General features: G+C 38.8%; 3 protein-coding genes across 6 annotated transcripts; 2 read left to right on the forward strand and 1 right to left on the reverse strand.

The window, feature by feature from the left end:
* Positions 1 to 9,970: 9,970 nt before the first annotated feature.
* Positions 9,971 to 30,742, forward strand: LOC146666435 (ceramide transfer protein-like). 2 transcript variants are annotated; one of them, XM_085414458.1, is made up of 18 exons: positions 9,971 to 10,622; positions 12,145 to 12,279; positions 18,593 to 18,709; positions 18,854 to 18,919; positions 21,667 to 21,774; positions 21,959 to 22,097; positions 22,846 to 22,929; positions 23,422 to 23,579; positions 23,667 to 23,759; positions 23,845 to 23,931; positions 24,004 to 24,096; positions 25,143 to 25,238; positions 25,423 to 25,555; positions 26,101 to 26,171; positions 26,310 to 26,438; positions 26,547 to 26,676; positions 27,786 to 27,922; positions 28,035 to 30,742. In XM_085414458.1, exons 1-17 carry the CDS (start codon positions 10,512 to 10,514, stop codon positions 27,911 to 27,913), a joined length of 1,878 nt encoding a protein of 625 aa, XP_085270584.1. In that variant the 5' UTR covers positions 9,971 to 10,511; the 3' UTR covers positions 27,914 to 27,922; positions 28,035 to 30,742. The 2 variants fall into 2 exon arrangements, with proteins under 2 accessions (XP_085270584.1, XP_085270585.1); XM_085414459.1 differs by lacking the exon at positions 18,854 to 18,919.
* Positions 30,743 to 31,321: 579 nt separating this feature from the next.
* Positions 31,322 to 40,492, reverse strand: LOC146666436 (3-hydroxy-3-methylglutaryl-coenzyme A reductase-like). The gene is made up of 20 exons (XM_085414457.1): positions 40,360 to 40,492; positions 39,765 to 39,971; positions 39,246 to 39,357; positions 38,819 to 38,906; positions 38,001 to 38,085; positions 37,780 to 37,885; positions 37,547 to 37,653; positions 37,301 to 37,420; positions 37,054 to 37,187; positions 36,689 to 36,978; positions 36,455 to 36,588; positions 36,152 to 36,346; positions 35,781 to 35,939; positions 34,553 to 34,710; positions 34,371 to 34,476; positions 34,120 to 34,290; positions 33,860 to 34,000; positions 33,551 to 33,709; positions 33,311 to 33,459; positions 31,322 to 32,306 (listed from the first exon to the last, which is right to left on the reverse strand). The coding sequence occupies exons 2-20, from the start codon at positions 39,927 to 39,929 to the stop codon at positions 32,270 to 32,272; spliced, it is 2,616 nt and encodes an 871-aa protein (XP_085270583.1). The 5' UTR covers positions 39,930 to 39,971; positions 40,360 to 40,492; the 3' UTR covers positions 31,322 to 32,269.
* Positions 40,493 to 44,866: 4,374 nt separating this feature from the next.
* Positions 44,867 to 50,217, forward strand: LOC146666437 (beta-1,3-galactosyl-O-glycosyl-glycoprotein beta-1,6-N-acetylglucosaminyltransferase 4-like). Of its 3 annotated transcripts, none has more exons than XM_085414462.1 (3): positions 44,868 to 45,657; positions 45,771 to 45,852; positions 47,564 to 50,217. In XM_085414462.1, the coding sequence occupies exon 3, from the start codon at positions 47,565 to 47,567 to the stop codon at positions 48,855 to 48,857; it is 1,293 nt and encodes a 430-aa protein (XP_085270588.1). In that variant the 5' UTR covers positions 44,868 to 45,657; positions 45,771 to 45,852; position 47,564; the 3' UTR covers positions 48,858 to 50,217. The 3 variants fall into 3 exon arrangements, with proteins under 3 accessions (XP_085270586.1, XP_085270588.1, XP_085270587.1); XM_085414461.1 differs by having other exon boundaries at positions 44,873 to 45,657; positions 45,771 to 45,827; XM_085414460.1 differs by lacking the exon at positions 45,771 to 45,852 and having other exon boundaries at positions 44,867 to 45,657.
* The last annotated feature ends 21,636 nt before the right edge of the window (positions 50,218 to 71,853 follow it).

The following is a 71,853-nucleotide window of genomic DNA, read 5'->3' on the forward strand; positions in this document are numbered from 1 at the left end:
TATTTGAAATTGCTGGTTCTATTAGCATTCCAGCAACTTTATCAGCATCCAAATGAGCTTGACAGAGCATTTTAACATCTTTTTTTCCCCCTGAGTCATCTCTTTTAATATATGAAAACTTTCTATAGTGATGTGAGTGATCTCCTCCAGGATGACAATACCTCCTTCAGCAGGACTTCTTTGAATTATTTGATGAGCACAAAAATGTTGTGAATCATACAATCTTGTGAAAAAGGTTTTACATGTGCAAAGTTGCATGTGATCAAATCATAAGACTTCAGGAATAATGTCTTTTGGATATATGAGACCAATGTATGAGATAGATGAGACCACAACCGCTTTGGGTGGTGATTTGAGCTTGTTTTACACACCGGACATCTTGCAGTCAGAATGAACAACAAAGTCCTCTGTATGCTAAAGTATTCTAAATTCTTCCACAAAAATGTGAGAGATGGATAAAGTTCTAAAATTATTGCTTGAAGTTACTTAAGATGGTCCTATTAGCTATTGAATCACTGGATGAACATAACCCTGAGAAAAACATTTTTTTGCACATCACTATGTGCCAAGGCGTTCACAGTCACTAAATCTAAAAACTGAATGAAGAACTACTAGGGTCTGGGAATCTGATTTTCCTTTGATTTGTCACCCAATTTAAGTGTTTTAAAATGGAGGAGATGAAGCGTTTTTACCAGGCTGGGTTCAAACATTCCTTGGATACTCACTGTATGATTGTTACTATTACTCTTCATCTATGGTGCAAACAATAACTGTATTTACAGATTCATGTCTATGCTGTTAACAATCTTGCACAGTGTTGTGAAGCTGTCGACTGGTTCCCTTTGGGCTATTTGCCTCAGTCTTTTATGTTATTTAAACCTGAAACTATCTCTCTTCTGCACTGAATAACAGCCTGCAGATCACAGTATTTTTAGACTACTTGGTAAACACAGCACAGAGTAAGAAACTATTAAATAATACTCAGATACTCCATATAAAATTGCAGTGTTGAGATAATATGGTTCTTTATTGCTCTTCTTTTTTCCCCTTTTTCTGACTGAACTAAAGATCTCTAAAGGCAGACTTCATATTCAGCAGCTCCACCTCAGATGCCTCTTTCTCATAAGCTATCAACAGCCTTTTGAAGGTTAAGAAGCATCTTCAGTATAGACTCATGTAAACGATTTAGCAGATATTCAGACTGAATATGGGTGGGGTGGAATTTTCAGGCAACTTTCTTTTTGTCAGTTAGTCAGCACAGATCTGTAAAATCAACAGCTCAGTCATAATATGAATATTATTATATTAACACTTCATATATGTATTAATATATATTAATACTAATAATACTCCCATCCTCTGTCACTGCGACAACAAGTGCTACAAACACTGTTTTTCTAAGACCTAGCCTTCTATTTGAATACAAAATGAGAGAAGGACACCTAGCTCATGTTTGCAACAGCAATCCATCTTATGTAAGAGGTACTCCTGCTGTGGTGCATTAAACCAGACTCATAAATAATTTCAAGCTCACTCATGCTTTACCTTTTTGAATTATTTAAAGATTCATCTGCTTTTTACTGTTTAACATGTAAGCCAATAAACTAATTATTTACAGGCACGGTCAATCCTGGATTAAAAATGAATGCCTTTCTTTTATTTAAATGTGGTTTGTTTTGAAACATTTGCTATTTAATAAATAGGCATTAAAGTCATCTTGTGGCTACAGCTGGCTATTGTCTCTAAGTGGGTTTGACTCTGCTTGACTCAGAGCCATTGAAATCTGTACTGTCTGTCATTTCAATAGGCATGTACAAGGCCCATTTACAAAGGCTGGAGATAGTAAAACTGAGGGGCCAGCAGTTTTTTGTGGTTGTTTGGACATGCAAATTGTTATGATCGGTACTCTGTATGGAAACATAGCTAGCATTAGCAAATAAAGTCCAGCAAGCAAGTAAGGATCAGATTGGCTGTGGTGTTTATGCTCATTTGGTACTAAGGGGCTGTCGCAGCAGGAACCAAGATCCATCAAATCAGGCAACTTTTTTTTTTTAATTCTCCAATTTTGGTGAGCCCATTTGAGCCAGGCTCCTTTTGTTAGTTACGAGGAGTGGCACTGATGTGTTCTTCATCTGCTGTAGCCCATCTGCTTCAAAGTGAAAAGTGTTTTCTTCAGATATGCTCTTCTGCATACCTTGGTTGTAATAAATGGTCATTAAGTGTGCCTATGCCAAAAGGCACACTTATTACTATTGCTCGGATTTATTATTATTTGAGTTACCGTTGCTTTCCTATTAGTACATTCTCCTCTGACCTCTGGCCTCAACAAGGCACTGTCTCCCAGCTCACTCACTGCTCACTGGATAATTTCTTTCTGTCTTTTTGTAATACCAGTAGATCTACAGAAATAATTTGGTTGACCAAATATAAGTTTAACCAGCTGTTTTCCTAATACAAAACCTTTTTTCATCCCCCTTTTTAATTAAGCCTACACACAATTTTATAGAATATGATGCTCTACTGTAGACCCCATAGTCTCTGTGGGGGGTTTGTTTGTTTGTTTTGTTTTGTTCAGGGTTTTTTTGTTTGTTTGTTTGTTTTTTTTTGAAGCTATAAAGATTGTCTACATACCAGTTGTCAGAAAATTTCTTTGCTTTTATAACTGCTATAACTGTTAAACCTCTGCAGCACTCCATCTCAAGCATGCCATCTGACACTGGATAAAGCTGACATATATGGATTGTGAAAAATGTATAGCATATATGTCTGTATACAACTCTCCGTGAGCTGAAGATTCTTTTAATTGGGTACAATTAAAAAAATATTTAAAATAGTTCAAATCAGACAGCTGTCAAAGTTACATCCCTTTTATTGTGAGTATCATGTGTTTTGCCTGATAATAATGGTGCTGCTGGTAATTTGAGAAAGGATACCTTGGCTTTGAAATAAATATTAACTGACAATTTTAAGCCATTGCAAGTCTGTTATGCTTAAGTATGAAGTGTATCGTTTACAAATGGTTAGGCTATAACGTTTTTTTCTGTACAAATTTAGTACAGACCATTTTAGTGATTAGACTGCCTGGTCAGAAAGTTTTCAGTGAGAATTCTCCATTCTCACTGTCATAAAAAATGAAGGATGTTCTGAAAGGCCAGACATTTAATATAAATAAAATTTTACTTATCATCTCCAAAGGATATGATCACTCTTCTTGAGTGATCAATCTGCATCTTTTGCTATCCACAGTTTAGAACAGTTAAGACTTGAAGATAAATGGTGATCCTAGTCTTTATTAAGGGTGGCTGTAGCTCAGGAGGTAGAACAGATCACCTACTAATTGGAAGATTGATGGGTTGATCCAGGCTGCATGACAGATGTCAGTGGGCAAAACACTAACCCAACGTTGTTCTCCGTGCATCCATCAGAGTGTGAATACTTGAAAGAAAGCGCAATATAGGAACCCGTCCACTTACTATTATGTGTTGGATATTGAAGTTTTCATCAATGATCGTTATTTTTGTTTCTCTGCAGCACCGACAGAAACTATGGCCTGTTTTTCCAGACCTCCTGCACTCCCCCAGTTTGGCACTCTTATGGGCTTGTCTGTTTGATGTGCGCAGTATTTCTCTGCCGTGTAAGTGGGGAGCCATTTTCACTCATGCGGATGACAATTATAATTCGACTAGAAAGAGAAACTGCTGAGTTGGCAAAGCCTGCCTGCCTTGGGAAGGTCAAAGCATTCCTGTGTCACTGACAAATGAGCTATATTTCAGGCCACTGCTTGCTACCGTTCTGCTCTGTTGTCCTTAAAATAGGAATGGCATGAGGAGGGGACACACCCACATGTGCTGGCATAGTGTAAAAAATGTACTCTGTTTATGTTCCTCGTTCTCGGTATTCAGTGCTTTACTCAGACATGCTGCATCCTTAATAGACAACATGCAGATTGATACCTAAAAATATTTCTCTTTATGTTAAGTCATATCAAATCAAATAACCAATGAAATTTGATTAAACAAGTTTATCAAATGAAAATGTTTTTCTTTTGGACAACATTTGATTATTGTTGGGTTTAGATTTTATTATTGTCATTTGTATTAGGAAACATTTAACCATATATGCTTAGAGGTGTATAATCAATTGTGTAGTGATAGGATGTGTGATCTTTAGCAGGCTACAAAGGCTTGGTGTGTATTCCACACTGGAATGCACACCTACATCCTAGGAGCATGAGAGAGGTCGTACCTTGTTTTATTGTTTTATGGTAGGATTAACGTAGCTACGTCTGTTCTAGTCTAAGTGCTTTTTGTTTAGATGAACTGCTGGACTTCTTCACCATGTTATCTAGGGTGAACCATCTAGGGTGAGGGGGAGGCTACCTTCTTCCTGACCAAGGATGTTTGCTTTTGTGCTTTCATGTTATATGACCCTTTGATCAGCAGTACCACACACACACACACACACACACACACACACACACACAGAGTATTCTTTGTTCACATGTATACGTATGCAAGATGCTATATGTTAATGACCCTATGCATATTCATGTAACCACAATAAAAGGAGTGCTATGGGGAACCTGGCTGAGAGTCTGACAGAGGTCAAGTGGTGGGACGACACTTAGCTCCAGGCAGGTCTCCCTCATGCATGAGTAAACCAGAGAACTTTGGTGCCTTGTCTCTTGCTTTTTGCTGCGTAGCAAATTGTCCTTAATGTTCCAGCGAATAGGTTCAAGCTACAAACCTATCATTTATCTTTGATAAAAGTCACACAATTGACATTAACAACCCCAAAAGGAATGTTACCGGTACATAGATGTTTTGTCATTTATTCAAGAAAATGATCAATATATGTATTATTCTTCTATGGGAGACGCAAGTACTCCCTTGACATCAATTCAGTTCAATTTTATTTATTTATACAGTACCAAATCACAACAGTCACCTCAAGGCGCTTTATATTTTAAGGTAGACCCTACAATAATACATACAGAGAAAAACCCAACAAACTGAACTATGTCACTTTCAGCATTATAGATGGTCTGTAACCACATGTTTCATTGTATCTTGATACTGTTTTTCTTACTGGTTTGAGTAAAATGCTTTATATTTATAAATGTTAGCATTACATTTATGTGGTCTATGTGACTGTTCAGTTCAGGACTAAAATGGTATGTGGGGCCTAAAATAAGATTTTGAGGAACAACCTCTGATCTTTTGTTGCTTTATTTCTTCCACAAGCAAAAAAATCAATCCAAACTCACTCTTTCTTTGCCTCTTTTCCGTATTTAAAGAAGAGATGCCAACTCTGTCCCCATGTAGGTTAAAACAAACCAAGTAAAAGATGGCCTTGATTTAAACATGTCATCTGTCATAACTGATCAAAATATTTTTGCAAACTTTTGTTCCTTTCATTAATATAAAAACATTCAATCAAATTCTTGGCTTGAATTTTTTTCCTTCTTTTGTAGCTAATTCATTTCTTTAAACTCTCTTAGCTTTAACAACACTTAGTTAAACTTAGTAAATTAGTCAGCAGCAAAACAGTAGGCAGCAAGTGGTAAATAACAGGAGGCAAATAGGCATCTCCATCTCACATGAGTAATCATGCTTCTCACGTGAAATAGCGCGACGGCTGGGATACTGCCATGCTTATTACAGCACCTGTGAAAGAGTGTCTCCACTGCGAGGTTTCACACAGTTCAGTGGCTCAGTGTATCCTCTCACAGGAGTCAAGCTTGATTCTGTAAATCAATTATGGAAAGGGCTTAGTAACTGTGGTTTGACAAAGTACGTTAATGAGTGACTGCAGGTGTGAAAGACTGAATGTGTGTGTCATGCCACCTCGGGCTTTTGGTTGGATTATCAAACAATGAGCCCGAGGGCACAGACCACTAATTATTATGAAAATACAGCATCTGGATCAAGCAATTTACTGCACTAAATCACTTTCGTCATTGCTTTCCTCTAATGCACGCTGTATTCTTTTTTTATTTCATATCTAATTTATAGATTAAACAAAAAAGGCTTATTTATAGTGCAATATGTGCAATAGTGCTGTATTTCCTTAGTATAGGGGAAATAGGCAGAGCTGATAAGGAGATGTTGAACATATACCCTACTTAACCAAACTACCACACTGCCTTCTACTGGTCTCACCTAGCAAAGACAGGTGCTTTCCTCCAATTGAAATTGGCTTCTTTAGTTCAGTATAAACTTCTTCAAAAAGTCCATTTACACACTTACTCATAAACAGCTCAACAATGAGGTTGTATTTTAATGCTTTAAACCCTTGATATACTAATTTTGTATTTTTAAAAAATCCTTTACAACTCCAGTTAAAGTTACAGTTAAAATCATAAAGAGTTCATTTGCAGGCCCCTTCAACATTATTACTAATAAACAGTTGTGTTTTACTGCTATTAAGCAATGCACAGCTGGATTTGAATGGTGCTATATAAACATCAAATTATAGTAATTATGATTATTTCACTTGTGACAGTATATTTACTGCTTTACTACATAATGGCATGTGTTTCAATTATTTTACCCACCATAATTTAAATATTTTTGATGGGACAGCATTTAACAGCCACCCTCCAACTAACTTTGACCAGACACACAATGCTGTGAGCCAGAGGGAATAAATAAGAGAATAGCAAAAGTAGAGCAACAGCTAAACTTATAAGCACAACCAATTGACCAAAGGAGGCCAACTTAGTGTGGAGCGTTTTCATATAGATCTTCAGCTCTCCCGTGAGGCCATTCTTGCAGATGTTAGGGCAGAACTCTGACTAGACACATAAACTAGAAACAGACTGTAGCAGAGGGTGGCCACTAACTGCTCCAGACTTCAGACTTGATAAATAACACCATTCAGATTTCACACAGCTTCTGGTAAAACTCTCACTGACTTCCAGGAAGTAAACAATGAATTTCAGTATCTTTACATAAGTCTTTGATGTCACCTGACATTTAAAAGTGATTTTCTAAGTACATGAAAAGTTCTGGTCTTAAAGAGCTTTGTGCTTTAAACAACCTAACATATGTAATTTAAAAAAGTATGCAAAGCCCTAAAACTGCAAAAGCTCAAACTTAATTTTCTGCATGTAGCAATCTGAAAAACCATGGAAGCCCTTTATGGACTTGAACTTACCCCACCTTCCCTTCATATGCTTTATACAACATCTCATGCACCAGTTTGTTTGTTTTTTCCCCAACAATTAACTGCTTTTCATCTCACCAGTCTGGAGCAACTCATGGTTCAGTATCTTCTCCAAGTAAACATTGGCATACAGACTGAAGCAGCCAAGGTTTGAACTACCAACTTTCCAACTAGCACATGGCCTGCTCAACCTCCTGAGCCACAGTCACAGTCACCAAAGCTACAGTACAGTTTACTACAGTACAAATGTCATACCTTAAACATAATGACTCAGACATGTCAAAACCTGTTGCAGTTAACCATTATTGTGGTTAAACAAGCAACAACAACACTCTGAAAAAAGTGTAGGTTCAGAGTGCACAGGCAGTGAGAGTGAGCTGGGCGATTATACTAACAATGAAGAGAAACTATGTGAAGAGCAAGTATAAGAAGAGTAATTTCATATTAGACAGAAAAAAACTGAAAAAAGTGAATGATGAACAGTCATGTGAAAAAGAAAGCTTTCACTGGTGAAAAACTAATGCTTTTTTCTTATTTTCTCTGAAGAACCTTTCCAAGATATCAACTATACATAGTCCGAGCTGTTGGACCTGTATGGGATAAATCCACTCACCCATACACAGAGATAAAGAGAGGGAATTTTATCTGTTATCTACACCATAGACCACCAGCAGAGGGCACGCAAGGCAGATCATAGTCTGATCCAAGCCTATAGTCCGGCCTTCTGAACGAATTATTGTGCAAGAAATGCAACTGATCAACAATCACATCCGTATACGGATGAGAAAGTTTCTTTGTGACAGTTAAACCACTGGTTGTAACAGGAAGAAAACTACAATCAGAGCTACCAAACAACCAACTGCTAAAAATCTCATGCCTTTTTAAATCTAATACTTTCTTTCACCTCGCTGAGAATAAATATTCCTGCCCCCAGAGAAGTGTGTGGCACCTGATGGAGCAGCTGTTTCCTTCCTTTTTACCCACTTGGAGCTGCTGACCCACGAGGAATATTCAGCTCGAAAGAGGATGTGATTTAATCACATTACTGCATGATCAGCCCTATCTGACTCGTGGTTCTAGTTCTTGACTCCTCACTTCTTAATGACTCACAGATTCTCCAAGTCTGAAATAATTAGTATGCCCCATTTAATCATCAGCTGAAATCCTCTCTAGTAAAACAACATGTTACAAACCCTTTCCCAGACCAGACCACCGAGTTGCCCAGCGACTGCCTGGATTTTCAGAGACTTAATATGAAAAGAAGGGATTGGCTTGTAGAAGCTCAGCCACAGCTGATTTCACTTGTAAAGTCCAATACTGCTTTTCTTACACATTTTTTTCCAATGAAAATACTCAGTTCTTTCTGTCTCACAAGGTTAAACTACAGATAAAAATTTAATTGTGCGAACAGAACATATGAAAATAAATGCTTTAAAATGGCTCTGTTAAAAAGATTGCGATAAAATAATTCAATATCAGAAATTTATTTCTATTGAGTAAAGACTGATAAGCAAATTCACTTTACTGTAATGACTGCAGCAGTGAAATAGCTGTTGAAAATATGTCTAAAAGTTTAATCTTCCTGCCACTCAGATTTTTTCCTCTAATGGAAGAAAATAGTTGGATTGTGCTCCCAACAGGAGTCTTGTGGTTTTGAAGTCTCGTGGTTTCATGAAAATGCATCCAACTCAAAAAAAAACACCCATGACATGGTTCTTTTCTCCTCTCCTCTCCTCTTTCCTTCCCTTCCCTTCCCCTTCCTTTCCTTTCCTTTCCTTTCCTTTCCTTTCCTTTCCTTTCCTTTCCTTTCTGTAACTGACAAAACTGCTGTTTGAATTTCACATGACAAGGCCTGATAGTCTGAGATAGATATATTGCCTAAGGATTATCATATGACTCAGGGTTGCCATAAGTACAGGTCTGTACAGGCTTATATTAAACAAGAACAGGAGACAGGGGGAAGGGATTTCTTATGAATGAATGTGTTATTCAATGTGGAATAAGCAACTAGAATTAGAGTGTTCAAATTCAAATTCAAATTTTATTTGTCACACACACAACCATACACAGTATGACATGAGGTGAAATGCTTGTAGCTGTGCAGTGCAATGCCCGACCATTAAATGACAGTGGTTTTACAGTATTTACAATTTACAGGTTATACAAAATTTACAGATTTAACTTAGAAATTTACAGTAAAAAAAATGTGAAAATAGCAGAAAGAGATTATAAATTATAGGAAGTGTGCATGAAGAAAAACCAGGTGTGTGTGGTGATGTGATGTGTGTGAGAGTCCAGTTATATAGTGATGTGATGTGTGTGGGAGAGTCCTACACCTGGCTCAGGGCCCGAATAGCCTGGGGGAAGAAGCTCCTCATTCTCTCTGTTATGACATTAAATATTTTATCCAGACTATTTTGTTTTGTATGTTAAATTGTATTTTCTTCATTGGGCTGTATTAACTAATTATCTTGTTAAGGAAGACTAATCAATTGAGGAAAAGTATAATGTATTTGCATCTGATTTACAAGATAATAAAGGCTAACTATACAATATATTAAAAATATCTGTGATTAAAGCCTCAACCTTGTTAAACTTATTAAAAACTATTTTCTCCTCAGCACACCTTAAGCTATTTTCTTTTCTCGAACTCCGGAGTGTATTTTTTAGCCCTTCTAAATGTATTTACAGTAAGCTACTATAAAAGGTGGGCGGGGCCTGTTTCCAATTTAGGAGGGGGTTTGATGACGTGCTTCAGCCAGCGCCCCTGCGCACCACACAATTGAGAACAGGCGCTCTAGCACGAATCAAGAGGAAGCCCCAGACGTCAGTTGAACATGGCGTTGAGCTGGATAGCTGTCAAAAACCTACCTAGGAAAAAAAGCGCTGTAAGGGTCACGGCGTTTTTCTGAAACTCTACTGCGGATTAGTCGTAAATACTGAAGCTATTTTGAACACGTTTATCTGCTTTTCATCCGAGTCTCTTATTTCTGGGACTCAGTGAACGCTGAAGAAAAGGGCGGTAGAGCGGTGTTGACAGCTAAGGTACCGGACTCAGCTAACGTTGATCTCTGTCAGAAAATGTGTTGAAACCTCCTTTGCTAACTAACGTTTACTAGCTGGGAGCTAGCTGTTGATTTTGTGTGTCCTAAGATATTAGTCAGTCGATAAGAGCGCAACATGGTTCTATAAACTGTTGCTCGTTTTTTCTTTCTTTTTTGGTTTTGTTTTGTTTATTTGTTTGTTTTTTCGGGTCCAAGAAACTGGGCTACTATATTGTCATTCCAAACCTAACGTCATATGCCAGGTTTGTGTCCCCGGTGTTAGTGAGATAGGTTACGAAAATGTCAGATAATCAGAGTTGGAACTCCTCCGGTTCTGAGGAAGATATAGAGCCTCGAGAAGAGCCTGGACATCCCATTGGCATCGCCGAGTTCAGCGGATACCTTAGTAAGGTAAGTCACGTTTGAAAGCCTTTTTTATGTATTTATTTTCCTCGCTCAGTCTCGCTGTCATGTCCCGTGGGTCTAAGTGGCACAGCTGTGTCCGTATACGTATCAGGAAAAAATCTGGGTAATGTGGTATGTCTCCTTTAGGAAAAGGTTATCCAGTGAATCCGCCCAACAACATTTCCATCAACGTTATAGCTATATCAGACCAGTAATCCCTCTGAAGTAAAAGGAAAGCCCCCAGTGAAACCAGATGACCAGCTTGTGTAATGCACAGGTCTTGTAGCCCTCAAGCTACTAGATGTAACATTTATTTAAAGCCTGTACTGTAAAGCAATTCAACAAAACGTTTGCTTAGTATAACTAGACTAGTATTGTTGTTCAACTGTCCTGATTTTCTTTAGTAAAGGGACTGTTAAGTCTTCTGGTAGACAAAGTCTAATCTCTGTAACCTATTTTGCCATATGGTTTTGCTCATGTGTGTCACCCTTTTTTGGGCAAATTGAGCAAGGTTTTAATTTGTTAAGCTGCTGACAAGCTAATGTGGTAATCTCACTGTACACAGGCTGTCTCTGAACAGATCGCACGCTGACCTGCTAACCAAGCATATTGTGCGATTAAGCAGATCTGTAACCAGATGAGCTCACCTGTTAAATCGAACTAAGCTATACATACGTCATAGGTCTTGAGGTTTAATGAGTCTAAACCTTAGATTAAATTCTATGTGTCAGAATGTTTTTCATGGAAAATTTAAGTTTGTTTTGATTTATTCAGTCCCCTACTGTGAAAATGCTTGCTGTTTTAGTGCAGTCTAATACCACAGAAACTATCTTGTTCAGATGGTACCAAACAGCAGTACAACTGCCAGCATCAGTATCTAGCATTTTGGCTAGATCACTCCTCATGGAGCCAGAACAGCTCAGTCCCATCTTGGGGTATGATCCACAGATCAGTCCATCCCACACATGCACAATTGGACTTAGATGCTTGGTATTTGAATGTTATCCTTGAACAGTTTTTACAGTTTGTGCAGGTAGTCCGCAACAGTGTTAATGCACGTGGTAGCTGTAAAAGTAACATCCTTATTAATGGACCTGAGGTCTCCAAGGAGAGCATTATGCTTCTTAAGCCTGCAGGCCTTTTTCCTAAGTGCATTCGGTAGGTAGCAGTCTCTTCCCCAGGTAAACAGCTCACCTGGCTGTCCTCATGAAGTAAAAGAAAACACAATCTATTAGGGCAAGTCACCTTGTTCAATTGCTCTAGGGTCCAGTTCTGGGTGTTTTGTGGTTGAAAGTGGTCAGCTTGGGCACTTGGCTGAAAAGTAGCCATGAAGTTTTCAGCAGTTTGTGCTACAGTAGCTCTTCAGTAAGGCTGAAATTCAACCTCACATAGATCAGCCATAATGAGCCTTGGGCAACTGGGAACCGAGGTGTTAAAAATTTAATTTTATTACTAAATTGCACATGTGTTTGAACTTTCTTGTCCCCCAGTATAGAAAAGTATTGACGCTGCTAATTTTTATTTTCAGTGGACAAACTACATCCACGGCTGGCAGGACCGTTGGGTTGTGCTGAAAAACAACACACTGAGCTACTACAAGTCTCAGGATGAGACAGAGTATGGCTGCCGGGGTTCCCTCTGTCTTAGCAAAGCTGTTATTACTGTGAGTACTGCATTTGTAATTTACCAGAGGCGACTGATTACTGACCAGCTAAAGTTGTGAAACTTGTGCAAATGTGGTTCTTACAAAACATCTTGCAAGAATGGCTGCTCTTCTAACACTTCACTAAGAACTACATCATGTGACTCTCATTCTTGTGCAACTGTAATTAGGATAGACCAAAAAATACAACTCCAAGCTGTTAGAAGCAGAGATCACCATGCTCATCAGATCTTTCATATAATCCTGTCAGAGAAATTTATGTTCCCACTCTTTCACCTTTCATCTATTCTCACTGGGATCTCGAGGTCAGCTCTTTCTGACAGGCTCTTTCCAAACAGTAACAGGGGAAATGAATAAGTTATCGTTTCTAGGCAGCGCTTTGCTATTAGATCTGTTTGTTCAGCTTTAACCATTCCCAGCACATCTAAAAATTAACTTTTGCTCAGCACTCTCTAGGGAATTAGCTTCTCACTCCAGTGAAAACACCCCATATTTTTGGAAAAATAGCAGGTGATGTCCATTCACAGACAGTTATTGCAGTGTAGTGACAGGCGTGTTACTTACTTAGTGTATGTCATCTATTGAGTAACATGCTTCATTGCATTGAATCAGTTAGCCATATTTACAATCACACCATACTCACCGGTCAAATGTTTACAGTTTTCTGACTTCTTCCTTTTGTCATTTCTGTTATGGGCTCAAAATCAAAATTTTACATTGGAATAGAAACAAACTGAAGGTTAAAAATGTTCCACATAACAAAACATACATGAATGTCATGTCTGCATACTATGGCTGCAACTAAAGATTATTTTGGTAGTTGACTAATGTACCAATTTGAAAATAAGCAAACGTATTTTTAAAATTACTCAATAGAACATCAGAACAAAAATGAAATAAATAACATTAAGTAATACAAATTACAGTGCTAGTAGTATTTAAAAAATAATAATGTGCAAATAGAAAAGTAAAAAAATGGCTTCTGTCAATAAGCTTAAATAAAGCTTCAAATCAAATAAAAAAGATTTTATTTTCCAGCCCAAAATAACAAGTTTCCAAAGTTTCCAGATGATTCAGTTCATGAATTCATGAATGCCGTGGACGTGCTCTGGAGTGAGGCTTGCTCTTATCTTTGAGATAATGTTCCCAGCTGCTGATAACAACCCTAAAGATGCTCTGTCATGACTTCAGCCATTTGAGAAGTGCATAAGCCTCTTTACAGGACAAACTTATCTATACACCTGTGCTTAATACTAGTAAAACAGAATTAGAATAGATCAGTACTAGTCACAAATCTTGTTGTAAATCATAGTTTCTCAGATGGTGTAGTGTTCAAATATGGTCCAACCCACAAGTTAACGACCTAATGTTAGCTGGAAGAGATTTACTATTCAGAATAAATGCTAATATTATTGTGAAGGGGAAAAAGGAGGGGAAAACTAGGAGACAGTGTAGCTGCTTCTGTTTAATGGTTCAGTGTCATCAGTTATGCAAACTGCATACATATTATATCTTTATTCCAGAGGGAAGTAACGGAAGTCTATGTTGCACTCCTAATAGATTTTATTCAGGGTAATGACAGTTAAGAGATTTTGCTTAATGCATCATTTCGTGTGTGTGCGTGTGCGCATGTGTTTGAGACTATTTCTCTCTTGGGGTCAGTTTCCATAGTATCAATATTAAGTTTTGGGTAAACCAAACAAGACTCCTCCAATAACTCATCAGCTCATTCGTAGTGTTGGCATTGATTCTTTGGTGGTGTATAAATTATAGTTTGTTATAAATGCTTTGACTATGAGAAATTCTCAAGCAGTGAAACTGATAAAGGCTTACAGTTAAATCTCTGATATTAAAGTATTGTGTGGAAAATGTGGAATTGATAAGGAACTTCTTCTATTATCCTTTAATCACCTGCTAACTTTTATTAGCTCAAGATTTATTTCTGAGTCGGTCTGTTTTCTGTTTGTTGACTTGGTCCTGAACTGTTTTGTCATGTTGTTCCAAGTTGTGGTTATAATGTGATTGTAGGATAAGTGTATCTACAAAGGCTGACATGACCATTGCCATTTTTAGCTCCATGGTCAGTTAATAAGCACACTGGCCTACTTAGACTCTCTCACTGGAACTGGTGAGCAGTAGATGTTTTCGTCTGTATGAGGTAAATGCAAAAATGGATGGTGATATCCTGGGTCTTTCTGCAATGGTATTTATGTCACAATGAACCACTTGAAAGAGTTGGAGAAAAAGAAGAAGTTAAATAGACCAATGCCAGTGAAGCTTTGCAAGGTGCCTTTAGCCAGCAAGTGTGTCTCTTCCTGATAGTGTGTGACTTCCTTCACAGTGAAGAAACATGTGCCTTATTGTGTAAGTAACTAAGAAAATGTTCATGGCATCATTGACTCTTGCTGATTTAGCTTTCCTTTTCCCTTTGACCACTTGGTGAGTCAATGCTTCCTCTACTATGACTGTAAGTGAATCCTGTTTTGGTCCCAGACAGATGCAGAAAAATGTTCCTGGCACTTGGTCTTAGTTCAGTGTTGAAGGAATAAGAACATATTATATTGTTATATTGTGTTGTTATATGTCTGAAGTTCATTTAGGTGGAGAATTAATATATTGTTTAGATTACATTTAGCTCTTTCAAAGTTTAGTAGGGTGTTTCAGGGTTTACTGTGGTTTCACTCCCTCCTCCTTTTTTTTTCTTCTACTGAATTGTTGTGACTTCTTTTCTTGTACTCCTATTCATGCAGTTCGGGAGATTGTGACTGCAGACACGTACACAAGCTAAAAAGAGGTTAGATGGGAGAGGACAGAAGGGGACGCTTTTTGGTGCTTTGTAGGAAGTTTATATTTATAAGAGAATAGAGACAGGGTGGGGCTGTTTTGCCTCATCATTTTCATGACCAAACCATAAATATTTTAGCTGTAAATAAGTTCATAAAATGTAGTTATTTATCTACCGTGCTGGGTGGAAAACTACCAAACAAATAAGATTCATAGACACAGCCACTTGTATAATAGTCTCTGATACTAATTCACACACACACACACATAGATGGATGGATGGATATCTATAGCTAGAGATAGGTGCGTGAATTATAAAGTACAGTAGCAATTCACATAAAGGCAGGGATTGTGGGGGATGCTGCCAGAGGCCTTTGGCAGCAAACACAGGCAAGGAGAACGGCACAATACCCTGAATAAAAAGAATCAAAAGAATCGCTGAAATAATCACTCACTAACACTCCCTCTTAAAGGCATCACTAATGGTCACAATCTGCTATTTTTCCCAGATAGATTTCTAAATATCTAGGTTAAATAGTGAAAGTAACATTATGAGGCAAAGAGAACTGCATGTTTGATCCAACCTTTATTAGATATTGGCCTTTGAAGATGTAAAAAAAAAAGTATCGATTTGTCAGGGGACCTTCAGAGCTTTACTGCAGTCACATCTAAAATATCCATCCCTTTGTTTAATGCCTGTTTGTTCTGTCCATGGTCACAGGGGACTAATAAGGTAATGGACTCTGGACAACATGTATTCACTAGGCCTTCATATTCACTTTGATAGTTAATTCATCAAACTGCACAAATAAACTGACACAGAATAAACAATCCATGCACTTTTATTTAATTGTTTTTTTCGTCTGCTTGCCTTTCTCATGTGGCTGTGTTTGTTGTCAGCATGCCATGTCATCTTGTGAAAGAGCATGTCAGAAATGGATTTTTTTTTTTTTTGTTTCCCTTGGATCCAAGTAACTTCTCAGACTTGGTGCAGGTTCCTATTTGCCATGATTATCTGTTAGTAGGCCAACATCCAGCAACCAGATGTCACCAGAATCCAGATTTATACACTTCCAAGTTTTGTGCATGACTGCAACCAGCTCTCTCACGTGTGTTTCCATAGTTTTAGTATAGTATAGTTGTAGTAGATAAGCAATATTTGTAGTAGTGGGGGAGCTTTTAACAAGTGATTTTTCTCAAAAAGAGTGGTCATTGCTTATATGGAGGTTAATCTCCCTCATTTAGATATATGAAAAATGCAAAGACAACAGCTACTTGTGATTTCTGTAGGTTTGAATCCAGTCCTTTGTTTCTTTTAACTGATACAGGGTCAAGGATGCCACATGCTTACTTCCTTCCTTGCATTTGTTTCCTCTTCACATGTGTCTCTGTGACAGCTGTTGGTTTTATGTAAGTGCTGCTGGTAACTCCTAAATGAGCGTTTGATTAGGAGGGCATTCAGTATTCACTCAGATGCTGTGGTATTGACATTGAGCATCTGCTCTTGGCCCCAGTGCTGCCCAGATGCCAGGCAATATAGTCAAACCACACTCTTCCAATGAAATCTACTTAAATTCCCTGTAGTGGGCCATTTCTTACTCTGCCAATGGACTCAAGCATTCTGCAGTTAAGCTCAAGCCATCTCGAAGCGTATTAGATCACACAAGAGCAAAGTATGGCCAGTAGACTGTCTTAGACTGGGGTGCTATGTGATAAAATCAAATAAAAATGAAATCCACAGACCAAAAATCATGTTAATGGTGATTTCAACAAATCAATCCGTCTTTGGTTATTTTTAACGGAGAGGTTATTATATGGAAGAGTTGCACATTAAATCTTGTTTTACTGTGAAGAGGGACAATAAAGGAATTCTATCCAGTTCATCTGTCCCTTGGACTGTATGTTTCAGTATCGCACAACATGCCAGACTGCCAGTCTTAGATTGTCCCGGGACATTAATATTCTAGGAACGTGTTGATGCAGAGCTGTATTAGGGTTGAGTCTATCAAGACAAAAGAAGTTTGATTTTTTTTTTTCACTGGAAAATATTTGACTGCTCTTTGGAAACAAATGAAACTGTCTGCCTTGAGTTCACATTTATAACATAAGTGTATGCACACTAAGTTTCATTCATGACGTGTGCAGTGGTACATATTTGACAATCAGTCCGATATAAACTACTTTAGAAGTTGATGCACCATGTAATCGTTTTATTTAAGTAATCTCTTCATTGTGACGACATGTTTCAACTCATATGTCCCAGTGTGTTGCCCTTTGCTTACTTTACCTTAGTATGAACTATTTCAAAAAAAAATAAATAAATTGCTCATCCTTGTATTAGACAGTGAGCTCATAATTGCTCGTAAATGTATGTAGCTCTATGTAGCTTGGTTCACAGAATTAAAAAAAATACTTTATAGTAGTGTTAATGTGTTATAGATTAAATGGAGGTTCATAGATTGGAATAATCAATTAAGTAAAATTACAATGTTTGATATTGATTCAGTAACCCAGGAAATCGATAATTGCATTAATTAAACACTAAAACTGTTAACTTCAGTCACTTTTTCTCCCTGGAAAAAAAATCATGGCAATGAAGTCTTTGCAGTGTTGGATCCCCTTATAGCCCTCCATTATAAAGGACTAAATTTGTTATATTTATTGCAAACACAATAAATACAGGTTACAGATGTGTTTATTTATTGTGGCGAGCATACGAAAGTAGAGATTTTTTTTTCTTTCCTTCTATTAAACTGCATTTCTGTTCATTAAGAATTTTCATTTCTCTGTGCCCTCTAACCTCTATCTGTGACTCTTTGAACAAGCCAGGCTTTTACTCATACTACCCTTTGCAATTAGACGTTGAAAGCAGTTTAGCTTTGGGACTTAACTGCAGAAGTGTCTTTTCACAAGGTCTGATGCTACATACGTAAATGCCATCATTACCTCTTCCATTACTGTCACACAAAGTCTGGTTGCATGCAACACCAACACAGTGGATTTGCAGTTCTGACAGTATACTGGAGAGCTATTAGGAGTGTGCTCCATTGTGCAAAAATGCTTTACAAGTTATCTGCCACTGCTCCACCTGTAATACACCATTTTAAAATTGAGACTTCTGTGCCTGTCATGCACTCTTCTTTGTCTTCCATCACTTTGTGATATATAGATTGGTCTAAACTAAAGACAGGCTATTATTAAAGGAAAAGCAGGAACAGATTGCTGCCCACCATGTAACATACAAGGGACAGCAGTTTGCTTTTGGACTATCTTTTTAATAGCTACTTTCATGGGTGACCACCCCTCACATATGCCTTGCTGTGCTCTCCTAAACAGGAAAGTCAGCTGGTTTTCCTGTTGGATTGAAAAGAACATGAAAGCAAATTCTGAATTTTATGGCTATATCACTACAGATATCAAGTCAGCTTGGTTCCCATAACTGGCCTCATTTACCAGAATCTCACACACTGATTAACCTAGTTTTTGTCCTATATTCTTTTTCTGTGTGTATATTTTTTTTTTTTTTCAGCCTCATGAATTTGATGAGTGCCGGCTGGATATGAGTGTAAACGACAGTGTGTGGTACCTCAGAGCTCAGGACCCCGAGCACAGACACCAGTGGATTGAATCGATTGAACTGCACAGGGTAAGTCTTTAATACAGCAGACCATGAACTGGTGTTATCAAAAGAGATCAAATTCTTGTCATATTTAGAGATGTCATCTCATTCAGAGATTTGTAAGTGTGTGTTTATTGTTTGCTTGTGTGTGTGCTTGTATGTATTTCTTAGAGTATCAGAGAAGGGAGGAGAGAGAAGGGAGGAGTCCAGGGAAGAATAATCATCCCTCCACCACTGGTGCGTTTGTTGGCAAGACCAAAGGAGTGTAGGAGCTCTTGTGCATTTGTCTGTAGCACAGTAGTGTTACAGCACGTGTTTCTGTTTGCACAAATTCATATTTATTTATTTTTATCCATAATTGTGTACTCTGTGTGGGCACTTTAATCCTAGACAGTTCTCTACTGGTGCGTAAGGGCTTTTTAACAAAGTAGGTATACATAGCTCAGTTATTCTAACACTGGAGTTAGCTGAGGCTTAGCATGATCCTTTTTCAAACACAGACACTGAACACATAGGTAACTTGCTGAGGAAGCTGTTTGAAGAGCACAACTAAGATTTGTTTAAATCATTTTTGTTGACATTACCCAGATATCTCGGATAACCCATGACTATGCAATCTGTATTTTTTTTTTTTTTTTTTGCTTTGGCATCAGTGGCAGAGTGAATTTATACACTTTTAGAGTTGAAGTTTGTCATTTACATGTTTTAGTGCATGGAGAGCAACAGTGGTAGCCAGCATATTTATTCCATGGATAAAAGACAGTAGTGGCTTTGAGGACACTCTTATGTTTATGCATGTACATCCATATTACTCAATGTATGTCACATGTGTGAATATGTTTTGCATTTTTTGCCACAAAGATAATTCTTTGTGGCATGTGTGATTTAGCATTTATGCCTGTGTTTAAAAAAAGGCAAGAAATCACACAAACTAATTTTTAAATAGAGATTTTGTGTGTGACTATTTAAAGGGGCCCTGCTACACTCATTTCAAATGCAATATTCCTTTACCACGCCTTCTGCCTCTCTGCTTACACACATGCTGCTCACACATGGTACTTGATTTTAGGAAATCCCCGCTCTTTACCCTCCTCCTCCCCGTCTTCGATCATCTAAGCACCAGTGACTCGGACAAAGAATAACAAAGAATGAATCTTCAGCATATACAAGCATACCCGGCCTTCCCACCCACAATGAGTCATTGCCTAAAACCCTTCTTCTTAGAAGGCCCCGCTTCCCTGTCTAAACTACATTACTCACAGCACTTAGCAACCAGCGTCTCCAGGGAGACACAACACACTACAAGCTCAGGGATCAGTCATCTTACACTTTGAAAAAGTGACACATCCTAAAATGAAGCAACTCTTGTTCCTAGGATACTGTCAGTGTTTAGATAAACTATGTTTGTTTTAAGTTCTGTATGTTCAGATATATGGCCTAACGTACTGTAATCTAATATATTGTGTCTGCCTTATACAATTATTTTATTATACTTATTCATTATTAGAAAATGATAAAGTCTGTTTCTGCTCAGGCAGAAGGCTTTCTATGAGGACCAGATGTTGCATCTTCTTTTTTCCAAAGAGCATGTTTATATGTATTCAGTGGGGCTGTAATCACCAGGCACACTAAATATTTGTACACCTATTATTTACCCTGCAGCATGCAACCTAATGACCTGTGCATGTGTGTGGGTCTTATTGACAAGGCATCCAACATCTGATACTTTATACTGTGTTAATTTGTATTTTCAGATTTTTATCCTGCCATGGATAGAAACCCTCTACTTGCTTGGATAGTTACTTTTTTGTCATCAAACAGGTTAAAATGTCTTTATATAAACATTTAGCAAGGGCCATTTGTACTGGTTAAGTCAGTGGGGCAGCAGAATGTTGGCTAAAGGGCAAGCAGCAGTGACAGAAATCCATCTGAACACAGGCAGAGCTACTTCTGGTCACTGACCGACAGTAACCCCAAGCTCTTGTGCCTGTCATGTGCGTTTACGTTTCATGCCCTCTGCTGGCTCAACTTGAAACTATCTTTTAAAGGGACAGGTACTGCAGCTCTTGTTTCTCGTCAGTGCAGCTGAACCTTTTCTCTGTGTTGTCATTACTGTCTATTTTGAGGGCCAGTCTATTATGTAAGAGGCAAATTGAACCAGCCTGGCTTACAGGAAGCCAGCTGATATTTCAGTTGTGCTGTCATGGTCACTAAAACCTTGTCACGTGCTGCTGTTGTCACGGTGTCTGAAAAATTGTTGTACCTGCTTGAATGTAATGTGAAAAGAATTTCAGTGTTTACTTACTGTATGTTGTTTTTCAAAGGATGACAACAATTTTTATTAAAAAATTGACAACAATTTTAATTTTAATTTTTATTAAAATTGTTGTCATAGAATAGTAGGACTAATGGTGACTACATCTGAATGCTTTATAAGGAAAAAGCTAAAAAGATACATATTTGTTTTTATAAAGAACTTGGTTAGTGTCTCTGATTTTGCTTAAAGGGGACCTATTAGTGTTGCAATATGCTCATATTAAACATGGCTTAAGTGTCAAACTGATCAGTGTATTTACACATAATTCCCAAGCTTTATGCTCATATCCTAAAAAGTTGATTCTGTTCATCTGGACGTAGTATTTTCAGTGGGAGAAACATGTTGTTGAAGAAGTCACTTGGATGACTTGAGACTAAACAGAAACAGATGAGTCATGAAACGTTTCTCCCACTGAAAACACCACATTAGTACAATATAGTTTATTTATTTATTTTTACAGATTTTTTTAGTCTTTTATAATTAACTGTTGTTTTCTGTATGTGTCTGATGTATTTGTTTGTTTGTTTTCGGTCTTTTTTTTTTTTTTTTGTCCTCCTGGAATATAGTTGCTTTGCTTTACAGCTCTCCTATTAAATAATTACAATCCATTTTCAAAGGTGTTGTAACAAACTAAATTGTTTACAGTTTGCTGTATTTATTTTTGCAGGCTGATTCTGGTTATGGCTCTGAGTCCAGTCTGCGGAGACATGGCTCCATGCTGTCTCTCACCTCAGCCACCAGTGGCTACTCTGCCACCTCCACATCTTCCTTCAAGGTGAGTTTTCCTGGTACTGTTTACTCGAGCTGAGGAAGTCAGTGGGTACAGTCTTGGATCTGTACACATGAGGGCTCTATTTGTGATGTTTGGTTAGTTGTAGATGCACAGGCTGATCATTTTTGTCTGGTTGCATGTTGATAATGTAAACTAAGGTTTATAGCTAAATCTGTTGTTTCTTCAGAAGGGTCACAGCCTGAGAGAGAAGCTGGCCGAGATGGAGACGTTCAGAGATATCTTGTGCAGGCAGGTGGACACACTCCAGAAATACTTTGATAGCTGTGCAGATGCTGTGTCAAAGGATGAACTGCAGAGGGATAAAAGTAAGAACCACAGCCACCCACACACCTACAAAACCATTGTTTTGGTGATCCAGTTTGGATATATATTTTGTCTTTTTAACATTTGAAAGAGAAAAAAAAATCCACTTGGTCAGAGCGTTTTAAACTTTTTAAATCAACTTTCTTTTTATGTAGCTGGATTTAAATAGTTGATCATTTCAGGCAAAAAATACCCAAAACAAACATTTTCGTTTTCAGCTTCTCAAAAATGAGGATTTCAGTTTTTTTTTTTCCCTTGAATGTATTCCCTTCATTTTACCCAAACTTTAGCATTCATATTTTACCTAGAACTGATGATAAATATTTGCTTAGGAGAAACTTGGGCTGGGTCTGGTAAGGAATGTGTTTATGTGGTGTGACTCACCCACCCCTCATACTGTCTTGGCTGGCTGAACATTTGTTCACGGCAGCCTGCACTGGGCACTGTCGTTGACCGCAGTGAATAAAGCTCTGCTTTTGTTCTCCTCACCTCCCTCTCTGCGCCTCTTTGCCTCTCTCACCCTGTTTTCATTCTGAAGATGAAACCGGACCATTGTCATGTTGTGCAGCACAGCAGCGATCTGTCAGTCTGATTTTATCTGTGCTGCAGCTTAAGTTGCAAATGGGCCACTAGGTGCTTTCCTGTTCTGTAGCCCTCACAGGGTCCTGAAAGAAAAGACTTGCCTGTAGCAACACAAATCTGTTTGGTTTTCTTGTGTTTCCCTGAACCTTTCTTATGTTTTTTCCCCAGTTGTGGAAGATGATGAGGATGACTTTCCCAACACCCGCACAGATGGAGAGTTTCTGCACAACAATAATGGCAGCAAAGAAAAATGTGAGTATTGCGGGCACTCTTTCAGAGAGCCTGTGAACTTGTTTTTAAATGTATTTCTGTCTAGATCACTGAAAAAATACCTAATATCAGGTTGTGATATCACATGTCATTTAGAGTTATCAAAGTTATTTGTTAAAATATTAAAAAATAACTTGTACCAAAAGCTGTTAACTTGCATATAAGAAAGCTCTGAGAAAGGGTAATAGCAGCCAGAGACCAATAGCCAGCATGCTGCAGGTTGTGAGTTGTAAGTTTCTACTTTCAGATCTGTATGATGTCACTGAGAAAGGAAAGCTTTAGTATGGTCATCTCTGCTTTAATTGAGCCCATGTATTGTGAAACCTCTAGTAAGAAGAGGCTTTAGGAAGTCTAAAGCTTGCAAAATAGTTACATTTACACTCAACTTTTTAAGGGGCAAAGCGATAAAGCCTTAAAAATTATGTTTATTTTTCATAGCATTTACTGTACTTCCTCTGCTCCTCTGATTTGCAGCGCTCCAGTCCTTGAATCCCAAAGGAATCAATGGCATAGATTTTAAGGGAGAGGCCATTACATTCAAGGCTACAACAGCTGGAATCTTAGCCACTCTGTCCCACTGCATCGACCTGATGGTGAAGAGAGAGGACAGCTGGCAAAAGAGACTGGATAAGGTTTGTAATCTCTGGCTCAACAGTGTCCAGATGAGTTTCATCTACAATTCTTGCTTCTTCAAATTTAGGCTTATTTTCTGTGTGTAGGAGATGGAAAAGAGAAGAAGAATAGAGGAAAGCTACAAATCAGCCCTCAATGAGTTGAAGAAAAAGTCTCACTTTGGAGGTCCAGATTATGAGGTAATGTGTAAATTTCATTCGCAGTACAATATTAATAATGGCTTATAGGAGAGCCTTTCAGTTAATGTTCTCATTCTACTGGCAGGAAGGTCCAAACAGCCTCATCAATGAGGATGAATTTTTTGATGCAGTGGAAGCTGCTCTTGACAGACAGGACAAAATAGAAGAACAGGTAATCTAAATATCAGAGTACAGTTTACCATCAACTATTTAGATACACTAATTATACTCTGTTTGTGTTTAGTCTCAAACTGAGAAGACAAGAATACAGAGATCTGACGCCGTTTCTCTTGGAGATGCCTATTCAAGCTCCGGCACACACAGATTCTCCAACAAGGTTGTTAAACCCTTCACTCAGATGTTATTAGTTGTCATCATCTGTGGACTCATTGTTTGCCATGATAGATTGTCGAATCCTCAGTAAATATAGATGCCCACTTCTTGAACAGGCATTTGCATTTACTGAGGATTTACTAGCAGCATGAAATGCTAGCTCTGATTTTTATTTGTGTCCAATGTAAGACTTGGTAGTACGCAGAGAAAGCGCAAATGGGCTCTTAATGTTTTGTGAAAGAAATTCTATGAATTTAAAAAAAACTTTAATGTTCCAGATTCTATCATCTTTAGCATTTAGAGGTTCGATTAATTTTTGTTCACATTTCTCGTTTGACTTTTCAATTTAATTTCCTTCATTTTGCTAAGGTGTGCCTGATTTGTAGATGTAGGCAATCCAGCATTACTACTAGAGAAATGACACAAAGGAAAAACAAGCCTGTGCTCTTTAGTGCAGCAGGCAAATCAACTAATCATCCTCTTAAGAACGGATGGAAACTGGTAAATGGGCTGTGTGGGTTTTCCTGTTACAAACATCAATCATCAATAAGGCAGTTTTGTGGTTTCAGGACACTTTTCTTCATTTCCACTAACAGGGTGCTGTTCTGGAACCTTTTTGAGAACCAGAGCACATTTAGTGAATGTTACATAGCATTTCTAGAGGTTGGGTCCCTTCCTATTGGAAGAAAATCATGGTGGGCAGAATCTGAGAGTGACCTTTAATAATAATTGGTGAACTTGTTGTGGTAGCCCCTCACATATTGTTAAAAAAAAGCTACTCCTTCCTGAACAATACCCAAGTCAGTCGATGTTTTTGCAGACTGAAGGAAGGCACTGTACAGCTGTAATCAGTTTCTATTCATATTAATGATAATGAATTATTTCCAATGTTGATAAATGTTCTAAAAGTAGGAAGTTAATATTTTGTCTTTTAAGACATGGTTTTAAGTTTTTGTCCACATTCGGTTTTTATTAGCCATATATTTACTCTCAATCTTTTCAAACTGATCAGTATCATCTTTTCTTTTCGCTCCTGGCTTTGTGTTGTAGGTGGAGGAGATGGTGCAGAGTCACATGACCTACTCCTTGCAGGATGTTGGTGGAGACGCCAACTGGCAGCTGGTCGTTGAAGAAGGTGAAATGAAGGTATGAGGAAGATCTGAATGTAAAATGGTGCTCGCATGCGCGTTAACTTATTTTGAAAAGGTTATTGTAAACTGAATTTGTTCTTAACGTAACATTTATCTAAACCAGTTTATTGGATGACATGTGTTTAAGCCTTGTTATATAAGAAAAAGTGATTACACATAAATGTGCCTTATGTATCCAGGTATACAGGAGAGAGGTAGAAGAAAATGGGATTGTACTGGATCCGCTGAAGGCCACTCATTCAGTAAAGGGGGTGACTGGTCATGAGGTGTGCCACTACTTTTGGGACACTGCTTACCGCAGTGACTGGGAGAGTAAGTCTGTGAACTTAAAATCAATTCAAGTCTAATTTCAGACAATTGTTGCTGTTGTAGTGGTGTGTTGTAAATATGAAAGTGAACTCTAAATGTTCACTTTCATATTTATTTATTTTTTTATATACTCTTTGATCTGTGATTACAAAGAGAGTGGATATGAGATATGTGTGCGTAAGTGGTCTGTGTTTTCTTATTTGGTGGGTGTATCAGAAGCATTACACTATCAGCAGTGACAAACACCGCCATATTACAAGGAAAAGAGGATCCCAGTTTACAAGAAGCAGCCAATCAAAAGAAAGCTGGTTGAAAGGGAAGGGGGAGAGAAAATGATTTGTTTGAGATTGAGGCTGAACTTGAGGGCTGCGCCAGAGCTCAGTATGAGATAAATAATCCTTATTTTAAACTGAATTGTGCAACACTAGTCCAGTAGACTGTGGAGGTGGAAACGAGTATAATAAACCCTCTTATAAATGTTATATTTAATGGGTTTGATGTAATACTGCTATTTTATTTTATTTTATTTTATTTTTTGCTTCCTTTAGCTACCATTGAAAACTTTAATGTTGTGGAGACGCTGTCGGAAAATGCAGTTATTGTATATCAAACACACAAGGTGAGAGCTACAAGCTGAGTATCAAACACTGTATGCAGTGAAGTACACTGTTTTAAGCTACTTAAATACCTCACCATTGATTAGAGCATGAATCATTCTTATCACATCTGAAACAACAAGAAAGAATTTGTGTTGCAGCGGGTGTGGCCTGCCTCTCAGAGGGATGTGTTATACCTTTCTGCCATGAGGAAAATTATGGCCAGCAATGAGAATGATCCAGACACCTGGCTGGTCTGTAATTTCTCTGTGGATCATGAAAATGCACTGGTGAGCAGTCAAGCCTCCTGAAATCTGACACAGAGCTTCTTCTTTTTAAAAAAATAAATGTGTAATGCTGACACATTTGTTCATTCTCTATCCTATCGCTTTCCACAGCCAACCAGCAGGTGTGTGCGTGCCAAAATCAACATTGCCATGATCTGCCAGACACTCGTCAGTCCACCAGACGGAGATAAAGAGATCAGCAGGGACAACATCCTTTGTAAAATCACCTATGTCGCCAATGGTGTGTGTCACTGTTTTAGCCACAGCTGATGTTAGCAGTCAGGGTGCTGTTTAGGTTGTTTAGTGGGTTACTGTTGTTGTTGTCTTTCTGTCTTTTTGGTTATTATTTTTTAACACAATTCAATCATTAGGGGGAGACTGGTTTGTGGTTGCGCATCGCTGCCGCGAGAGATTGTTCAGTCCTTTTCAGTGGTGTTATCTCCAGAAACTTTAACTTCATTAGATACAGTTTAATTATTTGATCCCCTGCTAAATCTTTAAGTTTGCTCACTTATAAAGGCATGAACAGTCTCATTTTTATGAATCTGGTGTCCATGAATTTTGCATTTTCATCCAAACATTTAAAATCACCATTTGAGTTAGAATTTGAGTTTAACCAAAATAAGTGATTGGTACCTTCATTTAAAACAGCCAATAAATGGAAATTTAAAAAGTAAAGAGATGAAAGAATCACTCTTCAAAGTGTCTTCCCTTTTTGGCAATACATGCTTAGAATGCTACAAAACACAACAATCATCAGATCTGAGTAGAGAAGGGCGTGGTGTAAACAAGTTATCCATGACTTGTACAGTAAAATAATAAGTCCAGTAAGTGCACATAGTAAAAGTGAGGGAAATCGCTTTATGTTTGGTTTGTTTGAAAGAAAAAATATATAGTATTTGCATTAAAAATCCCATATAGGTCGGGCTCTATTTAAAATTGTTAGTTTGTTCATTTACTTTACAGCCTCTGGACATGGCTGAGCACTTGGCAATAGCAGAAAGGAAGAACTCCTTTTTTTAACAGGAACAGAGTTGTGGCTAAGGGAGGAGCAACAATCTGCCTTTTTCATTTTTTAACATCTCATGTGCCAGATTTTTATGCCAACATCTTACTGCTGGGGCTCAGGTTTTTCCCTCTTTAGCATTAAGTAGACTTTCTGCCAGCGGGCCCAAACAAAGAGCCATGCAAACGTAGTGACTTTAAATTGAAAGCTACCTACATATGTTTACTAATTATGGTAGGTTATATCAATGTTTAATGTATGAAAATGGGGTTAACCATGATTCAGTGCTCTTTCTTTACTGTATGCTTGAAGCTGGAAATAATCTTTATGTCGTCTGTGTGCAGTGAATCCAGGAGGCTGGGCTCCTGCCTCTGTGCTCAGGGCCGTGGCTAAGAGGGAGTACCCCAAGTTCCTCAAACGCTTCACCTCTTACGTCCAGGAAAAAACTGCTGGCAAACCCATCTTATTCTGAAGCACACAGGCAAGACATCACACACAAGTGTTCCAATGTTTTGTGTGTGTGTTTTTTACCACTGAATACTTGTTGAATACAAATGCAACAAATCAACACAAAGCATCTCCATTTTTTTCAGTGTTGAAACGCAAGGCCAGAACTTCACCTGAAGCTTTAAGCACACACTGTAAGCAAATTGTCAGCTGCTCTGTTGTCCTCAACAGAATTTATTAAAGTTGCCCTCAAAAAGGGGTTAAAGGGCTCCCACCCTTCCTGATTTCTGAATTCAAATAAAAATATGTTGACCTCAAATAATATAATCTCTGAAATGGGACTTCATTTAGAAAATGATGGCCTGCAGTCATTCAGACTTAAACGATTGTAACCCAGAAAGGATTTCCAAATGTCTTGAGAGATACCCGGCCAGCTGTGAGGCAGTTAGTTCTTGTCCCTGCAGCAGCACTTAATGCTATCTTTAACGCTATCAGGTTGTCTCTGTTTAGAGAGAACAAATGATATAAATCTATGTTCTGTAAGGTTGTAAAAATAAACAGAAATGTTAGATAATTGAAATTAAATATTCAGCTCTGGTTTGATGTTTATTTTTTCAAATACCTAACTCGTACATTTACAGCTTTCCTTTAAGCTGCTCACATTTCCTAGTAAAACAACATGAATGATTTGAGCCAACTGTAATCTTTTCTAAAGGTTACAGAGGTCCAGAGGGCTGTCATTCACACATGACCCCTATGACATTAAAACTTGATCTGACTTGTGCTCTCTGATGAAGACGCCTCTTTTTGGTTCTGAAGGAGGGACAGGACATCATGTACGTTACCTGTATGGCTTTATAGTTACATCACTGTTAATATGTTGGAGTGTCTTTGAACATATTTCAAGTGTTTCATGAATTGTAATTAGTGACATTAGCATTTTTGCTGAAGATCTGCAAAGCTTTTTTTTTAATTTTTTTTTTAACTTGAGCCCAAATGCCTTAGTTTTCCAGCAAACTGTAGATCCAGACTTGGATAAAGAGGGTGCTCTTAGTGCACCCTTTGAAATCACTAGTGAAGTGCCTCATGGCTATGCTCCCCTTGTTAATGTTTAATTAAAGCTTGAATGAACCATGTGATATGTTACAGAAGGCTGGCAGGATGTTTTCACAAGTATTCTGAAGATTTCTGAATCAAATTTGGATTAATTTTACTAGAAGCCATCAACTTTTCTGTCAGTATTTCTGGGATTTGTTACAAAATTAATCGGTTAAAATGTCTTTGTATCATGTATTTTCTGTCTGAAGATGTCGATTGTACATGTACAGGACTGTTAAGTCTATAGAGTTAAGTAAGACTCTGCTTAGCTTAAGTAAAGTTTTTCTTATTAGTGACGCACCAAAATATCGGTACCTCCTGATATTGGCCTTGTTGGCTGATATAGTGACGTCATTTGCCGATATTTTCCCGTTATAGAACGCGGTGTGATGAAGAGATCCATGACTTTAAAATGGGTCGGTTCTTTTTATAATTGTTTGTTTCCCTGGGCAGAAGGGGAATAAATAACCAAAAAGACAAACTGCTGGCACCAACCATTGCTGTTGGCCATATTGTTTTTGGTTCACAAGAAGTGCATCCCTGTTTTGTTTTGTTTTTTTCTAGGAACAGTTTTCATGCAATACACTGCTAAACATTTAACCCTCCTGCCATCCTTTAAAAAACTCACACCCATCACCCTAGGGACCATTCTCAGCCACGCCATAAAAAGACCATATATCCATATTTTATTCCACTTTAAATTAGCCAACCTTGTAAAACTACTTCTCCCTGAAATATTCATGTAAAGTTTTAATTATATTTTCGTTGTTTTAACCCTTCAAATCCCAGTGTTATTACATGAGCGCCCTGTGTTATAAGCCCCAAAAACCAAAAAACGAAACTAAATATTTCCACAAAAAACCAGTTGAAGTAATATGTGATTGTCATTATAAGTAGGCCTTTAGATGGACCAAAGATTGGCACCAACATACATTTTGACCTGCCATTATTTTTTTTGCATTTTTTTTGCAATTTAAAAATTAAAACTTCAAGGCCCTGAGTCTTCATTGACATCCAAGAAAAGAAGAAAAAATAAAATCATATGATGATAATTTGGGGTTGAAAAATAGCGTTTATAATGGAAGTCAATGGGCAGAAAATGGTCCCCAGGGTGATGGGTGTGGGGATTTCTGCTGCTCAGCCATTTTAGGCTGATTTAAGGAATTCACACTGGAATATTAACATTGACAGGTAAAAACTATCCTGTGGCAAGTTTGGTTATATTCCACTGAACACAGTGGAAATGGCAGCCATTTAACACATAGCAGTGGCACAAAAAGGTCCCAAGAAGGCAGGAAGGTTAAGTAAATGTAAAAATGTAAATGTTAAAAGCCAAGTTCTTTTTGTCAAGCACACAGGATGGATAAAGATTTCTTTTCCCTACAAGCTTCAAATTTAAGATATCAGTATTGTTGCCAGGGTACTTCTTTTTTTTTTTTTTCTTTTTTTTAAGTTGCATTTTCACCTGTTGAGAGCATAGTGTTTTTTTTTTTTTCTTTGTTTTTCTGGGGTGGTGTCATTGGCAGATTTGTAGCTGTTTCAGGCTTCACTCAAAAGCATTTAATTTTTTTCAAGCTCTTTGCTGAAAAATGTTGGCGATATAAAATGATGCTCAGCCACGCAGCTAAGAGTAACAACACCATGCTGAAGCTCATTCACCTAAAACAGGCATTTGTAATACAGGTTTGTCAAATCCGAATGTAATTTGATTTTTTTTTTTTTTTTTTTTTTGTAAATCTGTTTATACTTATGCTGTGGGATCAACTTATAAATGTACTGTGATAACATGGCTCTGCCCTGTTTTTAAAGTGGAATAAATAAGTTTATCCTCCAGTTTGTATTGTTTGGGGTCATTTGTTGCCATTTTTTGTATTTTGTATGTGTATAACATAATTCTGTTGGCTCCATAATGTAGTGGGTTACACATTTGCCTAACAAGTGAAAGAGTCCTGATTTGATTCTTGGAGGAGACACTAAATCCCTTCGGGGTTGTATGATGAAGGGCATCCACTGCATTTAAAAAACAAACTGCCCATTTGAACATAAAATTACTTTTCATTTCAAATGAATAAACTATGTGCATAGAATCACCAGTTATTAAAATAACTTAGCTTTACCCCCATATTAGGTTTTTTAAAAAGCTTTTTCTTTTCTCCTCCTGGAAGTCTAATGCAGTCTTCTTTACTGTGTAAGAATAGATTTCATGTCAGGCTTCTTTAAGTGCCTCGTCTCTCTCTTAAGCCTGTATTTGACTCAGTTTGTTCATCTACTAACTGGAAAAGGCCCCAAGTGTTGATTCCAGTTTTGTTAATGTTAAAGAAAGACAAACACGGTATTGTCAACAAAAACTTGTCATTTATTTTTTTAAATAAGACAGTTAAGTTTACTTTTATCATAATTGGTTATTCTAAAGTGTGCAGCGCAAGGCTCAATTTCTAAAACATACTGTATGTAAGGGCACTTCTGAGTGTCACTGCTTTCTGAAAATGAGCAGGACCTGCAGTCAGTGATAATTTATACCCAGTCCTTCAGTTCCACAGATGACAGTGTACCGTAAAGGTTTAATTATTATGGCTTCCAATTTTCCTCAAAAACTTGTAGAAGTAGTTGATCAGAATCTGAACCAAACACATCCTTCTGCTGGCAACAGCTTCATTCATTGAAGCGAGAATTCCAACACCCACGGGCAATCTACAGTATACACAGTATACAGTAGCACCTTCACTCAGGGAGGGATGAGCATATCTACGTAGTGGTGCCTACAACACTGGTAAAAACACATTTGCACATAAAGTTGACTTTCAGAACCTGAGCACAAGCTGCCCACTACACTCTCTCAAGCAAGCTTTTGATAAATGCAAAGATCCATTTGTCCCAAAAAATAAAAATAAAAACGATGATGATGACTGCATGAGGATCTCATTTCATTCAGCTCATGTAAAAGCCATTCGGACATCCCATCCATCCTTTGCGACCCATCAGAGGCACAGGACTCTTGTAACTTGTGCAGCACGATGGATTTTACTTGTCTAAACACCATCAGTCTCTTGCACTTCTCTCAAAGATCAGTAGCAGAATTAACAGGTTCTCAAACAATATTACAAAGTTCAGATGCAGAAAAATGGCACAAATTAACAACCAAAACTTAAGGCCTCAGCTCACAAACCAGTGAGGTAATAAAACAAAGCAAGCACATGTTGGCTCTGTTCATTAACACTCTGATATCTGGATGTCCACAGGTTCGCTTTTAGAACCGCATCACGACGGCCCATCGATGTTAGTGTCACGCCGTATTCTCTGAACACAGGTTTGTTTTCGATCTAAGAGACAAAAAAAGAGAATTTCAAAGTGGACACAATAAAACACTAACAGATATCAACAAAGGAAAACTTAAACGGTGATACATTATAAGTATGGGCTATTTTGGATGCACTTTGGAAAAACCAGACTTCAAAACATTTTTTAGGAACAAAATGTAGAGACTCTGGATTTTACATTTGAAAACAAGAGACTTTAAAGATATGACAAAACCTCATGTGGCATGTCATGTGATCTGTGTATATCAGGTGATTGTGCACACACATTTAAGGTTTTGTAAGTGAGAGGGATGTTACATGTAGTTTTAGACATTTAAATGCACAAAAAGGTTTTTGAAAGAAAAAAAATTGCCTGATTTGTGATGTTAAATTTAAGTGTGTGTAGTAAACAATCACCTTTTTTCCAGGTTTGGATGCATTTGTTAAAAAAAAAAAAAGTTTTACTTGTGGTCAAATTGCTTCGTATTTCTTTGTGGATTGGAGCACACATTTGTGAGGCCTTTGTAATCCTTTTGAGGCAAAAATATATCCTTCTAATAAGTAAACTGAATTTCTTTGATAACTTATCCTGGAGGGCTAATTGTAAAAAGTACACAACGTATTCATTTAGCCGAATACACAATTGTGATCACTCAGTCTTCACTATGAAGCTCTGACAGTGACGAGTCCGTTGACTTTACACGGGCAGCCTGTCCACGTTTTTGATTGGTCAGATGCTGACAGCAACACACCTTTCACAATAACATTCACACAGCTGTATTGGGAAACTCTGGTTTGACTAATTGGATTGTGGTTAACCACCTTCGTGTGAATGCTTTGCTCTCTGTCAGTCAGGGTAAGTAAAGCCATATAATGAAAGGAGATGCTGGTTATGGTACGCTTGCTTCTTAGAACAGACATGTCAACTCATTTTCCTAAAAAACACACGACATGAAAATAAAACGGCACAAATTCTCAAATCTGACCAGGCATTGCTGTAAAAAACCCAAAAGAATGAGACATCTCACCTGTTGTGGGTCATGTGGCTCTTGACTAGGTGTCCAGCAGCGAGAGCAGCCATCAGGGAGAGCTCTCCTGCCAGAACAGTGGCACAGACTACACGGGCCAGCTGACGGGCATTGTCACCTGGCTGGTTGGGATTGCTAACACCAAGCATCTGCAGGTACAGAGGTTTGGTGTTAGAGGGGAAAAAATATCCTAAAAACGCATCAACAAATGGCAGCTATGTTACATGTAGTTGAGACTACCTGCAGACAGGCCTGCTGTGGCGACAGGTTGGTGCCTCCTCCCACAGTGCCGAGCTCTATAGAAGGCATAGTGCAACTGATGTACAGGTCCTCCCCACCTGGACCGACAGCCTCCATCTGAGTAATGCAGTTAGAGCTTCCCACTGTCTGAGCTGGGTCCTTAACCGCAACACAAACAAATACTTGTTCTTTAATAATATGTCTTTTTGTTGGATCATATACCATGCCACAGACATAATGTTTCACTATTTAAACCTTTTTTTAAATGTATTTATTTTATTTTTTTGTGTTAATTTAAGGTTCTATTACTTGTCCACAGGCAATGTAGATAGCAGCGACAATGTTGGCAGCATGAGCATTGAAGCCACCTATACTGCCAGCCATGGCTGACCCCACCAAGTTCTTGTTTATGTTCAGGTCCACCAGAGCAGCTGTGCTGCTCTTCAGCACCTGGGGAAACATTAAAGGGTGATTTTACAAACTGCAGAAAAACAGAAAAACTGGAGGGGAAGAAACTGTGGCCGCTGTCATTAGATTTCTGTCAGGATCCAGCTTTGAATTGTTTTTACCTCTCTCACAACTTTAGCAGGAATGGTGGCCTCGCATACAGCAGACTTGCCTCGGCCCAGAATCCAGTTGATTGCGGCAGGCTTCTTGTCTGTGCAAAAGTTGCCACTGAGCGAAAGCACCTCTACGTCTGGATGCTGCTGCTGGAGTACATGCAGAGCATGCTCAGTGCCCTGAAGAAAAAGACAGAAAGCACTCAGCACTGAAGTCAACATTTAAATAACAAGACCGAATTACAGAAGACTTCTCATACCTTCGAGAGCATGTTCATACCCATGGCATCGCCTGTTTGAGACTGGAAGCGAATGTATAGGTTTCTGCCAGCTATGCCCACCAACAATTTCTCCAGACGAGCAAACCTACAAAGAGTACTCACTAGTTATCATCTGTGTACCAAAAACACAGTCATCAATCAGTCATAGCTCTTCCACTGACCTGCTGGTCTCATCAAACGCCTCTTTAATCATGCTAAATCCGTCCGAGGTCTCAAGCCAGACTTTGACCTCTGCAGCCCGGCACGCTGAGGGCAGCCTGACCAGAGGACCCCTGGTCATGCTGTCAGCTAGAATCCGGCTGATGCAACCCCCACTCAGCTGGACAGGAAAGAAAACACTGTCAGCAGGGAGCACACACAGAAATAACAGCAGCCAGAGTTAGATACAATAATTTTCCATTGCAGTGAGGATGACCTTTTTTATGACCTTACATCCTCTAAAACTGGCTGCATATAGGAGGGCGATAAAAGTCCAAATCAGTTTCACTACCTGCCAATGAGCCATACCATTTTAGTTTTGGTTCATAAATTGTTTGGGGTTTTTTACCCAAACCACACTTTATGTTTTTAGATTTAGGTTAGTTTTTAAAATAACCATCTTTCTTGAGCATTGTAGTGACATCACACAGACCCAATAATTAAGGGCAAAGTGCACAACACCTCTCCAGGGTTTTGCCACAATGACTCACATGCACAGATTCGCTAAGTAAAAACAACATCAACTGAACTCCCAAGCCTAGCAATTAATTACTCACCTTATCAGCTGAGACCATTTATAGAGGATGGACGATAGCCACACTGATATCAAAAATCTAGTTTTATGCTGAGTGCTTTCACAATTGCTGCCTTGATGTTTTGAAATGACTCAGTCAGAAGAGAGCCACACCACAACCTATAAACTTCTTTAATCTCTTTTTTTTTTGACTGCAATGGAAACCTGCAACTGAAGCTAATAACTCCTCAGGAAAGTCTTTACTGAGGTCACAGATCAACTAGACAATCAGATTCACTGCCACCTGCTGGTCATTAGACAGAACGCAGATTAAAGGCCCTCGCACTTTGGCTTATCAAGACTTGTGACTTATTCACAAGTGGCCAGACATCAGACATTATATTCCTGGCACGCCACAAATTTACACATGACTTTCTGGTCAGTGATGTTTCCTCCGCCCAAACACTGAAGTATTATTTACTACATATAGAGTTTTTTAAGTCCATGCTAACTGAACCACATAACCTTCTATATTATTAATCTTTCTTGACTGCCATTGCCAAATTCTATGACTTGTCAGTTTTTCCATGAATCTACAAACCCTGTAGATTTATTTATTTGCATCTACTGAAAAGATAGTTACTCTTCCCTCAGGGCTCCACACGAGACACACTTACAAAAAGTGCCCTGCATCCTCGGTTGGCGCTGGCTACCAGGCAGCCTTCTGTGGTGGCCAAAGGAACATAAAACTCCTTCTTGTCCAACAGAAGAGGGCCAGCCACTCCCACTGGCACTGGCATGTAGCCAATGACATTCTCACAGCAAGTACCCATCACCTAAAAGGCAAAGACAACACAAACTAAGCACAACTAAGAACAGAGTAAAGGAAAAAATGAACATAAAAACATTTGATTTAAAAAAAAAAAAAAAAAAAAAAAATTATATATATATATATATATATATATATATATGATTTAAAACTGACAACTGAAGATAAACATTTTTCCCAAGAATAAACAGGACTACACTTTAAAAGGACTGTCAGTACCTGTGAGTAGTTGTAGTCTTTGTAAGGTAGAGAAGCCAAGGCAGTGGGAACAGGAAGTTTGGATGATAACAGTTCTCTCCTGATGGCCACGCCCCTCTCTGGAGTCTCAAGGACACCTTCAAGTTTATAATTCATAATCTTGCGCAGGGTTACAAGATTCATCACCTCTGCATCACTCAGCAAATGGGCACCTCTCTGGAAAGAATCGTGGGCAAAACAGTGATATTTTTGAAGAATCTGAGGAACACAGAACATCATATATCTAGCTTTGTATTGTGCTTCCAGTATAACCTGACAACTTACCTGAGAATCTGAGAGGATGGCCATACATTCCTCCAGACTTCGGGGCTCCGACGTACAAACACTTGGAGGAGCACATTGTGTCTGAGCAAGAGAATCCCCAGAAGATGTACCACAAAATGCATTCTGAATCACATCTGCAGCAGAGGAATCACATGAAAAAACACAGCAGTTAGATCATCTTCATCACTGGGTACACGCGTTATCAAAGCTAGAAGCACCCGCTACGAGTCTCACCCTCTTCTCTAAATGATATGTCAGCTTCAGAGGAAAGTTTCACGTCTGAAGCAGCTGCTAAAGAGGTAGGGATGGTTGCCAAAACACTATTAGATGTCTTCTGGGGTTTCAGGGCTGGGAGGGACCTCATGCAGCAGTCCTCTGTCACCCAGGGCTTCGGACTGGGAGTGGAGCTTATAATGGTACTCTTGAGTGAAAGCGAGGACTCTGTCTCTGCTTGCTCAAAAAATACATACTTTACGGCCAGAATCAGAGCAAGACCGAGGGTTATCACCTGTTCCAGGTCGATACTGGAGAGAGAAAAAGTCATATATCAGTGGACGCAGGAATCAATAATACAAACATTGCAATATTCCATGGTTTACCTGGTGAGCTTAAGAGGCAATATGGTGCTAGGAGAGTCCAGTCTCTTTGCTACAGGCCCTTCCACTGTGCGGTTTTGACCTGAATGTTCAGCTGTCAGTCGAGTGTGAGCATGAACCAAAGCCAATCCCAGAGACTGAAAGACAACATCACACAGGCATCATCGTTCAGACCTAAAAATGCTTTATAATACACAATGTTGAAGACTAATCTAAATAAACATCCCCACCATAGATGATGGGAACTCACCATTATGATTTTAACCCTTTGAGTCACAGGATTGGGCTTGTTATCCTCTTCCTCAGCTAGCACACGGGAGAAGTGGCTCAGCTGCCAGATGGGGCGCCCCTCACGACTCTCCCTTGACAGCTACACACAAATATGCAGGACCACAAAAAATATTAATAAAAAAAATATATCACAGTTAAACTCTAGCAACTTGTTTCCTTATCTTATCTGTGTTTATTTCTCCAAATTGTTGCATGCACATCTCACCTCCAGCACCAGAGAGACACAGGCAGGGAAGAACGTCATGAAGACAAAGTAATTGGCCAGAACAGACATGCAGCCAAAACAACACATGATCTCCAACTGAGGCACACCTAGAAAAAAGGAAGAAACACAGCTGACTTCTGCTTTTCTACTCGATCAAGCATAACCACAATATTTCTAACACACAGAGCATCACTGATGATGCTTATAGGTGGAGAAACAGCAGTAATCCTTACCAGACATGGTTCCGATTCCTATAACCAGACACTCAACCACAGCATCCAGGGTGAATGTTGGGCCCAGGATGGCCATGCCGTGAGAAATGTTCTCCCTCACCTCCTCCTATTCCCAACACACAAGACCAATTCGTTAGTTAAGGATGCTTTACACTTATGTCCCCCATATGAATAAAGCCACATTTCATACATATGGTAAGACCAAATATGTGCGAAATTACCTGAGAGTTTGAGCTGAGGGCAAATTTAGCCAACGCACAGGCTCTAGACAGGTCAATAAGCAGGAGGAAAAAGGGCAGCGCTTCACTGCAGGGAGAGCAGACAAGTGTCAGCCAGGGAGTGACCTGGAATACTTTCCTTCAGTGTCATCTTACAATTACAGATCAGTGAACTTAATCTTACAGCTGAATTAAATCCTTGTCTCTAATGCAAAGGAGCTGCAGAGCTTCAAATGTATTGCCCTAAAATTGTGAAACAATGTGTACATCACCCTGCTGGTAAATGTTAACTATTTTGTCTACCTGATCTCACTAGCACATTAGCTGCCTCTTATCCTGCTACTACCAACTGTGTTAGCTACGCAACTAGTTTTAACATGGATTAGTGATTTTAAAAAAACCCTCTCACTAACAATCATTTGCAGAAAGAAGGCCTCCCCTATAGTCAACACAGAAAAAGTAATAACTTTTGACAACAAAGTAAGCTGGCAGCAAGTTAAAGCTCTGTAAGATCAGCCTCTTCTGAGGAGGAAGTACAGTGTAATGTAACATCAGTCTAACTGAAACTCTTTGCATAACCTCGAACAGGGACAACATGTATATCCTTATCCTTACTTATTTTCTTACTTAGATTTATTATTGCTCATTAATAACACAAAGGTGTTTCTTACTGGATTAACTATGTTAATCAACAGAATAATAATTTAATAGAATACTTAATTGCTAAAATAATCCACTGCCTATGTACACTCTCAATATGTCACAGACCACTTTAAGAACCACTCTCCTAGCGTATATGTGAGTCCATTGGAAACACTTACTTCAGACCTGTCAGCTCCTTCCCAAAGAAATGGATGACGACTGTACTGAAGACAAAGCTGGAAAATACTGTAAATAATCCAGCAATACCTGGAGACGGAGGAGAAATGGAATGTTGGTGTATTTTTATGATAAATTTGCTAGCCAGTCATTTGTTTTTCAGTCTAAATGAAAAGCAAAGAAACAAACCAACCCAAGTAGTTTGGGGTTAAAAATGTAATACATTAAAATCATGTTCTATATTAAATCCACTGACAACATTTTATGGCAATTCAAACAGCTGAAGCTGGAAAGTAGTAAAAGAAAAACTGTGGCCACTAATGAGTGGTGATTATACAGCCAAAACAAATCTGTATGATGTGAGAAGAAGTGTTTACTACTGTCCAAAACTGGGGGAAAAAAACCCAACAAACATCTCATGATACTGACCTAGAATATATTTGGATCCAAGCTGTCTGAGATTCTTGAACTGGAAATAAATATAAATAATGGCCATGCACCGAGTGACTGTCAGAATAACTGCATCACTGCTCTGGATTTTCTGCAAGAAAAAAAAAACAGACATTAGTGTAGACCCTCAGGGGCGATCGTGGCTCAAGAGTTGGCAGTTGGTCTTGTAATTGGAAGGTTGCTGGTTCGAGCCCCGGCTCGGACGTTGTGTCGTTGGGCAAGACACTTCACCCGTTGCCTACTGGTGGTGGTCAGAGGGCCCAGTGGCCCCAGTGTCCAGCAGCCTCGCCTCTGTCAGTGCGCCCCAAGGCAGCTGTGGCTACAATGTAGCTTGCCATCACATGTGTGTGAATGTGTGTGAATGGGTGAATGACTGAATGTAGTGTAAAGTTCTTTGGGGTCCATAGGGAGTAAGTAAAAGCGCTATACAAATACAGGCCATTTACCATTTTACAAAACTCCGACAACATTTCTTAGAGAGTGCCACACCAGCCTCACCTCCTCCTCAACTTTGGGGCATTGGTTCCACTTGCACATCTGGTTGCTTGTTGCCAGGCTGTTCATAGACACGAAGCATACTGTCAAAGCCAGGGTCCCCACGATTACCTCCCATGGGTGCGAGGCCACCAGCAACCCATGAAGTCTAAATAGACGTGCCAACATGGTCTCAGGATATCTTCCTACTACACAAGATCCCAGAATCACCTGCGTTACAAGAACATTGTCCAGTCACTGGTAGTTAGCAAGTCTGACTTCTGTACGGCTTTAAAATCAAAATGCAGCTTGTGTGATGATGGCGAAATATAGTGAAAGACGATCGTCAAGTTTAATATACACACTCGGTCGCCGCAGTGCTGTCAAAAGGATTTAAACAATAGGATTCACAAAGGTATCATTACTCCTGGTTAGCATTACCTAGATGTTAACACACTGAGGCTATATTAGCGCAGCTTAGCTAATGCTAGTTACCGTAACATCGGTCAACATTAGCTACGCTGACTAATTTTACAGCCTGTCACCAAAATAACTTAATCCCCCTGGCTCATTACATTTTAAGTACTACTCTGCATTATACGGAAACCTGTAAACATACAAAGAGTTTCTTCGTGGTCAGAGAGTCCTTTCCATAGCGACAGTGCCCTTCCCACAAATCGCTTAGCCTGCTACATTGCCTGATCTGATGTAATGAAACTAATATGGCGATCCGGAAATACTGACGTCAATCCGCTTGTGAAGTCCTGACGTATGAACCCTGCTTCCGGCTCCAAGCTCCTGCTGAGTTAATAGAGGCTGTTGCCGTTATACCGTTTAGTAGTTTAGTAGTACAGTGTATCTTATTTTATTTAACACAAACAAGCCCTCAAGAATAATCAGTGGTCGTTGTCTGCATCTGTGGCTTTTATCAGCGCTGTTCATGTGGATCACGTCTCTGCTTTTTTTCATTCAAAGACGAAGGTAGTGGCCTACTTTTGCCCAGCGAGATTTTTTTTAAAAAAAGTATTTGTCCGCTTCCTGATTTCTTAGTAATCAAATAAATATTAGACAAAGATAATCTAAGTAACCAAAAATGCAGTTTTTAAATTATGATTTCATTTATTTATGGGAAAAGGGTTATTCAAACTTACCTGGCCCCATGTAAAAAAAAAAAAAAAAAAAGCTTCCTAAACCCAATAACTGGGTGATAACAATGACAATGGCAATGTGGAAGAATCTTAGCCTACTGGTCTGTATAATTGTTTAAATTCACCTACATTAAAGGGTTTGGAGCTTAAATAACCTGTTTAATGTCACACCAAAGATTTCCATTCGTTTTTGAGTCCAGACTTTCTTTAGGTCACTTTAAAACCTTCATTCTATTTATTTATTTATTTATTTATTACTGCGGTATTTTGGATCTTTGTCCTGCTGCATAACCCAAGTGTGCTTCAGCTTTAAGGTAGAAACTGATGGCTGGACATTCTCCTTTTGCAGTTTCTGGTAAAGAGCAGAATTCATGGTTCCATCAATTCACCCAGGTCCTTAAGCAGCAAAGGATGCCCAGACCATCACACTACCACCACCATGTTTGACTGTTGATATGATGATCTTTTTCTGAAATGCTGTGTTAGTTTTACCCCAGATGTAACGGGACTCAAACCTTTCAAAAACTTCTCATCCTTTCAAAAACCACTTTTTCTCATCCGTCCACAGAATATTTTCCCAAAAGTCTTGGGGATCATCAAGACATTTTTTTGTAAATGCGAGACTAATCTTTGTGTTATTTTTAGTCAGCAGTGGTACTTTCCTTGGAACTTTCCCATGGATGCCATTTTTGATCAGTGTCTGTCTTATTGTTGAATCATGAACACTGACCATACGTGAGAGTAGCCTGCAGTTCTTTAAATGTTTTTCTGGGTTCTTCTGTCTTTCCAAGCATCCATTGAATGGACAGATAACATCTGATAACATCCAAAGAGAGGACATTTGGGTAGCATTTCTGCCTTAATAAATGAAATCATAATTTAAAAAAATATCATCCATTCATTCTTTTCCACTTATCTTTGTCAGGATCACCCATCCCAGCCACCATATCACCAGTCTGTTGCACATCTAACACATAGAGACAGACAACCATTCGCACTCACATTCATGAGTTACCAATTAGAATTACCAATTAACCTAACCCCACTACTGCATGGCTTTGGACATGTGTGGGAGCTGGAGTGCCCAGAGAGAACCCACTCTTACACAGAGAGAACATGCAAACTCCACACAGAAAGGCCCCAACCAGGTGGTGGAATTGAACTCAGAACCTTCTTGCTGTGAGGCAACAGTGCTAATAACCACACTGCTCCATTTAATTTTAAAAACTGCATTTTGTATTTACTTGGATTATGTCTGTATAATATTAAATTTGGTTTGAGTGCGAACATTTATGAAAAAACAAAGCTATGGAATCAGGAAGGAGGTAAATACTTTTTCACAGAGCTGTAGCTAGATGCTGAGTTGTCTAATACGAGTTTTTTTTTCTCATTCATTGCCTTCATTTGCCTACAAAGACTGCCTCAACATTTTTTGATCAAATTACTCCTTACGTAATTACTTACCTACTTACTGAATCTGTCATAATCGACTTTTAGTCCAAGGATATTTTGTGAATAAGGCCCTTGATCTAGCTGCTTGAATCAAGCTTCAAGACCTGAAATATTTGTGTTTATATTGTGCTCACATAGTGGTCACTCCTACATAAAGCTGTGCTTATGTATGAAAACCTGGAGCCAGGCTGGGAACTTGGCAGAGACAGAGTGTCCTTTCACAGTGTGCAGAAGGTGGCTCTTGGATAGGTTTACAGCAGTCTAACAGCATTTTTTTCTTTTTCTTTTTTTCTTTTTTTTGTTGGCCCAACCCTCCAGCTCCTGTTATGGCTCCTAATCTGACTTTTCTTCTTATATACACAACACTAGCAGGAATATTTTCCATCCAAAGGTCTCATTATTAATTTGCATCCAGTATACAGGGAGTGCAGAATTATTAGGCAAGTTGTATTTTTGAGGAATAATTTTATTATTGAACAACAACCATGTTCTCAATGAACCCAAAAAACTCATTAATATCAAAGCTGAATGTTTTTGGAAGTAGTTTTTAGTTTGTTTTTAGTTTTAGCTATTTTAGGGGGATATCTGTGTGTGCAGGTGACTATTACTGTGCATAATTATTAGGCAACTTAACAAAAAACAAATATATACCCATTTCAATTATTTATTTTTACCAGTGACACCAATATAACATCTCCACATTCACAAATATACATTTCTGACATTCAAAAACAAAACAAAAACAAATCAGCGACCAACATAGCCACCTTTCTTTGCAAGGACACTCAAAAGCCTGCCATCCATGGATTCTGTCAGTGTTTTGATCTGTTCACCATCAACATTGCGTGCAGCAGCAACCACAGCCTCCCAGACACTGTTCAGAGAGGTGTACTGTTTTCCCTCCTTGTAAATCTCACATTTGATGATGGACCACAGGTTCTCAATGGGGTTCAGATCAGGTGAACCAGGAGGCCATGTCATTAGTTTTTCTTCTTTTATACCCCTTCTTGCCAGCCACGCTGTGGAGTACTTGGACGCGTGTGATGGAGCATTGTCCTGCATGAAAATCATGTTTTTCTTGAAGGATGCAGCCTTCTTCCTGTACCACTGCTTGAAGAAGGTGTCTTCCAGAAACTGGCAGTAGGACTGGGAGTTGAGCTTGACTCCATCCTCAGCGGCTGCACGCTTGACTTTTCTCAGTTCATGGGCAGTTATTTTGCGCCTTGGTTTTTCCACACACTTCTTGCGACCCTTTTGACTATTTTGAATGAAACGCTTGTTGTTCGATGATCACGCTTCAGAAGCTTTGCAATTTTGAGACTGCTGCATCCCTCTGCAAGATATCTCACTATTTTTGACTTTTCTGAGCCTGTCAAGTCCTTCTTTTGACCCATTTTGCCAAAGGAAAGGACGTTGCCTAATAATTATGCACACCTGATATAGGGTGTTGATGTCATTAGACCACACCCCTTCTCATTACAGAGATGCACATCACCTAATATGCTTAATTGGTAGTAGGCTTTCGAGCCTATACAGCTTGGAGTAAGACAACATGCATGAAGAGGATGATGTGGACAAAATACTCATTTACCTAATAATTCTGCACTCCCTGTAATCTTACAACATATTCACAGCCACAACATTATAATCATATAAACCAGCTAGGCGTAATTCCCTTTCACCTTTATTGTATTTAAAGAACATTTCTGAGCAGAAAAGACTGTAAGATAGTTAAAAAAAATGATTGTCCTTTCAGCTTGTTGGATGTGGAAATTTTATATTTCCAACAAACAGTGTCAAACTCTTATGAGAACTTTTATGAGCTTTTCTTATATGAAAATATCGTGGTAGTGTTAAGCAACCACTGTTTGGTGATGACTGTAATAAATGGAAACAGTATTTGTTTTCCTCTCGCACATGCTCAGTGAAGCGAGGCTTATTCTCGGAAGACACACAGAGAGTGGGTGAGAGCGTGAGCAGATCCCGGTGGGGGTTTTAATTCTTCTTTTAATTTTTGAAAGTAATTTTTCTTTCATTTATAAATAGATTCATTGGTTTAAAAACAGCATTTGCATTGCATTTCATTTTCAATATTTGTTTCTAAAGTATAATAAAGCATGTGACTGGGTTTAATGGCTCTCTGTTAGTTGTGTCACATGTAAAACTAAAAAAAAAAAAAAAACGCAAGTGGTTTCCGGTGTCACTTTCAGTTTCTTTGTGTTTTTGTTTTTTTAGGTTAGCTTCATAAAACCAACTTGAAGAGAGAAGAAACAAAAGACACACCTCAGACCAATATGCCTGCACACCTGCACGCTATGCTTTTTTTTTTTTTTTCAACAAATGCCTGGACTTTTGTTTTGCATGGTGTATTTAAGTATGACTTTCATGGCATTACTGATAATAATAACCAATCTGCATGACTTTGAGTTGACATTTATGACCCAGCAAAATCACCAATCTACATTCCAACCTGGCTCATATTAGTCACTCGTGTAGGTAGCATATAGAATTTTCACGTGTGTTTTAATAGGTTGATTATAGTTTAAATGCGTTTAAGCCAGTATCTTAGAATTCTTTTGAAGAATTAGTTTGCTTTTCTGTCATAAAGAGATAATCAGGATTGTGTTATTTCAGAACAAAGCCAAGTCACTGAACGACCGTCGTAGATTGATTTTTTTTTTTATTCTTTCTCCACCCCCCACCCCCCAAAAACATAGAAATGACCTCACTGTTGAGTTTTCTCACACACCACCTCCAAGTTTTAAGTCTTGAGAGCTCCCACGATTGGTACAGCTCTCTTCCTTCTCACCCTTCCCTTAGTGAGTTCAGATGACTCCAGACACGGGGTTTTAATTCAAACTATTTTAACCAGGTTTGTTCAGGAAGCAGTCGTTTCAGTAAAGCGCATTTGCAGGGGAAACCATTTTTTATTTGCTCCTTCCCCCCTCTTAAAAAAAGTTTTGTTTTTTTGCTTTTTTACCTACTACAGAGACAAACCAATGATTACACACAAAACACGTCTTTCTGCTTTTTCTTGCTTTTCAGTTCGTTTCTTTCTTTCGGTTTTTTTTTTTTTTTTTACTTGAGCTGTAATTAGTTTCCTGAACCCCTCCCTCTTTTCCGGGTTATTTCTCTGTCCTGTGGTCCTCAGCTCAGCGCGGTTATGACAGCTTGTCGCGCTTCTTCTGAACACGGTTTCCGCTGATTAACAACGTATAATCAGACATTCAAGTTTGCGTTGTCCACAGATGTCGCGACAGCAGTGTGGGAAAAGTGGAAGGGCAGGGAAGACGAATGCCCACTCTTTTTTCTGACAGGTAAGTTTTCATTCTTCCTTTTTTTCATTCTTCACTTTTGTGAGTCGAAGTTTTACTGTCGAAGCAGCGAAGACGGAACATTTGCATTGAACCCACGTTTTGACAACTTTCAGGTTTAAAAACTGCTTGCCAGGTCTTTTGGGGAGACCGGCACCAGCGTGAAGAGCAAGGTGAGGGCTTTTCACAGTATGGAAGGTATCCATCACATCTAAATTAGCTCTCCCGTTTGCTATATCATAGATGGCAACTGCCTCCCAATTTCACTTCTGTCTCTTTCTGTCTGCTTAAAGAGATGAGATCATATAAGCTATATATTCTGTGGTGTTCCGTTGTTTTTATTGAAGGTATTTGCAATGATAGTCTTCAAACAACAATAAACAGATCGCACGTTTAGAAGTTTGGAATAAGCTGTTTTGATCTTATTTATTTATTTATTTATTTATTATCGTCCACTCTGAATTGGATAACTCATTTTAACTTCTTGTCTAGTGTATATTCACGTCACCTTTGTGTTTTGGTCACTCTTTTTAAGGGCACACTTATAAATTTCAGACGAATATCTCCTGTTTTGAATCGGGAGATGTTGGGGTTTTTTTGTTTTGTTTTTTAAAACTAGGCCTATGAATTTTTAAAGCAAATGACAATGAGGCAACTATATCCATGTGAAATCTGTAAAACTAAATTTCCAAACGTAAAGGTATTTTTAATAGCAATTAGATGTCTCTCTGTGTGTTGTATACTTCTCATTATATAAAGAAAAAAAATCATATATGTCAGATCTGAATAAGACCCTGTTTTCTGTTTTATTTCGTGAATATTAACGTCCGCATATACAATAAAGAAATGCAAAATGTTACCTTTGTACTGTAGAAACTGTAAGTATTAAGATAAGATAAGATAAGACTTTATTAATCCCACAACGGGGAAATTTTTGCGTCACCTCAGCTCAGGTACAGATATATGAAGGAAATACAAAAACACAAATAAGTACAATCAATGAAAAAAAGTAAGATAATACACTATATTACAAGCGTACTTAGGAGTTGGTGAAATCTGATTCTGTGTTTCCTCAGAAATTCTTAAGTAAATAATTCTTAATAGAATATTTATTTTATTTTTTTAAAACCAGAGAATTTATTGAACCTTCCCACCATTAAAAAAAATCAATTGAATGTAAATTTACATATATATGTATGCATTTGTATAATTTTTGCCACATCTATTTATTGCTTAAAAATAAATTAAAATCAGTTTTGTTAGGGAAAAAGTGATGAAGTCTCACAAACTCATGTATCAAATCTTGTGCAATTGGCGTTACGAAGTGACACTTTCTTTCTTTTGGACACTTGTCACATTTCTATGAAGGTAACACAAGATAAGATAAGAAAAGATAGATTTTTATTGTCACTGTTACCAGAACAATGAAACACAGTTGTCATCTCTCCATTGGCAGAATGGAGAGCACAGAGAATGTACACAAAAAGGATATGCACAAGTTGTATACACACACACACACACACACACATACATACATACATACACACGTACGTACATACGTACATACGTACGTACGTACGTATGTGTGTGTGTTTATGTATGTTATACTGTAATAAATACAGTTTATAAATATAGTGCGAGTGTCCTTGAGTGTTAGCAGCACAGTTAACCTTCAATCAGGGTGTAGGTAGGGTACGTTTGACAGACTGTGGGTAGAAGCTTCTATTGAATCTGTTTGTCTTTGCAAGGCTTCACTGGATGTGCTAAAGTTATTGCAAAATAAACAAATATGGAGTAACCCTATTCTAAAAGAAACTGAACATTTTTTTTAAGGTGGTTAGGTATTTCTGAAGAATAACATTATCAGTTGGGTTTATGTTCCTTCATGTTGTGTTTTCTCTCACTACAGAATGACCATGCGATGTTTATCGCTGCGACTAAGACGAAAGCAGTTCCTTCCTTCCCTCCTGTCATTGCTGACTATATCCATCCTGCTATTGGTCTGTGTCAAGCACAGCTACATCACTGAACCTTCACATATTGGTACGGACATGCAGATAATTCCCAAGTACAATATTGATTGCTCTGCTATTTATGACATGGACCCAGTGGAGGTGGGGAAATCTCTGCTGATCAAAAAGAAAGACGTTGTGGAGATTAAAGATGAAAGTCTAGCTTATCTTACCTCTAACTGTACTTTATTCAGAAAGTACAGGGGTTATGATAATGTGTGTGCCACAGAAGAGGAGCAAGACTTTCCTATTGCTTATTCTTTGGTTGTGCATAAATCTGCCTGGATGGTAGAGAGACTCATCAATGCACTGTACTCACCCAGTAATATCTACTGTATCCACTATGATCAAAAGTCCTCTGCTCAGTTCATATCAGCTATGGAGGGTTTGGCCCAGTGTCTGCCCAATGTCTTCATTACCAGCAAGAAAGAATCAGTATATTATGCAAGCATTAGCCGATTAAAGGCTGATCTCAACTGTCTGTCTGACCTTTTGGGTTCAGAAGTCAAGTGGAAGTATGTCATCAACCTCTGTGGCCAAGACTTCCCTCTCAAGTCCAACGTGGAGCTAGTGTCAGAACTAAAGCAACTGAATGGCAGAAACATGCTAGAGACGAGCCGACCCACACCAGCTAAGAAACAACGGTTCACCTTTCACTATGAGCTGAAAGATGCCAGCTTTGAATATCAAAAACTGCCAGTGAAAACAGAGTATGTAAAGAACCCACCACCACACAATATTGAGGTGTTCTCTGGAAATGCCTACTTTGTGCTTTCCCGGAAGTTCATTGAGCATATGAATGCCTCAGGTGTAGTGAAAGATTTTTTGTCCTGGTCAGAGGACACCTACTCCCCAGATGAACACTTCTGGGCAACACTTGTGCGACTGCCAGGTGTCCCTGGAGAGGTGGCTAGATCCAAGCCTGATATCACAGACCTGATGAGCAAAACCAGGCTGGTGAAGTGGCAGTACCTGGAGGAGCAGCTGTACCCACCGTGCACAGGGACACACGTTCGCAGCGTTTGTATATTTGGTGCTGCGGAAATGCGTTGGTTGCTGAACTATGGCCACTGGTTTGCCAATAAGTTTGACCCCAAAGTGGACCCTGTACTCATTCAGTGCCTTGAGGAGAAGCTGAAGGAAAAGCAGAAGTTATTTCAATCAGTATCACTGACTTGTCGTAAAGGTTAAACGATGGCTAAAATGGATCAGGAACAAATATTATGTTCTTTCAGTGATTTTTCAAATTTGACTGCTATTTCTTATACATCATTATCTTTGAAGTTACAAATCAACATAATTGATTAATTATAATGAGCTATAAGTAATAGCGAAGGGGACTAATCACTGTTTTCTGGTCTTTTAGAAACAAAAGTTTAAGTGGGAAAGACAAAATGCAGCGTTGAGATATGAAAATGGTGTTTACAGCTCTAATATGTTGCAACGTCGTTTGTTTAAGGAAAGCTGCCGAGCTCCGTTCTTTTCTCAGGGTGTTTCTGTCTCACTTGAGTCACTTGTTTATCTACAAAGATAATGTTGGTTTTATGGTAAATGGTAAATGGACTGATTCTTATATAGCGCTTTTCTACTCTCCCGGAGTACTCAAAGTGCTCTATAAATTTTATGTATTTTTTTATGTATTCAGTTTTTAAGAGATTTATTTCTTAGATTTCTGTCTTCACAGAAAAGTCCAGTTTACAAAAAACACACCCACGAGGAACATGTCTTAGCAGAAACAGTCGTCTGCTTCTCATTGTGAATGGGGAAAACAGGGATAATATTTGTTTTTGTTAATTGGTTGAATGAAACTGTAATGAGAGGTAATTATACAATAATGACTGGTTACATTTTAAAAGCTAACATGCTCTTGCCTGTTTCTGACGGATTCCCTTTTCCTCTGATACATGTGTTAAAGTTTTACTACAGATTCAGTTTTCGGATCATTCTGATGGTGCTCTTGCAAACTATAATAACAAAATATTATTTCCTCAACACACAGCATGCTATCTGGACAGCCCCTTTTTCCATGAAATGCAATGGAACACACTGGATTGGTTTTTACACAGAATACTGTGTAAAACTGAGGAGAGGTCATCTATTCTATGTCATCTATTCCTCACAAATTAATCGAGAGCTAATTTGTTTGCAACAATCCAACTGGTTGATGGATACAAGCTGCTTTAGTAAGGGTTGATTCCAACTATATATGTAATGCAGGTTTGCATCAAACTATAACGTAAATTGGAAAAATAAACAGCCTCTCAGTGTTAGACTGTATATAAAAGATTAACAGAACTTGTTAGGTTATAAAAGTAAAGGTCATGGAGGAAACAAATGCAGTATGTGCCTGTTGATGGGGAAATAAGCCCGATGTTCATCTGATATGGCATTATCAAGTGACCTGCTTTAAACATGTCCTTAAATAGTTCCTTGTGATTTTCTAGTCTTTGATGCTTGAATTGAGTTGAACACAACAAGGTGTTCATTTTACAAATTATGGTCCTCAAATAAAGTGAAAAATGACAACATGATTCAGAATGGGCGTACTCTGTTATTTATAGCTAGTACTACTGAGCATGGATCGTTGCTTGGTTTCTCATTCAGATCCACCCCAAAAGTTATGCCTGGTTGGGGAAAAAAAACAAAACAAAAAACAGCAAAAACAAAAACCACAATAGTCAAAAGACTCTAAATAAAGGGTGGCCTCTTTTAATTACAGTTTATACTTTTCTTTTTTCTTTACTGCTTTCACACAGATGTTTTGAGTTTTACGATAGACAGGAAATGAACACTGCAAAAAAAAGTTCTGCTACAATTGGGATTGTGTACTGAAATACCTTAAATGGTTATTCATTTTAAAGCATTACTGCAACATGAATCGATATGCACACAAGAAAGTAAAAAAAAAAGAGGCTATCTCAAGAGGATCTCTATTGTTATCTGAGCTCTATTTACATGTTTACAAATGTCAGCAGTGGATAAACATAGGAACATATTGCAGCTACCACAACTCTGAGCAAAACAATAACTTGAAAAAAATGTGGTTCACATAAATCAACCATGGTTGTTTACAATTATAATTAGCACTGAGCTACGAGGCTCCTATTGTCGAGATTTCATCCTTGAGAACATAAACAGGAGAAGAGCAGATTGTCATGGTTCTCGCAGGACTGCTCTCTTTTGCATCCACTGTCTCTCTTTCTTGTTCTTTCGATTCTTAGGTGGAGTTGGGCAGGCGCTGGTGCATTGCGCTGACCCACTTTCAGCCAGCCTGCTTACCATTATCACATCACTTATGGGAGTAAAAGGGTCAGCAGAAACCTTACTCCTTGCCAGCTCATCTTCACCCTTGTGGTGGTAATCAGGTTCTCAACTTATGAGTGCCTTCGTTACCTGACCTTGTTCTCCTGTTTGTGCTCCGAGTTGATTCAGTGCCTTGGCTGGACTTGAGTTACCTGCAAATTGAGATGGGCAAACTAGGGCTTTCTGAAACAATGGAAAGTCTGAAGCAATTGTGCTGGATTTGTGTTGATGTTTTGAAACAATCTGACATCTAATCTATGTTTGCTCATCTTTAACGACATCATTTATTTACAGAACATTGAGCATGTCACAGATGGAGTCATGAAAGCTTATTCAATTACAGTAAATCATAGACTTTATGGGATGTTCCAGTTTTGCATATGAATAAAATGACCCGTATGAGAACACTACACATGTAAGGACAAGTAGAAGCTTGTTTTTTTTCTGCAAATCTATCACTGACACAATCAGCAACAACACCAAAACAACCCTCATGTTACTGTGGAAACTGACTTGTTTCGGCATTAACCCATGATATCTTACAGGTTTCTGACAGCAGGTAACTGGGAGAAAATCCTTATATACTGCTGAGGAATGCCAGTTACAAAAAAATTGTGCAGACTGGCAACAGCAGTTAATACGATGCAAACCAACCAGAAACACACAGATGAAAGGAGTCCGTAAAAGACTAATGGACAAGCTTTTTGTTATTGTTTGTTCTAATGTGTTTAGCCTACATGCTAATCTAATCACTCTAGATAAAGGTCTAACAGTCACTTACTCTTTTCTTTTTTTGTGGTCAGACTGTGTTATGAACATATTTCAAATGACAATTTATAGATGCTGATTGGCTGTCAGTGCTGCTGTGTAAGCTGTAAACCAGTAAACCAGTACTTGTAACCTGTTTGAGCATTATGCAGAAACGATACTTACCAAACAGAAAGTTCGTGCATAATATGACTCATCTTAAGGTATGCAGAGTGTCTATTGAAAGAATGTCTCTGACAAAATGTACAGTTTTCACAATCTTCCCTTTGTATAAGCTGTAATAATATTTCACTCCCACTGACATCTGAGGATTTGATCCCCATAGTGCTTTGCTGAGATAATGTACTTAACCTGGCACATCTCATGTAACTACTTCAGCCCTCTACTACTAATTCCTAGTGCATAGCCTAGTAGTGCATAAAAACTCAGAAACAGTATTTCCCAGAAATGTCACAATTTTCTCCATATTTCTGGTTAAAGGTTTGTATGACTTGCACACTGCTCATTTTAACTTTCCCAGTAACTATATTACATGGGCTCAGACTCCGAATGCTGACAAGTGAAGTGCCCATTTTAGTTTCCTGTAAGAAAAGTGTTAATGTTTCTGGTCTGCAGTTCCTTTGAAATCATTTCCTTTTAACCCACAATTACTTTTCAGTACTTTTTCTTTTTTTCTTAGTTTTTCTTAATTTCTTTTTAAACAAAGCAGTCATTGTTCTCTACACATACTTTTTTCTTTAGAGTATTAGTTCTTTTCCCTCTTTGCTTTTTAAATATGAGTTATGTGTTAGAAAGTGTAGTTTCTTTGACTCATCCCTTATTCCCAGAAGAACTTAACTCAATTCAAGCTGCTAAGGCTTTTGCACACAGAGGCAGTGGTAGTGTTCAGGAAAAGGTCACAGTAAAACCCTCAAATAGCACATGAAATTGTAGCCCCTCACTTACCACATGTCTGAGAGGTGTCTGATTTCTACCAGGGCTGCGTTGCTCTGTTTTGAGCATAAAAGTTATACTAATGTTTATTTTGCACATCATGAAGACCACACATGGTATGACAGATGAGGTCAGCTTAATTCAGATTCTAAAATATAAAAGAGGTTTTGTTTGTGCAGTGGTGATGCATCTTGGTCTTATTAGGTACACTGTTAAGTCAGCCAAAGAAACCCCTTGGCCCCTGTTCAAGGGGGTGAAGTCTTCTAATGGAAATAACTTTTAAGCCTCAGTGAATCATTTCTTAACAAGCCTCACAGTTCAGCCTCGAAGAAGAAGAAGTTTTACTTCTCAGATTCGCTGAGGTATTTTGATGAAATAGCATTACAAAATGCAAAAACAATGAAGTTAAAAACGTTAAAAGAGATTCCAATGATTTGAAAATAGTACACAGAACACTCTTTCTGTTTTAAAACAGAAATGTATTTATTTATTTTCGGAAAACAAGAGGTTTCTATGAAGAGTGTCTGGCCTCTCCCTTAGAGATAGGATGAAGAGTTCAATCATTTATGAATGGCTCTGACCCAAGACAATTTGGAGAGATTATATTTCTTAAGGCTGGAATGAGAACGCCTTGGTGTTCCCTCAGATACACTAAAGCAGGTGATTGGGGAAAGGGAAGTCTGTGTTTTTCTGTGGTGGAAGCTGCCCTGGAAGAGCATAAATGGACAGATGGATTCGTTCACTATGTTAGGACATGTGGGAACAAGGGCAAATCTTTCATGTCCTATTTCTCTGGAAAAGGCCCTTTGCTTGCTCAGCTACTTGCTATTGGAGCCACAGGCTACAATGCCAAATAATACTTGCCTGTAATGTGCTTCACAGCATTGTCACAAGACATAATGTTCCCCTCTGTGATAATGTTTATGATGCACCTGAGCCTTATGAGGACCCAGAAAATCCTCCTGCAATCCCTCTGACTAGGGAGATGCAGCTGTTCAAAATTACTCTTAAGTGTTTTGTTCAACTAATCAAGTTGGTCCTATAAATTCAGCATTGGCACTGCTGGTGGGTGTCAGGAACCATTATGATGTATTTGTAGGACTGAGTCACAATGGGCTGGGGTGTTAGGAGGACAGCAGAGTTAGTTAAATTCAGATGGAAGAAGGCCAAGTCAAGAAGGGACCATGCTGAAGCCAAAAACACTCAAACTGGTGACAAATCTTACCAGAGCACAGACTACAGAGATATGGTCCTTAATATTATTGGAGGTGCAAACTGACAAACTTTGCATGGGATTCAAAGTACTGTAAGGGATGCTGAGCCCACAAATGTAGAGAAAACTGATCCAGTTCTTTCTAATGAAGAGGACACACTTGTTCTTGTTGTGGACAGTGGATCAGCTCTAGTAGAACCAGCATCTACTGCATCAGAAGGTATCAAATAAGGCTTAAAGAAGTCTTTGTCAAAGACAGATAATGATGATGATTATGTTACATGGTGTCAGGCTGGCGTCTGGTTCCTGGTCCCCGCTTCGATCTCCACACCTGCTCATCATCACTCACCTGCTGCTCATCATTCATGATTGCTCCTGCCATTATTTAAGGCCACACTGGAGTGCTGGTTTTTGCTGGGTTGTTGTACCCACCTTGGTTAGTGTAGCGCCAACTCGCTTTGTGAATCATATCGTATCTCATTATGTTTCCTGGTTTTCCTAATGAACGTTTCTATTCTCTGTACTGACCCTTAGACACTGAGTGAGTGTGACTGAGTCACAGACTGTGTGAAGAGGAGTGTCCTGGACCTGCCCCTGGATTTGTGTTAGAGTCCTGCCTGACATCTGTGACAACATAGTCTTTGAAATTGTGTAACTTATTTTTTAAAGAACACCTTCATATGCCATATTGTTTATATTTATTAGTTGTTTAGTCAGTGGACTGAATGTTACACAGAAAGTTACCACCAGAGCTCTTCTTTGTAACACTTGAAATAAACACACTTAAAAGTACTGTGTGATTACTGTTCTAACTGTTCTCTGTAATATTTGAAAAAATGTTTCAGTATTTTAGACTTCTTTTTTTTCTTTTTTCCTTCTTTTTTTTTTTTTTTCTTTTTTTTTTTTTTTTGAATAATGAGGACAAAAGTAAGCCGGATTATGTGAGCCATTGAAAACCAAGGAAAAACCGAAAGCAGATGATTTTTATCTGCATTACACCTTTTAAACAACAGGGCCCTGAGGATTAGGATAGGCCAACAGTCCTTTTAGGCATTCTAGGTCACTGACTGGAGCACCAGTACAGAAGAGTTGAACAAGGCTTTGCTGTATAGTGTTCCAGGAAATGAAGTTATTCATGCCAGTCAGTTCAGTTAGTCGGTCAACCATTAAAGTTGGTTTGAGAGCAAGTGAACTTGATTTATGGAATGTCTGATCCCAGGAGAAGGGTAGATCTTAGATTTGAACCTTGTTAGAGATTTTCTACATTATACATTATAACCAAATCTCTATAATACAATATAATCAAGTAAGCCTTATATTCTAACCAAGTAAGCCTTATATTCTAACCAAGTATGCCTTATATTTTGTGTGTTCATATATTTTCACATAACCAAGCCTATTGTTGAAGAATCACCTAACCAAGTCTATTGTTAAAGGAAAACTGATGCATTCCTTACCTCAGTGTCTGAGATGTTTGACAGCATGATATAATGATGCATTCTTTTCCTTTAGTGTCTGTGATGTCAGATAAAGCATGATATACTTCTGTATTCTTATCCCAGTGTGTGAAAGATCAGATAAGCTGATTTAATGTTTAACCTCTTCCCTGACAGTTAAAAGAGGAAGTACTATGTAACCCATTTTTGCCTTATAAATAAAGCAAGCGAGCCTGTGCTCGGTGTGTTTTGTCTTCTCAGAGACATTCACCCGTGCGCACGTTTTCTAATTACACTCTGAGTCGGTCTGCAGTTGTCTCATTTCTCTTACTTGTGTTTGAACAAATGTCTACCCCTGACAAACCTTTAGATTTGAACCTTAATTGCACACGCACACACCACTTGAAGAACCAAACAGAACAACATAATCTGCAAAAAGCAAAGGTAAAATCCTGTAGCCACTAAAGTGGAGACCCTCCACCTGGTTACATCTGGCTACATCTAGATATTCTGTTCACAAAACCTATGAACAGAGTCAGTGACCAAGGGCAGCCCTGGTGGAGTCTAGCATTAACTGGAAAACAAGTCTAACCTCCACAGTATACCCACATGAACCCGGTAAAACTACTTCTCCAAGTCCACAAAACATATGTAGACTTTTTTACAGGTTGGGCAAACCCCCCTACACCCTTGAACATCTTTGAGAGGATAAAGCCGTGGCCCATTGTTCCATGGCCAGGTCAAAAACTGCATTGTTCCTCTTAAAGTGAAGGTTTAACTAACAGATGGACTCACATCACTAGTACCGAAGTGTAGATTGTCCCGGGCTGAGAAGTGTGATACACCTATGGTTGCAGTACACCTTCTCCACACCCAAGGCACCGCCCAGATGTCCAGGCAACATTGCAGAGACAGGTCAGTCAGGACAACCCTACAACATCCAGTCAGTGCAGTCGGTGCTATCAGTACCAGACTCATCATAGAAGGTGTGATTATAGGATTGAGGAGATAATCAAATCTGAATTTGACATTGGCTGCATCCCACCATCACTGTAAACAAGAAAGTCCTGGGTTCACATCCAGGCTACAATTTTTTATTGTGGACACATGCACACATGCTCTCCCTGTGCATTAACTGGTGACCCTAATGTGGTCATGGATGGATGAATGGATGGACTGATGCTTGAATGGATTCCTTTTGGGGTTTTCTTTTTGTTTAGTTTTCTTTTCTTATTTAAATAGGGTTGTAATGTTCTCAACTTAATAATAATAAAACTAATAAAACAAGTAAACATATAACATACATAATTTCCTAATCAAGTATTCTGATGAACCTTTTGTTAAATATGTTTCTGCTTTGAGGTTTTGACTCCAGTTTACACAAGGCTGCATTAAAAGTTCACGAGGTGAGCAAAACTCTTTCGTTAAGTGAAACTCTCGAATCTATTAGTGGAAAATATTTGCTCATGCGATCTACAAAAGCAGTTACTCAAGGTGTGGTTGTGTAAAAGCATTTGTAGAGCAGCCTTGTGAAGCAAAGTAGATGTCAGAGTACATTACAAGCCTATTTTAGACAGAAGGTTTCTAGTAGAGTTCATTAAGGGGCTATTTAAGAGGTCAGTAAGTTGACTTTAATTGCAATTAAAAGGTTATTTGTCACAGAAAAAAAAGTACTATTTTCAAAACGTAGGTAAATTAATTTTTGTTTTGAAAGTTTGATTGTTTTGCAGCAAAAATCTTTATATCATTGTGGAGGAGGACAAAAATACCACATTAAAGTGAAAAGTATCATAATAAGAGGCAAACTCACTGAGAATTATCTCTACTCTGCACTTCTCAGTAGTGCGGAACATTTAAGCTTATTGTTTTTGTCATAACGGCTGCAAATGTACTTTTTTGGTTCACTCACATGAGATGCAGAAGGCTGTTTTCACTGACTAAATCTTTGTAAACCCCCCCAGTACAACACCTGCCCAGTATCAAACAGCAATGAGGCTTTTGCAAATGAACATTGACTGGCATCACTTATTCCTCAGCTTATCATCGTAATCGCCAGCTCAGTGTTTATATTACTGGATTTTACTAGAGTAGCTTTACACGATTAACAGTTAAAATAATCCTTGTTTATTTCACGTACTGGTCTTTGGTGCAGCCTGCCATGTCATACTTTGTCTGAAACAAGCTGTTTTAGTTTCCTTCCCTTGCCCAAGAAAATGTATTACTATTATTATTTATTTATTATCCACTCTTCATCACAAGGATGACTAAACATATAAGCATTACTTCATTATTATGTCCTCATTAAGGACAGAGTTGTTGACTCTTCACTGAGGTGTCCTTTGTCATCTGCTTCTTGCTTTAATGCCTACAGGACCTGACCAGGCATACAGCCAGAGAAGACATCTGCCTACACGCTAGGTTGGTCACAGGCATCGCTCTAAGAGCTGCACTTCCCTAAAGGAAGCATGAGAATCACCTTACACAGGGAACAGGTGGGGGATTAGAGGAGATTTGATCCACTGAGTATTTAAGGTATTTCTCGTTGTTCATTTTATGGTTTTGAACCCCCTATGAATTTATTTGAAATCATTTTCACACTGTTTTTACTTATACACATCTGTAAGTATTAACTTTAGCCTTAGACGTTGCTGGTCTAAAAGCACAAAATGATAATAAACTTTTTAAAAAAAAGGCTCACCAGTGTTGAAAGGGTACCTATTCTGCACATTTCCAGCTCCACTTATTTATTCTTGAACTTAAGTTTTGAACGATTGTGAAACAGTTTTTGTCTCTTACTGGGCCTTGGTGAGCAAAGTAGAAGCTTTATGCAGCAGGAAGGTGGGGCTTCTGGGCTAACAGCCATAACTGTGTGCCAGGCATTACTATATTAAGAATACTTCCTCTTTCTGACATCATAATGAGCTAAAGAAAACGGTCTAAAAAAGAACATTGGGAGGAGCCTGAAGTTTCTGGTTAACATAGATAACTTATTGGTAAAGTTTGGTATTGACAGAACAGCACAAGAGACATTACCGTATTGAAGCCCACTCTCACACTACCGACTTCATTTCATGAGTTCTTTGAATCTATTTTAACTTTTAAAACAAATTCTACAGTAGACCAGTGCTCATATTAAATCATGTTTTGACTCAAAATTACACTCACAGTGAGTTTCAGTTTGGTTTCACTGGTCCCTTAATGTGACATGCCTTTGTATTTGAATCATTTATTCCAGCAAAGAGCAGACTTTTTTTCAGTTGTAGTTTGTTAGATTAAACTTTGAGGCCTTAAATAGTGCCTTACATATTCATTATAGCACTTTAAAACTATTTATCTTGGCTTTAGTTGTGAGATTTTGCTGTTTGTGTTGATAGGCTTTAGTTATCTCACCTCCTAAAAAAGAAACGTGTAGAGTGGCTTTAATGTGTCTTTATAGACCCACCACCCACATGTTTGATAAGCTAGTTCAGGAGTAGCAAAAGAATAAACTGTGCATATTTGGAAACTCATTTCAACACATCTGGCTCAGACTAGTCCCACTAGGATCAGTTATCTAAACAGTGGTCAGTGCACTAATTGACATTATAAGAGCAATTTATAATGTCTTATGTTTTAGAATGTGGTAGATTGCGTAGAATGTAGTTAATTAATTATTTTAGTCAAACAAAATGCCAATGATCTTGTTACTCACACCAGGAGATTCCTTTTTCTGTTAAGCTTTCTATTTCTGTTATTCAAGACATCAGTCTCTAGAGCTCAAGAGTTTCAATTCTTGCTTAAAGGGAAAGGAAAAAAACTGAGTTTTGAATTTGTTTTTCCTCCCTTTTAACAAACTTTGAAACTTGGTTTTGTAATGTTAGCTGCTCACTATTAAAAGATATGGTATTCCTGTGAGACATGTGTAGAGAACAAACCGAACAGTCACGTAGTTCTAAATATTCCAATAATTTCTTTTCACTTTTTTTCCTTTCTGATCACATCTGTCTACTTTGTCATGTTGCTGACATCTAGAGATGCATGCTTGTTCTTATTGTAATTGCAAGGACATTAAATAATCCAATGGTGTTTCATAGGTTTGGGATTCACTGTTAGAAGTTTGGATTGTGGCGCGTGAATGATATGAAATAGAATATGAGCGCTGTTTCTCCAATTCATCAGTTTAGTTTATATGCTCTACGTTTGATTCCTGCATTAAAAAGTAAATTCCAAAATGTAAAAACAAAATAAAGAAAAAAAGTTTTTCCGAAGAGTCCTTGAAGATTTTCAGGGTCAGAAATGTTGGACTCCAAAAGCATTTTAGATTCTAGAGAATCAGTGAATCTGGTATTTTTATTTTATTATATTTGAGTCACATTTGGGCTTTGAGAAAAGATTTTACAGTAAAATGTTCAAAAATTGAAAGGCTGTAGCAATTGGTGTCAGAATAGGATGTAGCAAAGTGAAAGTGTGTTAGAGCAGAAGCAACATTTGAATAAATGGTGTCTCACAGTGATCACATGTCAACTTTAAGGTGAAGGGGACTAAACCTCCACAGGGAAGCACTCCTGACATACTTTTGTATGTTTCTGATTTTCTGAAATTTCTGAAATACCGGTTATTCTTGCATCACTTGTTAGCTGTTGTGTAGCAACAATGATTGGTATCTTAAAATTAATGTACCAGGTTCCCATGAAGAAACAATTAGTAGCTACAGTTGTATGGACCAACAGGATGAGCTAAGAGAAAGCAGAACCAGGTAGCAGACTTTATGAGCTCGCCAGAATCAAAAATAGGAAAGGAAACAAACACCAGCTCCTCCCATTTCCCCCTTTTCACACATTTCGCCTTGTGCTTGCACTAAACAAATAGTTCTCACCATCATGAACATGAAGCAATTTTGAGTAAAATGAAACAAAAATATATAAAATCAAATCTATATTTATTCAAATACTTAATATTTAAATAAAAATGAGCTTGATATAGAGAGAAACCAATTAAGACTATTTCATTTGACTGCTTCAATTACTTAAAGTCAGCACTTTGGGCAAGTACAGTGGGGCAAAAAAGTATTTAGTCAGCCACCGATTGTGCAAGTTCCCCCACTTAAAATGATGACAGAGGTCAGTAATTTGCACCAGAGGTACACTTCAACTGTGAGAGACAGAATGTGGAAAAAAAAATCCATGAATTCACATGGTAGGATTTGTAAAGAATTTATTCGTAAATTAGGGTGGAAAATAAGTATTTGGTCACCTCAAACAAGGAAAATCTCTGGCTCTCACAGACCTGTAACGTCTTCTGTAAGAAGCTTTTCTGTCCCCCACTCGTTACCTGTATGAATGGCACCTGTTTGAACTCATCATCTGTATAAAAGACACCTGTCCACAGCCTCAAACAGTCAGACTCCAAACTCCGCCATGGCCAAGACCAAAGAGCTTTGGAAGGACACCAGGAAAAGTATTGTAGACCTGCACCAGACTGGGAAGAGTGAATCTACAATAGGCAAGCAGCTTGGTGTGAAAAAATCAACTGTGGGAGCAATCATCAGAAAATGGAAGACATACAAGACCACTGATAATCTCCCTCGATCTGGGGCTCCACGCAAGATCTCATCCCATGGGGTCAAAATGATCATGAGAACGGTGAGCAAAGATCCCAGAACCACACGGGGGGACCTGGTGAATGACCTGCAGAGAGCTGGGACCAAAGTAACAAAGGTCACCATCAGTAACACACTACAACGGCAGGGAATCAAATCCCGCAGTGCCAGACGTGTTCCGCTGCTGAAGCCAGTGCATGTCCAGGCCCGTCTGAAGTTTGCCAGAGAGCACATGGATGATACAGCAGAGGATTGGGAGAATGTCATGTGGTCAGATGAAACCAAAGTAGAACTTTTTGGTATAAACTCAACTCGTCGTGTTTGGAGGAAGAAGAATACTGAGTTGCATCCCAAGAACACCATACCTACTGTGAAGCATGGGGGTGGAAACATCATGCTATGGGGCTGTTTTTCTGCCAAGGGGACAGGACGACTGATCCGTGTTAAGGACAGAATGAATGGGGCCATGTATCGTGAGATTTTGAGCCAAAACCTCCTTCCATATGTGAGAACTTTGAAGATGAAACGAGGCTGGGTCTTCCAACATGACAATGATCCAAAACACACCGCCCGGGCAACAAAGGAGTGGCTCCGTAAGAAGCATTTGAAAGTCCTGGAGTGGCCTAGCCAGTCTCCAGACCTCAACCTCATAGAAAATCTGTGGCGGGAGTTGAAAGTCCGTGTTGCTCGGCGACAGCCCCAAAACATCACTGCTCTCGAGAAGATCTGCATGGAGGAATGGGCCAAAATACCAGCTACTGTGTGTGCAAACCTGGTAAAGACCTATAGTAAACGTTTGACCTCTGTTATTGCCAACAAAGGTTATGTTACAAAGTATTGAGTTGTATTTTTGTTATTGACCAAATACTTATTTTCCACCCTGATTTACGAATAAATTCTTTACAAATCCTACCATGTGGATTCATGGATTTTTTTTTCACATTCTGTCTCTCACAGTTGAAGTGTACCTCTGATGCAAATTACTGACCTCTGTCATCATTTTAGGTGGGGGAACTTGCACAATCGGTGGCTGACTAAATACTTTTTTGCCCCACTGTATGCTTTGATCTTTCTTTTATGTGTTATATCACTTCATTTACACGTAGAGGCCTGATTAATTATTGCTTCTTAAATTTCCTAATATGTTCAAGACATTGGAGTTAAGACTTGTTATGTATATCCTAATTTGCTCTGGTAAACAAGATTAAAGATCTTTTGGAATATTTTATTTTATGTTTTATTATTCACATAATATACAGCATTACAGTTACAACTATGTAATACAGAAATACCATAATAAGGAAACATTTCGAATGAACACGTTCCAGGTTGCATAATGTTCATACAGAACACAGAAAACCTTATAAATGTTCACAGTAAACCGTTTCAGTAATCACTCTTTCGACACTAAAGTACTGCGTGTTAATGTTTATCGTCCCCATTGTTTAGCCACTCCAGTCTCTTAAGCAAAGATACTGATTAAATGACCAGCATTACCTTAAAACATGACATTGCTATTTACCTGAGGCCGTGCTTTTTGTCTTAGAGTGCTTGTATTACCTTTACACACAATGTAAATTCAAATGTGAATGTACCCTTGTAAAAGTTTTCAAGTCAAAGACTTTAACTTTAGAGCAGCTTTTAGTTTCTTCATGGCACAGATTCAACAAGGTACTGGTAATGCTCCTGAGAAATTTGGGTCCATGTTGACATGACAGAGTCACACAGTTGCTGCAGATTTGCTGGCTGCACATATTTGTGATCCTGTTCCACCACATCCCAGAGATGCTCATTTGCATTGAGATCTGATGACTGTGGAGGTCATTTGAGTGCAATGAATTCAATGTCATGTTAAAGAAATGGGTTTGTGATGATTTTAGCTTCTGATTGATACACTAAAGATGGGAGATGGGTGGTTGTAAAGGGATGGACATGGCCAACAGCAATACTCAGGTAGGCTGTGGCATTTATCTACTGTTCATATTGATTTTAAAGAGTTGATACTGTGCCATGAAAACATCCCCTACATCATTACACCACCGACACCAGCATGAACCAGCATCTACTGATACAAGGTGGGATGGATCCATGTTTTTATATTGTTTACTTTAAATTCAGACACAAATCAAGACTAATCAGACCACTTCACTTTTTAAAAATTTTGTTTTTATTTCTGTTGTTCAATTTTTCATCTTTTTTCACTCACTATGTGTGTATACACCTCTTTGTATTTGATTATTAGTCATTATTAATTTATGGTTCTCTTCCACAATGTGTTTTTATCCTGTCTTCCTCCTTTCACCCCAACTGGTCATGGCATATGGTCACCCCTCACTGAGCCTGATTCTGCTGGAGGTGTAAACTTCAGCTGGTCACCTTGACCACGTCTGTAAACATAAATGCACTGAGGTGCGGCCATGTAACTGATTAAATTATTAACAACCAGCTGAACAATTATACCCAATAAATTTTCCAGAGAGTGTTTACATTTTGTTACAGCAATGTCTGCTCATATAAACCATGACTACATAATGAAGGGAGGTAAAACAGCTTGTTTGATGATTAACTAAGGGCCTGAACCAAGGCAGTATCTAATGAAGTGGCCAGTGAGTGTATTTGCCTATGTAAGAGTTTTCTCTTTGCTTTCCGTCTCTAAGGTGAGATATGAAAAACTAAACTGAACTGACTGTATTTTGGAAAAATGTAAAGTTTAGAAAGTATAATCAACTTTTTTAAAACATTGCATTTATAAAAAAAAAAAGATTTGTATCTTTTGAGAAATTGAAAATTTTACAGGGAGTAACAGTGTGGTGGCAGTCAGTGTGTATATGCAGTGATTTCATTAGGCTGTGCAATGAAACCTCCTTTCAGTAAACCTAGAATAAATCATGGTATATAGTAAATAATATTGTATAGCACTAACATGTAACATGTAACATGACATATAACATTTATCACTAAAAAACAGAGTTGTTTGTTAGTGCTATTTTTGACTAGAGAGCTTGGAGATCTTACATCCCATGAAGTGCACATTGTGTTGGATCTCACATCTATTGGCCTAAGCTGCAAATTTACCTGAGATTTGGGTCTGTGTTCTGCTATGAAGCAAATATGTATCTTTCCCTGAATGTTGAACTCTTATATTCAGTGATGGTAATGTGTCACTTAATAATTTTCTTTGTGAAATTATTACAACTGATTGAGTATATGATAGAAATTAAATAGCATTTTACATTTTACTCCTTGCCTAAATTTATGTGAAAATATGGCAGAGTTTGTGACATAGAGCTGGAGGCTAAATAAATTATCTTTTAAATTAAATTTAGAAGATCTGCTGAATTTAGCTGTTTATGATATGCACAAAGAGCAGAAAAGACTGAAAAGAAAAATGAGGCAATGTTCTGCTTGTACAAAAATTTAACTACAAAGAAAGAACACCAAGGTCTCTGCTCATCACAGAGTTTGTTTGTTTTGTTTTTTTTAAAAAGCTTCTTCTTTTTTTTTAATCTCTTTTTTTCTTTTCTAAAAATTTCCTGACCTTGATGACAAAATACGTGCATTCTTACCACTTTATTTGGCTCTGCTGGATACAAGAAGTGCTTCCGTTATATTTGACTTGCAAAGTCATTATACAGGCAGTGCCTGTGCTTCTCTGTGTTTTTCTATTCAAATCTGCATCTTCTTCAGTTATCCTGCTCTAACACAAAAACTATGAGGTCAGCCGTGATCTGCGTCTTTGCAGTGGAAGTCTGGATCCACTTGGTGGTGCTGTGGTTGTGTGATAGAGGAAGAGGCTCTGCACATACTGTAGGCCTTGCTCTCCGTTTTTTCTTATTTCAGACAAAAACGGGCCCGTTTCCAAGTTTAAAATCTCAAAACGTTAAATGTGAACAAAATGATAACAATGATGAGAAGTGAAAACCGATATGTTATTGCTGAAGAGTAAAAGACTGACCTGATTGGCTACCTCCTGGACTTTTTTTTTGGTGGTGGGGGGGGACAACCATAACAATAATAATATTTATATTTATAACAAGGTGCAATAATAACAATGTGCAATACACATACACTTATTCTTAATTTTATTTGTTGTGTTGTGATGTGCCGTGTCGTGTTGTGTTGTACGTAGTGCTGACGTGGGACAGTTTTCCAATTTCATTGAACTATTGTACTGTACTGTATATGTATGACTGTACAATGACAATAAAGAGTTATTTTATCTTATCTTATAGAGTTATCTTACTACACCTATGAATGTAGTATGTTTCAAACACATATTCCTAACTTCCTTTTTAACAGGGTGGCCAGACCTTTATATTCGTATTATATTTTTAAAGAGATTTTTCTCAGTTATAAGTATCCCATGGTATTATTTCGTTATGTATCAGGAAGTGAGTGACTCTATCCATCTATCATCTTCACATATGACATATATGCTGTGAAATTGTGTTTGTGAACTTCTGTGCCAAATTTAAGTAATTATGTTTTTAAAAATTCTTTTCAGGACTCCATCCTTTGCTCTAATTTGTTCTTTAAATGTAGCTATGGTTTATGGCAGAGACCAAAACTCAAATATTAACAGTTATTGTTCAAGATAAACCCGATTAAAGTCAAGTTCTAGTTCTAGTTTGGCTTGTACAGCCCTGACACCCTAGCTGTGCATGGCTTCCTCCTCTTCTACTCATGTTATAGTGAGCATGTATCACTTTATGGCACCCATCTATCCTGCAAACCTTGAAAAGGCTGCTGAGGCTCTGAATAAATCTGGGGAAGACACTCTGACAGTCCCTGATCTGCCTGTCCATGTTCCCTGAAATCTCTCTCAGCTATCGTAACTTTGGTTTTCCACGTCATGACATATTCCTCTTGTGAAGGCAGGGGCCCTATGTTTGAATGTGTGTGTGTGTGTGTGTGTGTGTGTGTGTGTGTGTGTGTGTGTGTGTGTGTGTGTGTGTGTGTGTGTGTGTGTGTGTGTGAGTGAGTGCATGCGTGCGTGCGTGCGTACACACCATCAGATAAAGTGGCTCAGCTTTAATGTCACTTGTCAAGAGCAGTTGGCAGATAAATTTACAAAATATAGCTGCATGATACAGCTTATTTTTTGAGTTTGGTGGCAGCGCGAGTAGCTGTGATCTAAGTGACGAAGCCTGTGCTGCAAGGAAATCTGGCATACATACATGTTTGTGTGTGTAAAAAAGCATGTGAATGTAATTAATGATGTGTTCCTCCTCTTCATAGGGTAATAGGATTTCCCCACCCCGGGCGGTAAGGATAGAAAGGAGAAGGGGGGAACGGCTATGCACATATGTATGTGAGAGTGTGTTTGCTGCAGAGTTAGTGAATGGGAGCCCCATGTAGTGATGCCATAGAGGACTCTTCTCTGTGTGTGTGTGTGTGTGTGTGTGTGTGTGCGTGCGTGCGTGCGTGCGTGCGTGCGTGTGTGTGTGTGTGTGTGTGTGTGTGTGTGTGTGTGCATGTTTGTACGTGATAGGGGGAGGGGGGAACAAGCGAGTGATTTATAACAGCTACTTCAGGTCTCTCCTCTCTCCCACAGCAGCACTGCAAACACATCCATTACAAACGTACTGATGTTAATGGGATTGTTGCCTGTGTGTGTGTGTGTGTGTGTGTGTGTGTGTGTGTGTGTGTGTGTGTGTGTGTGTGTGTGTGTGTGTATGCATTCTCATATATGTGTGTGCATGATCCAGAGGCTGCACAATTGTGAATGTGCACCTTAAAGAGAGAGAGTGTGTGTGTGTGTGTGTGTGTGTGTGTGTGTGTGTGTGTGTGTGTGTGTGTGTGTGTGAGAGAGAGAGAGAGAGAGAGAGAGAGAGAGAGAGAGAGAGAGAGAGAGAGAGAGAGAGAGAGAGAATGATAACCAGATGCTACTGGGTGAAAGGAAGGTGAAGGTTACCAGAGGTGTTTAGGCCTTGGTACAAGTTTCTGTGCATATGTGTGCCATTTGTGCTATTCTATTTGTGCATATACATGTTTGCAGGTGTATGCATATACACAGAGACCTGACTTGTTTTGGGCAACTACCAATACATTGCCAGAATTTTTCTCTCTCTCCTATGTGTGTGTGTGAGGGTCTAAAAGAGAGTGTGTATCTTGCTCTGCTGGAGAAGTTGGAGTGATAAAAACCTGAATTGAGGAAAATACTCCAGAGAGTAAACAAAGGGGGCAAGGAAGAAATAAATAAAGAGGATGTAGAGCTTTTTGGTAATGGACTGGTAGATGCTGAGGACCACATCCACCTCTGTGTGTGCGCAAGTGTGTGAGAAAGTGTGTTAACATATATAAGAATCTCACACACACACACACACACACACACACACACACACACACACACACACACACACACACACACACACACACACACACACACACACACACACACACACAGTGTCTGCCTGTCTCCTCTCACATTACCCTTTACATTAAAACCAGTCAGGGGGAAAATTACTGCAGACCTGGCCACCGTCTGTCCACCTGGCCCCACAGAGAGAGAGGAGAGGATAAAGAGGGGGATAAGGGGATGAGGAGGTTGGGGGGTGGGGGGAGGGGGGGGGGTTCAAGGGACCTGGAGAGGGACAAGGCTGCCAAGGGGCACTGGTCTGAAGTCAGTTTCATACAAGAAGGGGATTTCTGGTGTTGGGTTTGTGCCTGAGGGCTTTAGACAAATCTTGACTCCAGAGCCAGTTTTAAGGGGATGGAGAAAAGAATTTGATTTATGCTTTCTTCATCTTGCTGTTCATGGTGCATTTTAGTTTTTTGTCAGTCAATTTAACTCAAGTGTGTTATTGCAAGTTAAATGACTGCACTACAGTAACCAATATTTGTTTTATAATAGCAGGAACTCAAATCACTATTTGCAATGTGCAGGGTCTCAATAGCAAATCCACAGAGTATTGTCACCACAGTCACCGTAGTCTTTAACTGCTTTGTTTTTCCAGTTTATAGACTGTATATAAAAGATGGACATGACACACGCGATGTCATTCATTGGTTTGTGGACTACTAATTTGGATCCTCAAGTTCAAGATTTCAGCTACCAGCATCCCTTTCTTTCATTGTGTAGTTATTTATTTATTTATTTGTTTATTATTGCCAAAAGAGTTCATATTTAGATGAGACCAATAGATTGATTAGCAAGATGCATCAACACACAAACATTATACAGCGGTCCCTCGTTTATCGTGGGAGTTACGTTCTAAAAATAACCTGCAATAGGTGAAATCTGCGAAGTAGCCAACTTCATTTTTTACAATTATTATTGATGTTTTAAGACTGTAAAGCCCCTCACTACACACTTTATACACTTTTCTCAGACAGGCATGAACATTTTCACATTTTTCTCTCTTGTTTAAACACTCTCAAAGTTCAAGATCAAACCCTGTTTACAGGTCCAAAACACGGGAATAGAAAAGTTGCGAAAGAATTCAACATTAATGAATTAATAGTATGGAAGTAGAGGAAGCAAGAAGAATGAGTTGAGTAAAGTTTGACTTATCTGACTGTTTTGTTTTGCTTAATTAGCCTTATTATCCGAAAAATATGGTAACTTCTACCTTCCTTTAGCATGTCCAGAAGTCCAACTTTTTGTGCGATGGTTAGCATCTTCCTCCGCCTTTTGGGTGCTATCGCAGGCGGCTTTGACGGTGCAAAACATTTCGTCAACATTGTTGTGTTTGTTGGGGAGAAAACCTACAACCATACGGTCCAGCACTTCAGAGTTGCGCTGCTAGCGATCGAAGATTTATGTAAATTTGACAAGCTGAATGCATTCTGTACTGTACAGGAGACACGGCACGGAGGAGATTGATTGACAATGGTCTACAGCCGATCAGGACGCAGAACACAAAATGCTGTAAGAAAAAAAAAAGAAAAAAAAAGGTGAACCGCATTATAGTGAGGGACCACTGTAAAATAAAATAAAATGTTACTGTCACAGCACAAACTGTTAGTGCAGTTATTCACACAACAAGCCACATCATTTGTTAAGGAATTTAAAAACAATGAACAGCACCCATCCCTTCCTGGATTATACATTTTAGTGCTTCTGCAGCAAAGGTGGTAACAGCATGACCTGAAGAGGACAGTGAGTGGATGGGCCTGTGCAGGTCAAACTTTGGGAGGTACCCTCACGTCTCTTTGAAACTAAAAAAAGGTCATTTGCTAGCTTGGAGCTAGTTTGAAAGCATGACCCTACTTGAAAATTGCAACAAAAAATGTGTTGCGCACACAGTAAACTGTCCTAGTGTGTGGTGAGTTCACTGATCCACTTCTGCACAGCAAAGTGACTCGAGCCGACTGCCCCCCATCAATGCTGGCTGCTAGTCCATGTCATGTGATCTGCTGCCGACCATAGCGAAAGAGAGAGAAGGAGAGGCTGATCATTTTAATGCAGGACCTCATCGGTACTTGCACCCTTACTCCACTGCTGGAGTAAGGGTGCAAGTCATCATTAGCACTTCCCCTGCCAGTGGCGGACTCCCTCAGACATCGGTGCGTTGGTGGTTCTTTGTGTCCGGGGATGGGCGTCCAGGTACACACCGGCTCACTCCTTGGCGGCCGCTTATCGGGGCCTGGAGCCTGGGGCTCGCTCGGGCCACTTCGGAGGTTGGGTGCCCCTGGCCTCTCGGCCTGGGGCTCGGTCACTCAGGCACGGCTGGCTGCCGGCGGAGCTCACGGGCGTGTCACTGCAACCCCCCCTGGCTTCTGCTCCGCGGCTGCTGAGTGAGCCCTCATCTGGGACTCTCCTCAGCTCTTTCTGGGACAGTGGCGCGGCTGCCCCTCTGTTGGTCTTCCTTGGTCTCTTGTGTTCTGGGCGCCTCTGGATGTCTGGAGTTTTGATCTCCTCCATACCTGCTTCATGCCCTGGAGGACGGGGCTGTGCCCCCCCCCCCCCCCCCCCCCCCCCCCCCCACACACCCTCTAGCAGATCATTACATGAAGGAACCTTTTAAAAAACAAAAAACAAGCGCGTCCATGCTGACAGGTGTACACACGGGTGATCACACCCACAAACTACACCCTTTTTGGCTCCTACCTCAAAGCACACTGTGTTCTGTTGATCTTATGTGCTGCACAATAATGTTTAATATTTAGTATTTACTGTCATATTCCCATATATCATTGTGATGTTGTTTATTCTATTACTCTTGTTCTCTTCTGCTTGTTTTCTTTTTTCTTTCTCAGCAGGTGATCCAGGTGATTGATATATGCATTTTTTTTTTTTTTTTTACTGCTCATTCTGTTGGTTTTTGTCTTTTGCCCTTCTCCCCCGTCCCTCTTCTCAGCTGTTTCTCTTTCCCTCTTTCTTTCTCCCCTTCTTTCCCCCAGTCAAGTCTGTCCCGTATTCAGTAAGTGAAAATAAAATAAACAATAAAAGGTGAATCAAATGGACCATTACGGCAAGGCTGGGATGGTCAATTTGGTAAAGTAAATCCGTTGGGCATCTTTCTTTGCCTTTAGACAACAATTCTGATGGCAAAAGAGCCAAACGGGACAGGCAAAAAAAACAAACAAAACAAACAAAAAAAAAAACATTAGGAGTAATACATTTTAGCACTTACATGTTGACTATTTTTCAATACTACAAGTCGTTATGTGGTTTAGTCCCTGCTGCTAGCAGTAGGGGTGCAACGATACACAAAATTCACGGTTCGGTTCGGTTCAATACTTTGGTGTCACGGTTCGATATTTTTTCGATACAAAAAATGTTCATGCTTTTTTAATTTGCCATTTATTAAAATTATAAATATATATTTTAACGCAAAAGTACAGTTTTTAAATTTAATGTTGCTGAAACAACAAAGTAATAAAAAAATTAATCTATCTGATCGAGAAATCACTCATCTTTGGAAAAAAGAGTTTATTACAGAGAAATGGCTCTTTCCAAAATAAAAGCTATACTATACGCTTCTTCTGGGCTATATTCTCAGCAGCATTTTAGTATTTAGTATTTATTTATTTATTGTCATTGTCAAGAACAATGAAATTGCGTTTGGGGCTTCCATACAACCCAAAAAAAAGAAGAAAATAATAAATACCCTTTAAAACCCAAGTGTACATATTTAACCCAGTGTGACTCCAATGCAATAAGACAATCCTTAGCAATAATGTTCGTAGAAATTCAGACAAAGACCTGAGAAACATGACAAAATACAACAATGCAACCCATTCAATATTATTGTACTGTGAGATATGATATCAGATATGATAGTTATCTATTTAAGAAAGAGGGGGGGGGGGGGGGGGGGCAGGAGGGGGAAGAGAATAAAGATATGATGCACCAATGCAGACCAGTTCATTGCTATTAAGAAGTTGGATATGGTTATTGTCCGTGAGAGGGGGGCAGAGAGTTCAGGAGCCTCACAGCCTGTGGATACAGGCTGTTGGCCAGTCTGGATGTTCTGGCCTGTATAGACCTGTACCTTCTCCCTGAGGGCAGCAGATGGAAAAGGTGGCGCGCAGGGTGATGTTGGTCCCGCAGGATACTGTGCACCCTCCTCAGACAGCGAGTGGGGAAGATATTACTGATCTCTGGCAGACTTGTTCCAATAATTCTGCCAGCTTCTTTCACCACCCGCTGGAGTGCTTGCTGATCGGCCTTGGTGCAGCTGGGGAACCACACTAGAAATCCATACGTCAGAACACTGCTGATGGCACAGTTGTAGAAGTTCAGCATCAGAGATCTGGGAATGTGTGCGCTCCGCAGTCTCCTCAGGTAGTAGAGGCGCTGTTGGGCCTTCCATACAACTGAGGTGATATGGTTGCCCCAGGACAGGTCCTCGGTCACAGTTACCCCCAAGAATTTAAAACTGCTCACCCTCTCCACCGCCTCACTGCCAATGAAGAGAGGCAGATGGTTGTTATGACCCCTCTTCCGGAAATCTACAATGATCTCCTTGGTCTTTTTGGTGTTTAAGACCAAGTTATTGTCGTGGCACC

This window comes from Rhamphochromis longiceps, linkage group LG7, assembly GCF_057381845.1.
Source record: "Rhamphochromis longiceps isolate RC_006_pf linkage group LG7, R_longiceps_female_GT1.1, whole genome shotgun sequence".
NCBI lineage: Eukaryota > Metazoa > Chordata > Actinopteri > Cichliformes > Cichlidae > Rhamphochromis > Rhamphochromis longiceps.

Excerpts from the sequence above, each read along its gene's own strand:
- LOC146666435 (XM_085414458.1), top strand. The coding sequence starts at position 10,512 with ATGTCAGATAATCAGAGTTGGAACTCCTCCGGTTCTGAGGAAGATATA. Across the intron at positions 23,580-23,666 it reads GGCAAAAGAGACTGGATAAG|GAGATGGAAAAGAGAAGAAG; the intron begins GTTTGTAATCTC and ends TTCTGTGTGTAG. Across the intron at positions 26,172-26,309 it reads TTGTATATCAAACACACAAG|CGGGTGTGGCCTGCCTCTCA; the intron begins GTGAGAGCTACA and ends TTTGTGTTGCAG.
- LOC146666436 (XM_085414457.1), bottom strand. The coding sequence starts at position 39,929 with ATGTTGGCACGTCTATTTAGACTTCATGGGTTGCTGGTGGCCTCGCAC. Across the intron at positions 37,188-37,300 it reads AAAGGGTTAAAATCATAATG|TCTCTGGGATTGGCTTTGGT; the intron begins GTGAGTTCCCAT and ends GTTGTCTTTCAG. Across the intron at positions 33,710-33,859 it reads TCTACATTGCCTGTGGACAA|GACCCAGCTCAGACAGTGGG; the intron begins GTAATAGAACCT and ends GTTGCGGTTAAG.
- LOC146666437 (XM_085414460.1), top strand. The coding sequence starts at position 45,635 with ATGCCCACTCTTTTTTCTGACAG. Across the intron at positions 45,658-47,563 it reads CCCACTCTTTTTTCTGACAG|AATGACCATGCGATGTTTAT; the intron begins GTAAGTTTTCAT and ends CTCTCACTACAG.